A 72,089-nucleotide genomic window follows, 5' to 3' on the forward strand; every position below is an offset into this window, starting at 1 on the left:
AGAGTTTTAAAAATGCATGTTCGAAGCGTGAGTAAGCGTGAGTAATTCCAAAAATAAAAACCAAGATGATAATAAATACAGAATTCGAAAAATGTTCAGTTCTGTGCATTATGACCGAAGAGTTTGAGTGGACGTGTGTACCGATCAGACTGCACTTGGAATAATTAATAAACTCTCAAGGTGTTTTTGTGTCTCTTTGTTCGTGTGTGTCTTTGATGTTCGTTGTCTTCGAAAAGCCTGTTTTGAAATAGTTAGCTGTAAACAGTCAGCAGCCAGTAGCACCCTTTCGCAATGTGTAAACATGACATCTCTAAAAGTATCTTTGCCACAGGTTCGTCTAGGATTCGCCACAAAACCCTAAAATTCCTTGTAAATTTAGCGTTTCTGCGTTACACTCGTGTTGTTAGAAGAATAGGGTATACATACGTAATAAAAATGCGACCGACAAATAGACAATGCGACACTTCGCATGAGCTTCACGCGGGCATTCCCGTACATAACTGTTTGACATCGCGAACAGAAACAGCTCGAAATTCGAGAGCGAAAATATTTCTCTAGATGACAACCCAGGCGGAAAAAAGCTTACTCCATGTTCCCCATGGTGTCAGCCACTGTAGCGACGGCTGGTGGACAGCGCTTAAATGCGAGCATTGTTTACAGTTCCAGTTTTGAGACGGCTGAATGGCTTCTAAACACAGCGAGAAGCATACGAAAGTAATTCTGTCTCTCTATCACATCATTGACACATGCAAGGAAAATATGTAACATTTCCCAAAGTATAACAAACAAGGTAATCCTCCATAAAGAGATAACCGAAGATTTTCCGCCCTTTATCTGAATGCATCTATTCGAAAGCATAGCTAATGAGAAGTATATTTCATACAAGATAATTGATTATTGAAAATAGCGCAATTAAACTTTTCAGGCTTTTTGATTTACCCCCAATTCAAATGCTGCAATTAGGTTGTTCTGATTCTTCTCCGATTTGCCCTCTTACGTGCGCGGTGTATTGCAAACTATAAATTCATTAAACTGCACTCAATTCTTCTTGTTATCTCTGGCAAAGATCATCGGGGACACAAGTTAAGCCTTCAAAGAGGACAAGGCAGCTAATATTTGAGCAAAACCTGATTATTGGACTTCACTCCACACCACGATAAATTAAAATTCGTCAAAATCTGAGCTCATCCCGTGGAGTAGATGTTTTTAAAATGAATGTTTTGTTATTATTTGGAAAGCATCTTCCTGGTCCGGCATCCGTTGCCGATGACGTCACAACGACCATATCATCTACATGTCATCTACTATACGCGGTGTCGGCTGCTCTCTTGCATATATGCCGTGCATGGTGGTCGCTGAGCGCTAGCTATTTTTATTTTGCAAAAAGATATTACTTCCATATTCTCTTTTTTTTTCTTTGAGATGCATTCACTACAGTATGCGAGCTTAGTGGTCCCCGAATTTGGTTTGGGCTTCCGTCTAGACATTCTCTAGGAGGCCGAAATCAATGGGATTATGCTGTATTATTTAATCTTACAATCAGAAACATATTATTCGTACATGATGAGAGTTAGCTCGTTCTAGCAACAAGCCCTCCCACATATAAAAGGGTACATGTCCAACGTTTCCTTCCGCCGTGTGCACCGTGAAAAGGGAGAGGGGTTAGCGTTGTGTTGCTGATTTCTACTCCTCGTCGCTTTTTCGGCCCAGAAACTAAGAGGAAAACCTGAACAAGCATACGTTTACGCGAAAGCAAACCTTGTGACATTGCAGGAGCAGACAAAACTTTTGAACGAAGAGTTACCTCTTGACTTGCTGCTATATACGTATGCTAGTCAAAGTTATTTATTTTCGGCTGGTAAAGCCTTCTATGTTCAGTCTGGCCACGGTCAGCGCATGAAAGTAAGCGCCGCCGCCGCTTCAGTTTGCTCATCGCAAAACCCAAAGCGATTGGAATGCACTTCACTTCTCGCACCGAACAAGAGCCTCCCAACCGCCGCCGTCACCGTCTCGCCTCCCCCGGAGCCGCGCGCTCGCGACTGCGGCCGACTCCCGAACCTAACCGTGCGTTTTTCTAGAGCTTGTCCAGAAACGAATGACTCGTAAGTGCTTCATCGCAAATATACGCCACTAGTAATTAGTGTGTGAGCCCTAATCTCCCGCAGAAATGCGCCGATTCGCGGATTATACGACTGCGCCCCCAGCTTGTCGACATACCTTAGCCTTACTATATAAGGGTATGACTAGATATATCCTGCTCTTTCGCACGGCATAAAATGCAAGCTGAGCTAGCAATACCAAAATTGCAAATTATTTTCACACCAGTTGCACCTTTATTTGTTTACAAACTAAAACAATGCTGCAAGAAGCGCCGAGTATGCTACGTCCCCTGCCTGCGCTGAGTTCCCCACACGCGGCGGCGACAGCTGCCGGCTGCGCTCACCAAACAGCGTCACATCGACGCTTCCCGCGCAATGTACACGTGCTTTGTGATGTAAGCAGTCGTCTGTTTGAGGTCACTACTTCCAGAACTACACTCGATGACCACATGCAACCGCTAAAGCTTGTGAACGCGCTCTCCGTAATCGCCGAAACTATATACCCGAACCCCGCGTACAGGCCTACTCGTCGCTGAATGGGGCGGCCCTTCGGCTGCGACTAACATTGCTGGCCAAGGTCATTGCTTATGAGAAGGTGAATATATAAGGTATAGTTGCTTGTTTTCCGTTTTCTAACACGGCTAAGCTACAGACAAGGGCAGCTGTTAAGGCCGTTAGCTCATCGGATGTCAAGTACTCGCTCTGTGTCCGATCTGAACAAAATAGATCGGGCGACTCTCCACTGCAGTTCCGTCGGCGTCGCGGGGCCGAAAACCTCACACTACGGTGATAGGCTACCGTTGGTCGGGCTGACGTTATCGCCGGTGTAATGCGACAGATCAGTAGGTCGATAAGCTAAGGAACTTCACCACGAAGCCACATTACTGTGACCATGCCTCATTCCGAAGAAAACAAACATTACTCTATATCGCTTGTGTGCAGGAACATCTTATCACGCACTTCTATACGAGGGATGACCACTGTGTCAATCGTGCACAAAAGAAGAAACCTACCCTTTGATATTGCTGCCCGCATTACAGACGACGTTCCGTCGCCTATTCTTTTGTGAAACCTCATGAGCATTTCAAAGTGGCGGTCGCTCCCTGTGGAGGAGTTTCCCGTTTTCGATTACTATCGTGTTTTGTTTTTTTTTTGCTATATGCGCCGGGCGCAAGGCACTAAATCTATACTAGTAGAATCACAGACTTGTGTGTTGTTACGTGGCGACAAGCAAAAAGACGGCACAACATGGCGATAGGGTGAAGGATGATTTAATGGCTGGCTTAGCCCGAGGGCTCCTCTCGCGCCACTGCATATATATATCTTCTTCTTCGCAATAGTTCCCGGAGCCACCGAGCGATCGTCAAAATCAGTTCGTTGAAGTCGGGGTTGATGTGACGATGAGGATGTTGAAGAAAAGATAGAAGAGAATGATGGCTTGCCACCACGATGACAATGACCACGATAATGCTTGGGTGATCCGTCTCCCCTGGAGCTCTTCAACCATCCACCACCAAGCATCCATGGGACCGATGCCTCGAGGTCGCGTCAGGCGGCTGGGCGAGGGTTTCGTGTTCATGTCATTCTGTTCCTTCGGGTCTTTACTATGGTCTCGGATCTGTTTCGTTCGTCTGTGCGCCCTATCTTCAGGTCCGGGCTGGGGGCGGGGCGGCGGTAGTTGCGGCTGGTCGGGTCTGGGCAGGAAGGGCTGGGGCGAAGCTGCGTTACGATATCCTAGGGCTCTCGGTCGATGGTCCCGGCGTTAGATGGCGTCAATGCTCCAAGGCGAGGGTGGGGATTACGTACACCGCACCTCCAACCAAAATATTACGTGGCGACAAGCAAGAAGATGGCACGACATGGAGATAGGGTGAAGGATTATTTAATGGCTGGCCTAGCGCGAGGGCTCCTCTTGCACCAGTGCATCTCTTCTTTTTCGCATTTATATTATTCACAGAAGTATAAAACGGATATACATGGAACGACCGTGTCAATGCCGCGAGATACCGTTCCTCAATGTAGGGTCCTCTGAGCAGCGTCACCTTGTGATAGATAGCGGATATATTGTAAAAATGAATAAGAGCGTATTTAAGGCCTTCCGTACCGATTGCTTCAATAGCGCAATTTGTTAGGAAAGGATTCAGACCTTATACAAGCATGGGAATCAAATGCGATGTTAAAATGGCTGCCATAGAAAGGGCATGTGCTTTAAAGCGTAAATAAAAACTACAAGAAAGGGAACTGCAGACAGAGCTTGATTTTGTGCTCAGTATGGAAGGTGTCAAGCCTGGTTTGTACAGACAAGAAATAAAAAAGAATAAAACTATGCTGGAACTTATAGATGAAACGAAGTATTGGGGAGCAGTGATAAGGGCTCGCAGTGAAAGATATTGGCTTGGGGAAACACCCATAAAAAGGGCGCTTCGCGATGAAAAACGGTATGCAGTTTCAAAAGAGATAAAGGAATTTTGTTACCACCATGAAGTACCTTCTAAACGTGAGAAGATCGAACTGGCATTTTCGGAACATTATCGAGATTTGTTCAGCCTTAAACTCCTAATGTTAAGCAGTACAAAACAGAATTCCTACCACTAATACCTAGAATGGAGGATGAACTGGCGCACGCACTTGAAGACGACATAACCGCTGCAGGGATCGAAGCTGCAATGCAAGAGCTGGGATTAAACAACTCGCCCGGGCCGAATGGTCTTGGGGCAGCACTTTACAAGGCTTTTAAATCGGAAATGGCAGTAGTGTTGTAACGAGTAATAGCTGAGTGTTATGGAAGCTGCAATACAAGAGCTGGGTTTAAACAACTCGCCTGGGCCGAATGGTCTTGGGGCAGCTCTTTACAAGGCTTTTAAATCGAAAATGGCAATAGTGTTGTAACGAGTAATAGCTGAATGTTATGAAAGAAGTTTAATTCCTCCTTCTTTCCGAACCTCCCTCGCGGTATTAATCCTGAAAACGGATGACCCGACGAAGTTACAGTGAGTATAGAATCTTACCGCCCAATCATAATCATCATCATCATCATCATCAGCCTGGCTATACCCACTGCAGGGCGAAGGCCTCTCCCATATTTCTCCACATAACCCGGTTCTGTGCTACCTGCATCCACTTGACCCCTGCGAACTTGTTAATCTCATCCACCCACCTAACTTTCTGCCGCCCCCTGCTACGCTTTCCTTCCCTTGGAATCCAGTTTGTTACCCTCAGCGACCATCGGTTATCCTCTCTTCGCACTACATGTCCTGCCCATGTCCATTTCTTCTTCTTAATTTCCACTAGAATGTCGGTAACTCGAGTTATTTCTCTGGCCTACTCTTCACGCTTCCTATCTCTTAATGTTACCCCTACCATTTTTTGTCCCATGGCCCTCTGGGTTGTCTTCAACTTAAGTAGAACTTTCTTAGTTAGCCTCCACGTTTCAGCCTCCACGTTTAATAAGTTTAAAGTGGAAGTGTTAGGTGGAAGACTACAAAGTGTAATTAAAATCCTTGTTGGCCCACATAAGACCTGTGGTATAAAAGAAAGAACGATTTTTACAAACGTACACATAGCTAGAAGTGTTCTTCAGTGTTGCGATGCAACGTAGAGTCATGTCGCCATGATGCAACTAGACCGGCATAAAGCGTTCGATAAAGTTGCACATGAAATCTTATTCGTGCTTTAATAACATGTAAATGTAGGACGTGTAATCACTGACGGAGTGAAAATGATGTATAGTGGCTGTACATCCAGGTTCAAAGTACCTGAGTTATAGTATTCCAGTATTGTCGTCAGTGAAACAAGGTTGTCCTCTTTCTCCACTTCTTTTCGCACTATACCTGGAGCCATTTTGTCTAAGGCTGCTTACAATGTAAAATATTAGATGTTTCACTTTTTGTGATAAAGAAGTACGTGTGTTGGCATATGCAGACAATATAGCAGTGTTCTGTAGCGACCAGGAAAGCCTGGAAGAAGTGGTAAAAGAGGCCGTAAATTTGTGTAATGCGAGCAGCTATGCAATAAGCTGGCCAAAGTGTTTTGGATTTTGGCATGGAAGCTGGCAAATCACGCCGGAACTGTTTTGCAGAATTAAGTGGGTTGACACGCCAGGAAAGTACCTTGGCGTGCCACTAGCCCACTACAAAGAGAGCAAAAAATATTGGTCTGACGAAGCAGAGCGCATTAAGGCTAAGACTAACAAGTGGGGAGGTCATGCCTTTTCGATGTTTGTAAGAGCGACTGTTTGCAATATTTTTTAATAGCGAAGATATTTTATGTTCTCCAGGTATTAGCTTTGCCCAGGATTTCCGTGCATACGTTGCATAGAGTGTTCGCAACGTTTATTTGGGCGTCAACGTGGGAGCGCTCCAGCCGATGTAATCTGTTCAACAGAGTGCGAATCGGTGGTCTGGGATTGTCGTATTTATTGCTGAGACAGATAGTGGCTAGATTCGTTTTCTTGCGGCAACAAAATGATTTTCTTCAAACTGTAGTTCAGATACGATTGTCGACATCATTGCCTGATTATGTAGTGCCGCCTTTGTCTGCCGGCGGAGTAGGTCAAGTGTTTTTTGTTTTTTTTTTTGCAAGACGTTTGTTCAGGTGTGCGAATCCTCAGGCCGAGATTTTTGAATGAGTAGCTGGCTGTTGTCGCGAAGAAAATGTTGTACAGAGATCTGCTGGACGTGTTTTTGCCAGTGCTCGTTTATCGCAGTCGATATCTTTTGAATCCAGAACGCGACGTGCTGAAAAGAAGAAAAAAAAAAGCCCTCAGTGCACTCGTTCTTTCTTCAATTGCACACTGGCACATTTATTTATTTATTTATTTATTTATTTATTTATTTATTTATTTATTTATTTATTTATTTATTTATTTATTTATTTATTTATTTATTTATTTATTTATTCCGCTGAGTTTGCCACACGGCATAAAATGTGGTGGTAGAGTCACAGGGATGTGTTGAGTGCAACCATGTTGAAGAAGTCGCATAAACTGCGTGAATCAATGTTGTTTGTTATCAATATATGGAAATTACAGTCATTAGTCGGAAAAAGTCCAGCTTTTTGTAGAATGGTATAGCGCATATGCGAAGTTCCTGGGCATGTCCATATTAGATGCCGGACAGTGGTGTCGCAAGCGGGTTCTTCGCAGTGTGGGCATTTGTCGGGAACTGGAATTGTAGGACTTTGCCACTGGTGTCGAACGGCGGGTGTAAGGGCCACTCCGACTCTCAGCCACACTTCCGGCACTACTGGCACACTTACGGTGAAGCCATGGTTGCAGAGCAAAGGTCGTTTTGTGCCGTGGTCGGTTGATTGTGTTATATGTAAAAAGGTGGAAACAATTGAATATATCTTTCTAGACTGTCACGATGATGTTTTATCTTGGGATGTCTTGAAACGCACCCTGAAAAAAGAGTTACCTTTGACGCCTTTTGGAATACGTTTCCTAATGCGCAGGACCAGGTGAAGTCCCTTGCGACCTGTTAATATTGCTCTGCATGAACAGGGTTTGGCGCATGCGAATGGATGTAAGAAAGTATTATTGTGCATCCTGATCATCAGTATTTCATTGAAAGCATCATCTACACACAAGAAGCATCCTCAACCTGAGTGGCTGCCAGTCCTCGAAAAATTAAAAAAATTTAATCCATTCTATCATCGTGCTGTAGCCAGAAAGTGATTGTTGCTTTTATTGTCATGTAGATGTATTTTGTGTTTGTTTGTGCTGCCATGACGGTAATAAAGAAAAAAAAAATGCTTCAATATCGCAATGAAATGACACTACTTGGCGCTCAGCGAATATAAAACATGTGTTCAAATCCTCTAAGTGTAGCTTTTTTCAGATATTTTTTTATTAAATGCAACGTTAAAATAGGCTAGCAAAATCTTTCTCGTGGGCTGTTCCTTTTTAGGTTGGATCATGTGATGTTTTCATTCTTAATAGCCACAAGAACCAGCCGTGAACAGAGCCATGAGATAACGGCATGACAACGGTAACACTATTCAACTAGCTTAACCGTAATCATTCCTTACCTTCTGTGAGTGTATGTTACCTTTAGGTTGCGTTTAGAGGCAGCTTTCGGTAACGATCGCCGTTTAACCCGTTGCAGTGAGGAGAAAGAAGCTGCGGGACCCTACTGTTGAGGAGACGGAATTACGCGTCAATGCCCCTATAAGAGTACGACGCGATTGCGTAGGATATCAGCCCACGTATAAAACCCCCTTTATCCAAGCACTATGAATTTGCCTGCGTGGCCTAGGGGTAACGTAAGCGCAAGGGTCTGACTCTGATAAAACCCTCCTATACGAAAAGAGAGGCCCGAGTTGGCAGCTCCTGCACAACGTAACGTCAGGTAACCGTATATGTTCAGTTAGTGCGTGGCCATGTGATTTGCTAGCTACCAACCGCCAGCACCATGCTCCTATTGAGAAAGCAATAATCGACACCCAAAGCGAGACTTCGGGTGGCCACCCCTACGCCGTGAAGAGGCGCAGCTGCGGTCTCCTTATTAGTGCAATGTGCTACATTATTATGGACACTTAATATCATCCTTTATGGACATGTCACGAGTAAGCTACCAGCCCACATATAAAGTCACGCTTCAAACAAGCTGTATAGACGTGCCTGCGTATCGTAGGAGTAACGAGAATGCACACGGTTCTGTCAGGATGATTCTGATATCACCCTCCCATATGAAAGGAGTGACCCTAGTTGACAGCTCCTGCCTGTGGCATAAGGGTAACGTGAATTCAAATGTCATGGCAGGCTGGTTTTTTTTTTTTTTTTTTTTTACGAGGAGACCGTAGCTACGCCTCTTCACGGCGTAGCTTCGGCCACCCGAGGTCTCGCTTTGGCTGTCGTAGTGTTGTTTTCGCAATAAAATCAACCTGCCAGGACATTTAAATTCACGGTACTCCTATGCCACGGGCAGGAGCTGCCAACTCTGGTCGCGCCTCTTATATTGGAGGGTTGATATTAGAATCAGCCTGCCGGAACCGTTTGCATTCTCGTTACCCTTACCACACGCAGACACGTCCATACGGCTTGGTTGAAGCGTCAATTTATGGGGGCTGGTAGCTTACGGTCCCGCGTCATACCCTTAAAGGATGAGCTTAAGTGTCCCCAAAAATTAGTTGTGGTTTAACTCTGGTTAATCCTCCTTCCCTCCCCTTCTTCCTCTTCTTCTCCTTCCTGTTCTTCCTGTTCCTCTCCTTCCTCTTCCGCTTCTTCTTCCTCTTCCTTTTCTGCTCCTCCTCCTCAACTGTTCAAGATCAAGCGTGGCCTCAGCCGGGACCACGCGACGGCTCGAAACCTGGCGCTGTATTGCTGTCACAATAATAATGCAGCCCCTTGCACTGATGGGGCGTGATAGAATAATGTAGCAGGCAAAAGAAACTTCCGCCGTTGCGTTCGCAATCCAACTAGGGTTAACCAGTGGTAAGCCACATTTAGTTTTATCTTTCGCTCATAATGGCAAGATCGGTCGCCGACATCGGATTTTCAGTTAACGCGGCCGTTTGACGCTCTCGCGAAAATTTTCAGTTTTTCATTCGACTTATGTGTGTCTCTTTATTTGGCGTATTGGTAAAGTACCCAGTGAAAGAAAGAAATCACAGGTTTAACGTGGCTAAACCTAGTACGACGCGCGAAAGCCCTAGTTTGGGTTAGTTTATCTTGGTAGATGGCACATGTGAACGACGTTGTCACATTATTCTCACCATTACCTGCCACAAGCACGCTCTTGAGGAGGATTGTGATACAAGCCGCCCAAGTCGCCAGGAGCGACACAGATACAGATGAAAAGCTCTGCCTTTGCCACTCCGTAAGAACGCGCCTACGTGGCCTGTCTAACTAGGAATCCAAGTGTGCTCGAAGACTGGTTTCCAATCTACCCCCCCCCCCCCCCTCCCCTTCCTTTCTTAATAACGATGTCCGAGTTGGAAACGTTTGCGAGTCCAATGACGCAACGAATGGTGAGCTGGTTCAACCGCGTGAAGCGGTGAAAAATTGTTGTAGGGTGAATATAAGCGAACTAAATACAGAAAGCAGGCTATTTGCGTATAAACAATAGGAGAGGGTAACCCACTGAAAAGCCTGTTCCTGTATGTCAGCGCCATCTTTTTAAAAGACGCGGTTATTTGCATGCATAAAGTATTTGGCTAGATTTAATCGTGCTAATTGGACATAGCAAGAATTTAGAAAAAACATTTTCATTCATAAAAACAATCCCCAGAATAATCCTCGTTGCGAGAAGGATTACATATGCATCCCGGTTGTGCTCCAACAACGCGCATTACAAGTGCCCTCGGAAACATGTTTTAATGTAAACGTTTTAATTATTACGTGTTTATGCATGGGAATACTTAATACATGCATGGGAATACATAAGGAATACATAAGTTGGTGACGCGCAGCTACACGAAGAAATGGGCGACATCGGTCAGAGTCCCGATCTGTGCACCGCGGAAGCCCGGCCTCAATAGCTGTCCATCATGCGTCGGAATTCTCCCCTGTATACGTACAGGGTATGCAGCATATGCACGCCGGCGACTGTCAGGGACACCGCCTAGAAGAAAAACGAAAGGTCCGTATTTTGTGTGAGTACTGCTCTATCTGCAAACGCATGGCAATAAATATCTTCGCATTTACACGTCGCACGAATAAATGCGCGTTTCCACAATTAAAGTAGACGTAAGTGCAGAGGCGTCGCGGGATAAAATCTCTGAGTATTGAATCGCGACTACAGGACGAAGGCATCGGTGAAGAGTCCTCACACCGTTCTCTAAGGCGACAGTTCCTCGTTTACCAGGAGGTCCGCCGCGCCAGTACTGGTCCTTCAAGTGTGAAACAGAGAGCAGCCCGAACTCAGAATGCACTCACATCCCAGAATAAAACACCGCAGGAGCAGTCACTTTAATTGAGACCAGTACATCAAAGCGAGAATAAATTCAGTCGTGGGGATAAGTAAGAAGGTACACAAACACAATAAACCATAGGAGTTACTGTGATGGTTATTGTTTTAACAGTCTAAAGCACGTTTCCGGGGCTAAAGGGACGGCGAATCTTGTGTTTCGAGAGCTAGGCGCATACAGGGGACGAGTTTACACATAACTTTTTGTTTTTGCTTTGGCATGAGTGTTCTTCCTAGAAGAAAGCGAAACTAAGTGGGAAGACTCACTGCAGGTACGGTGGCCTCGGATTCTTGGAAGTATCTGACGAGTACGTAGATGCCGCACGCCAGGAAGACTATGGTTCCGACGCAATGGAAGATCAGTTGCTGCACCACCTGTAAGGATACGACCAGTTCGCGTGCGCCGGCGAAACTCCCGCGCTTCAGGGCCACATACATGGCTGAAGGAGCGGCGATGTCATCTCGATCAGTTGGGCCTTCCACACGTACTCACAGTTTAACTTATATTACACTACCACAGAAGGCACATTAACCCGAAACCGCAATAAGGGCCCTGTTCTCCGCGTCAGCGCTGTCTGCCTTGTGAACGGGAAATCGCGAGAACGCCTCTGGCAGTTCGCAGCTGGCATGGCAGGACACTGATTGGTCGGCATGCTGTGGCGTCACGAGACCACGTGATGCGGCTGAGTTGAAAGGAGTGGCCAATTGGAGATTCTTTGAAATGGGTGAGTGAGATTGGGATTTAACCGGCAGGTCACTTGGATCCCAGGTCATCTGATATACCCCTAGGCCACAAAGGCACATTCGTACGGCTTAGTTAAAGGGGGCTGTATATACATGTCGGGTGGTCATGGTAGCTTAAAACTGTAAGCTAATGAATATGTATGAGATGATGAGACACCAATTGAGCAATTATTGATTAATCGAGATGAAAAGTACATGCACAAGAACAAGTATCCATAGGTGAAACTGCAGAAGGGAGCAATAAGCTCTGCCACACTGTTTCGGGATAGGATGCCGACTTGGGCCTCATTAGGATTTGTTCAGGGGCCGCTCGCGTCTGACAATGTAAACATACGTCCCACTGTACAGCACTAGGTTTCCCTCGTAGGTGTACATTAATATTAATGAAGCACGTGGGATAAGTTGGTAGCAAAGAAAGGACGGGGACAGGAGGGGCAACCATCTTGTGCGTCACAGCAGCGACGGCTCTAAGCATGAGGCACTCATCTTCCGAGGTCGTCGAACCCCATTGGATGATTCGCAACGGCAGTCGCATTTTGATGAAGGCAACATGCAGAGAAACGTTAAAGGGATTTTTTGGTTTCAACACGATGATCTATATCTAGAGCCATGGGAATCCCCTTCGGCTTTGAACGAACGTTCCCTTATGAATAATGAAAACCACAGGGCCTATCTCCCTCATATGGCATTCACACCGACACCGGGGCCCGCCGCTGTTGGAAAGGCTCACGAAAGTATAAAATGTGAACCTCGCCTGTCCTAGGTGACTAAATTTATTTTTGAATGCTACGTTCTTCCTCTCCGCATTGCCATATTTGGGAGGTGATTATCGCTTCCAGCTAACTATTGGCTATTGCGTTATTGGCACCTAAAATTCAACTTCAACGAATGCCCTTCAAAGGAGTCCCTACCACTAGTGCCATGGGTGGATTGTTATGGAGTCGTGGATAAACCCCATGTATACTTGCTAGCGTCATGTCGAAGAGTGCTGCAGATGAGATGGCATTCACAACGCATTGATTGGATTAGCTACGGAGCCTCGAAGGTCGTCCGACGTCATTCCGAGAAGGATCTCCCTTGAAGCGTATCGGTCGCTTCAAACTTAAGTTGTATTTTGTGACCAAGCCCCATACCAGACTTTCGTTCCACACTCAATCGTAAAGGGCATGAGCGTGCATTACCGCTCCCATGCACGCCATCAGTCGCACAGATTGCACTTCTGCAGACAGAGCTAACCTGCATGCGACATCTCATAAGCCCACCAGAGCGAAAGAAGGGTCCAGAGTTTTATTTCTCCTCGCCACATCATCATCATCATCATCAGCCTGACTATACCCACTGCAGGGCGAAGGCCTCTCCCATATTTCTCCAATTAACCCGGTTCTGTGCTAGCTGCATCCACTTGACCCCTGTGAACTTCTTAACCTCATCCGCCCACCTAACTTTCTGCCGCCCCCTGCTACGCTTTCCTTCCCTTGGAATCCAGTTTGTTGCCCTAAGCGACCATCGGTTATCCTCTCTTCGCACTACATGTCCTGCCCATGCCCATTTCTTCATCTTAATTTCCGCTAGAATGTCGGTAACTTGAGTTATTTCTCTGACCCACTCTGCACGCTTCCTATTTCTTAATGTTACCCCTACCATTTTTCGTTCCATAGCCCTAGGTTGTCCTCAGCTTAAGTAGAAATCTCTTAGTTAGCCTCCACGTTTAAGCCCTACAGGTGAGTACAGGTAAGATGCAACTGTTGTATACTTTCCTCTTCAGCGATACCGGTAAGCAGCTAGTCATAACCTGCGAGTGCTTGCCAAATGCTCTCCATCCCAATCTTATTCTTCTTGTTATTTCCTTTTCTTGGTCCGGATCTGCGGTTATTACCTGTCCTAAGTAGACATATTCGCCTACTACTTCCAGTACTTCGCTACCTAATGTAAACTGCTGTTCCTTCCCGAGGCTGTTGATCATAGTGATCATTACTCAATCAATCAATGAAAATAAATCAGGTTCCTTTATAGTGTCAAGAAGCCTGGTAGAGCTGAGGCAGGAGGTTTACTGAGGATCACAAACAGAAAAAAAAAAGAGATCTGGCTTTGACTAGTGGGCGTATTGGGGTCTTATTCTTGCGACTGGTACGATTTCTGTTTGCGCCTGCCATCTGGGGGAGGAGCGAACAGACTCTTGTGGAAGCATTTGCTAAATGCGTCGCTCAGTTTGCGCAGCACCTCTCATTGATCGAAGTAGCTGCGCAGAAGCATCTCGGAACGACTAAGCTGACGGATTGGAGTACATGCAAACCCAAACGTGACCGCCAAGTTGTGAAATTGCCTGTGACGAAGGTTATAACGCTGAGCATCGCTCGCTTGCTGAGCACAGGTTCTCAGTCTAGACAGGTGAAGGACGACTTACTGCTCCGAAAGAATTTTTCAGTTCCTGCAACTGGCGGGTGCGCAACATGTGGTACCTACATCGTCGTTTTGTGTCCACCAATGTGACGGATTCACTACCACACACCAAACGGAACACAGTGAAGAGCGTTATCGCTTCAGTGAGTGAGTGAAGTCTGTGTTATCGAATGTGGCTTAAGGTATCTGGTCCCAGTGCTTATGGTCATTGTCAGCGCCCAGAAATCACAACGGCGATAGTCCTGTTTAGCGGCTCAGATAGTCCATTCGTTTGAGGAAGGTAGGATGTTGCTCCTCGGTTGCTAGCACCACTGAGCCGCATAATTCGTGGGTTAGGGCTGAATTAAATGCTGTGACTCTGTCAGTTAAAATGATCGCGGCGACAAAGGTGTAGGCTAAAGGTGTAAAAAACGAAGAAATTTCAACAGTGGTGCTACTGGGAACGGTTTTCGCCCCACCACACCGGGTGAGGCAGCCACTGGTGTCTATACCTGTTGCCCAATGAAGATGTAGGAAGTCGCCAGAGGAAGTTCACTCCGACTTAGTAAAAAAGTGCTCGAAGTGGATTAATCTGCAGCACTCCGACCGGCTTGAAATGTGGCGCCTTACGGCGTTGACAATCACGGCACTCCTAACACAGCGCTGGGCAACAGCAGCAAACTTGGGCCAGTAGTAGTTAATTCTGTCGATGTTCAACTATAATTGAACAAACTTGACAGCGTAAGCCAATGACCTCTGCTGCAGTCACTGCTAACGCCCCCTACTCCCCGACCCCGGCACGCAGGCCTATGGGACGGCGGCCGGGGCCTCCGCGACCAGTAATGTGGTGTGACGTCACGATACACCCCCGAAGCTCCTCCAAAGAAGGTCAAATTACCATACCCGATAGCTTTAACGAAGCATGGCGCAGCGAACTACTGTCAGGTATTCAGAGTCCGTACGAGCATAGTTACTCCTGTAGATGCGCCGTCTCGAAAGTAATACGACGACATGCCACGCGTAAAAAGTCGAGGCGGCAACGAGGCGCTTCTCTCAAGGTATTTCGGTATCATCTCTGCTGTTCAGCGAGAGCAGGCGTGCTGAGAGCACCGAAGGAAACGGAGTCATCTGTGTCAAGTGAAGAGAACGGGATAGGTCACTAGACCGACAGCATTGCTGTGCTCCTTCCCCGACTTGTGCACCATGTATAGTATCGTCGAATTCCTGTAAACGAAGACACCAGGGAGCAAGCCGCCCTTAAACGTTTTCAAGGTTCGCAAACAACAGAGGCTGGTGGTCACATACAATCCTAAACGGCCCACCACAAAAATGTGGGTGACCTTCGGTTACCACCCACATAATGGAAGGCACTCCTTTTCATTTGTAGAATTCGCTTCAGAACGAGACAGGGTGAGGTTGACTTAAGCAATCACCCACTCAACGCCATTTTTCCAATGAACAAGAACTACACCAAGGCCGATGTCACTGGCGTTGATGCGCAGCGCTTTCTCCGCCTCCTCGTCGATGTGGCCACCCAAGTAGCACACATTACGTGGCCCACCTGGGGCCCGTATGGACAAGTTGGGCTTGGGTAACCACAATAACACCCATGAGGGCCCCCTTTAGAGATCAAGCGGGCAAGCCCAAATTGGGCTTGCCCCTGCTTTTTCCATCTGGGCATCATATAGGCGCGGAAAGGGCTAGCTTATTACATATTCCCACATCTGGCCCTCAAGGGTCCCGCTTGGGAAATATTAGGGCCGACGCAAATAAAAATTGGGCTCTGTGTAGGAAACGCCTGGGCTAATCTAACTGCGGCTGCCCACTCAAAAGCCGAATAGGTCCCGCATGGGCCGTGGCGGGGCTAAATACGGGTATGCCCGCACATTGCCTACATGGGACCCTTGAGGGGTACTTGAGGGAAGGTCAGACGAAAATGTGGAATTCATGCGGAAAAATCCTGGGCTGCCCCAAATAGGGCTGCCCACCAAAAACCTAGATAATTTCCGCATGGCCGTTAGCGGGGCAGGCAAGTACTCCTTCCCGCTTCTGCCCGCATCGGTCTCTTGCGGGGCAATTTAGGGCAGTTATGTGCAAGTTTGATTACTCTTTCTTCACCTTCTACTTAACTCTGTGTTGATATGCAGCGCAAAGGACAGGGACACAAAGAAAACAACACACGCGCGGACTAGCCCTTATCGCCCCTCTGCACCATCGCCTATTTCACATCTCATCATCTGCTTCAGTCTGGCAGCAAGCAAGCGTGGAATGCGCATATGCAGTGCTCGAAACTTAATTACTCACACTGTGAAGAAATGAGGAGCACAAGAATGGAACTCACCTGTAACCTGACGTGCACAACGCTTTTCATTTGGACTACGAATTTCTTGAAGATATCGGAGGGTGTTACTGCACTTAATTTTTTCGTGCCCTCTGAACACGGGCTTGACGTAGAATTTGAGACCGCGCAACAAACTGACGTTTTCAAAATACGCGTGAACCTTATCAGTGGTCAGAAGGCCACCTAACAGCACGCACTGAAGACTTCGCCCAGCCGTGTCTGACGATCATGGTGAATCGCGACCTGTCAGCCGGATCGCGGGAGCGGAAAAGAGAAGCAGCAGTGGTGGCTGACCATGTTGGCGAATTCTGAAGGAACTCTCATAGCAGTGCTGCTACTTGCACCCACGTGTCTGGCGCCCAGTGCATCAGAGCAGATCTAATATGACCAGTGTTACTAGGAGTGCGTGCTTGTTCTAAGAGGCAGAAGTCCTTTTTTTTTTATTCCCATTTACAGCAACGCAGATTCGGAGGCGGTTTGGCTAACTGTCGTCGGTGCATTGCCACTGGAAGCAAAACCGAGCTCATGCTTGTCATGCTTTGTGTTTTGTTTACCGTCTTCCGCTTAAAGCGTATGTCCGCAAGTCGAGTCATACACTTGAAACGAAGAACTCGCTCGTGGATGGCAGGAGGGCCTTGGCGAGCGAAACGCACCTCCCAATCGAGAACGACTAGTAGCTTTCCTTAGTTTCTTTTCAGATTGTTTTATAACACTCACACAGACACGTGATATGTGCGTGTGTGAGGTGAAAGACAGAAAAGCGGCCGTAAAATGTCCGTTCTAACGCGCTGACTCTGTTGGATAGCACACCTTTCGCGGCTTTTTCCGCTGCCTCGTACGAGCAGCGAACATCTGCTTCTCGTGTGCGCCGCGTGTGTGGTGGCGCCACTTGTTCAGGAGCAGCATGGAGGAAGGAAACAACTTAGGAGAGGCCCTTGCCATTCCCAATGCATTGGAGAAAGTGTGGCGGAAGCGACGTCAAAATTTAGGGTTAGCCAATCGGGCCATTAGCAACGGCATCGCTGTTGCTATGAAAACTCGGGACGCTAGCAACAGCGTTGCTAGGGGCCCGAGGTACGTGAGCGTCGCGGAGAAAAAAAATGCGGAGGGTAAAGAAGGAGAAGAAACGTTGCAGCCTCCAGTCGTGGCGCGGCCGCGCCGGCTTCAAAAAAGTGACGTCAGAGGGCCTCTCCTAATTCACTTGACGGCGCTTGAGGAGCTTGACAAATGTGTCTTCAACCTTGCTATCACGGTCACGCATACGGAGAAGGCTGTACACATTCCTTGTTGACTATGATACAGGCTGATGTTCACTCTTGACGTGGGATGAAGGTTTTGAGTTTGGCTTTAGCGGTTACTTCGTGTGCCGCTGTTATACTGTTACGTTTCTCAACCGACAAGTGGGACAGCTGACGCGGCCACCGCATAGCAACAGGCAGAACCGCGAGCGGATCGGCCATTTCGGCGCCGTTCATCGGTCGCGCAACGCTTTCTCCCGCGGACATGCCTCAACGTGATCCTGCCACGCTACCAAATGTGTGTGCGTGCGTGTGTGTGCAAACGCCGGCCAAGCCTGGAGCTCGTGAGAGAGTGCGCCGCCCTCGCCCGTCTGCAGGAGGTGGAGGAGATGCGTTCGGACCACCTGCGATTGAGTCATCCCATCTTGCCCAGACTTGCCAGGCTCTCCATTTCCTGTGAGGGTTTTCCCTTTCCCTGTGAACTGGAAAACCTATAAAAAGCAGCGGCCGACTCCACTGAGAGAGAGACTACTTTGACGCGCCGTGGAGACGACGCTAGACACCAGCTGTGTGAACGTGTCTGTATTCTCGGAGTCAGCTTCTCTGCCCGCTCCTTCATGATGTTTTAGTAAAGGTTGTTTCGTTAGAAGACGCCTCGTCTTTGCTGGAACCGTTGATGCCGTCCGCCGTCCACGGAGCCGCCAGGCAACGCTACCGAGGGGCCGCGCGCCGCACGTAATAACTGGTGGCAGCGGTACGCTACCCAGGCGCGCGCGAACCCCAAACCTAACAATACCTAGTGTTCAGGTAAACAGCGTGTGCGGTATTGAGGGGTTCTTGGCTCGAGCTTAAGGATCCTGCAGTTCCAATTCAAAACTATGATCAGTTCCGGTTTGAGGTTTTTGGCAGTGTTGAGGAAGGCTTATGTCTACGGGCTCCCGGTGATCAGTATATGATTCTAAGTCCGGTATAGTATCTAGCATGCACGTCTTGCTGGTCTTGTCATGGAGTTTGCCTTGATTCTGCTGAGTTCGGGTAGCTTCTGTAGCTTCCAGTCGCTTCCGATTGATTTCTTGTGCTTTCAGTTTAACGGTTTCTAGCTATGCTGGCGATTTATATCATGCATTTTTTCTGTGCGTTTTTTTACAAGTCTCCCTATTGTGCACAATTCTTTCCTCAAAACTGGCGATGTCTAAACTGTATAGCTTTTATTTGCAGTGGTACAGGTGGTTATTTGGTGGGATTTAATGATCGACTGCTTCCTCATCACAAATCTATAGCAATCTCGCGTGCGGCTCTCGCAAATGTCATCGCAAATCTCATCGCAAATCTCCTCTGTTGGAGCTTCTGTGAAAAAAAAAAAATTGAGAATACAGCATTTCTTTACAGTCCGTTAGATTCATTGTGCTGCATTCCACTCATTCTATACGTTTATCGACCCCACTAAATAGTGTCCGTGAGAAGACTACCGATACACTTTTAAAAAGCAAGCATAATACCTAAACATTTAAACATTACCTAGGAATTCCGCGATGCTTCTCTACTGCGCACTTAGCAGATGCGCACCGAGGTGCGAAACCAATTAGGGAAACGCGATCGGACTGTCTCAATTAAACACTACACCTTCAGCTCGCCCTTCGGTTTCTGTCAGCGTGTGTGCGTGGCTCAGGGACTGACCAGGATAGGCGAACGTTGCCCGGGTGAGGTGTCCCCGGATGGCGGTGGCGAGTTGCAGGCGCCGTTCAGCAGCATGTACAGGCCGGCGATGGAGTACGCGAACGAGAAGATGAACAGCACCGCCGACAGGCTCTCCTCCGAGCGAGAGCACAGCGAGTTGAAGAGCACCGTCGACAGGCACTGTGACGGCGGGATAGAAACGCAGTGCGCGCGTAATGAAGGCAAGCGTGTACTGGTGAAATCATGAAAATTGCTTCTCAGGATTGCTGTCAGTGTGAGAACCACTTAATGTGGATTGAACAGGTATAATTTACGGACGTCTCGCGGCGATGGGCTGATGTCGAGAATCTGTCTTGTATGTTGGAGATACAGAATATGAATTTCGGTACCATCGCAAACTTGCCGGTGCTTCCTACCGGGACATGCTTCATCCGCTATAGCCGACTGGGCATGCTTTTCAGATTTTAGCGCTTGGTTGGGTTATCACCCGTTTCATATCAGCCACAGTGATTTGGGGGAGTATGCATAAGCTCTGAAAACATTCTCGTGTGATGCATTTGCCTCCGTATCGAAAATGGTTCACTTTGCCGTAAAAAGCGATTTCGAGCACAGGTGGCAACGGTGAATGTCCCTAAAACATTCCGGAGCGTATCGCCAGCACGACCATTAATTGCAGTTGATGGAAGTCGGAGGTAATACAGAAACATAACTTGCCGCCCTAATTACTGATCCTACTTTAAGTGCCACGAATCCTGGTTTCTGTCTTGTCAGACTGGCCAAAGAAGCTCAAGTCAGAGTGTCCAAAAAAGTGGCACTACATAGACAAAAAATAGATATTGCGTAAACGATCGAAACTACTGCGATTGTACACGATTGCACTCAGAATGAATTAAAACAGCTCATGCTGCAAAAAAGAGCTACACATATTCGTCTATAAACAATATATCAAAGTTTTAAGTGCCAAAAAGGGATGGAAAAAAAAAAATCAGCAATCGAGGAGAGAAACACGGTAAGCGGAGCTGAAATGCGGCCTTCATGCTACCGTTTGGAACGAAGTGTTTCGAAGCGATATTCTAATCAGGACAGTGCAGTATTTGATTCGCTTTTGAAAACTACACCAACAGCCGTCAAGCAAAATGGCTGCCACTACGCTGAGCAAGAAAATGGAGAGGGTGGTGAAGAGAGCGGGGATGATATCACAAGATTCGCTACAGGGTAAGTATATTAACTATCTAAACTAGGAAAGCTGACGCATTTTTTCAATCAATGTCGAGAACCGAAAAGCACCCTTCAGATAAGCCCCCATCATCCGAAGACCTAGCAGCACCTTGCTTGATGCGTAACTTGGTTGAGCACGATTAACGATCCACTTTCTATGAGCAGAAAATAATGGGCTGCAAAATAATAAAGCATGCGACAAAATCCTCTTCAAAGACGACCGCATGAAACGGTTTTTCAACGCTGGTGATGCATTCGCAATGACAACTCACTATTTCTGCGAGATTCAGCGCGCCACTAGCAGTCTGGAAGTATTTTGTGCTGAAGACGAAAGGTGGCCCCGACAGCTGGTTTCCCGGCGGAAGGTTCGGCGACATAATTTCCTAGTCAATGAAGAGAAGAATATCAATCAATCAATCAATCAATCAATCAATCAATCAATCAATCAATCAATCAATCAATCAATCAATCAATCAATCGATCAATATTTCATGTGCGCAGGAACAACCATGTGGTATTCGTGCTGCAGCACAAATTAAAAAAAAAAGAAAAAAGAAAATGCACACAAATTTTACACACACAGATAGAACACAAAATAAGAAATAAGTAACAAATGAAATGAAACTGCAGTGAAAAGTGTCACGGAAAGAAAGCAATCAATGAGTAACATGCCTTATATAACAGTCAGAGAATTGTTGAGCCCATCCCGAAAGAAAAAAACAACAACAAATACCTGACATTGATTATAGTAATATAGAAATATACATAAAATAAAGAACCATTCCAGGCGCAACAAGTGCGTGGTACTTAAACCACAGGCTAGAAATACAGGAAAATACAATAAAGAAATGGAATTGAACGCGGGACAGTAAGATTCGAATACAAAGTTTAAAGTTAAAATATATATTAGAAATGGATAAAAAGCAGTTCAAGATACAGACAGCATTGAACAGGAGAAAAAGCAAAAAGCGAAGTGAAAAGTGAAAAGGCTAGAAAGTGGGAGTTATATGTGATAAAGTACTATTTAGAATACAACGCTACGAACATCCAATATAAATGAACAGAGCGAGTTTTGGAAGATGTCAGGGTGAGGACAAAAGGGGTTAAATAACCACTGCATTCTGTCCAGAGGGGAATGGGAATGAAGAGACGGAGAAACTTGAAATGGTCTGAATTCCCTCATGCTCTTTCACGGGACGCGCAGTAGGATCTACTCTAAGAGCAGAGGGCACATAATGTGGCCATGAGGAAGTTTGTATAGAAAATTGATATACACTCTGACACGACGGCAGAGAAGAGAAGGAAGATTCAGTTGGGTGCTCCTGGTGGATCGAGAGGAGGAAGTTGCGCAAAGAAAGCGATATCGAAATATCTGTAATTTTTTTTTGTACTCTGTCAACCTTGTCCAAGTTCGATTTGCAAGTGCCATTCTAAAAAGCTGACGCGTACTCCAAGAGCGGCAAGCATATTGACAGGTACAGTTTTAAGAACGGAAGTGGAGTACGGAACTCTCTGGAAAGTCTGCAAACGAATCCGAGTGTGCGCATAGCCGGCTGAGCAATTCGTTTAGTATGAGAGGAGAAGCTGGAGGGTGTGGTTAAAAAGTACACCACGGTCATTAATTTTATCAACCGTGTTCAACAGCAGAGAATTCACAGAATAATGGTAGAGATCAGAAAAAGCAGATATGTCGAATTGCAAAACAAGCAATCTTGAAAAGGATATATTACCTTGAATAATTTTATATCATCAGCATAAAGAAGAAACGAGGAGTTCTTGATCGCCGAGGAAAAATCATTCATAAAAACGGAGAAGAGAAGCGGGCCTAATACAGAACCTTGAGGAACTCTACTGGTTGCAGGGTAAACGAAGGACGTCTGTCCATTGACACTGACAAAGCAGTGATCAAGGAAATAGTTGCGTAGGAGGGCTACGAGTGAGACTACGACGCCAGAGAGTAGAAGCTTTTCAAAAAGTAGTGAGTGAGTAACAACGTCGAAATTTTTGCTCATATCACAGTACATAGTGTCAACCTGACCGCTCTGAAGGACGGACTGCTGCAGAAGCATACGCCATAAACGTGACTAGGTTGGTAGAAGTAGAGCGACCCGATATGAAGCCATGTTGATTCGGTACTATATGTTTGAGATGGAATGAAAGTACGTTGTGCAAAGCTAATTCGAAAAGCTTAGAGGTTGCACATAGAAGAGAAATCGGACGATAATTGGAAACATGATTTGTTTCCAGACTTGAAGGCAGGAAACACGCGTGCCATTTTCCACACGCGAGGAAAGGCAGCATTTTTTGAACAGTTATTAAATATGGCAGTCAATACTGGTACAAAAATACAACTGAATGCTTTATTATGGCTGCTGGAATGCCATCAGGTCCAGGAGACAAAGATGGTCTCAGACGCTTGAAACTCTCAGTTATCAACTCCTCGTCAAAGAAAACGGAGTTAGATAGTGCACCAGATGGGAGGAAAACGGAATCACAATGTGGATGTTTGTAAACGGAGGAAAAATGTTGGGCAAAACTGTCGGCAACATCCCGAATTCCCGACCCCTGAGAGTAAACTAAGCTGATACTCAAATTTGATTTATTGGAACGCTTGCGAACGTATCGCCAGCATTGACTAGGACGATTTAAGGCACTCCTTTGTAGAGACTCAAGATAAGAGTCGTGGTCCCGCTTGTATAAGCGTTTGCAAAGAGAACGCAAGCGGCGAAACTCATCTGCCCAATTGTTAAACCCAGGGCGTCTCGCTTTACGATGGGCCAGTTCCTTAAGTTTTAACGCCATTATCAGTTCCCTTGAAAACCAGGGAGGAAACTTCCTACGCGTAGGAGTATGCAGAGGTATATACCGACGCATACCATCAAGAACTATTTCAGTGAAGCAACTGACTTGTCCGTCAGGATCATTAATGTCATTTAAAAGGGACCAGTCAACGGAAGAGAAGAAATTGAAAAGACCGACATAATCCCCACATGCATTTGCGAAACGTGGTGAATTCCTCCCCCGATCTGAATTAGTAGAAGGTGAGACAGAGACAGCAGTACAAACTAGAAGTGGAGGGTGAAATTTGTCACAGCGAGTCAGCGGCATGTCTGAACTGGAGACTCGAACACTTTTAAAATTCGATAGACAGATGTCAAGAATATTACCACAGCAGTTTTCAATGAAATTGTTTTGCTGCAAAGAATTAAAGGCTATAAAATCAAGTAGATTGTTACACTTACTTAATATGTAATGATTGTTGTGAGAAGAAATAAATGAGTTCCAGTTGATACCTGGAGTACTAACATCGCCTAAACAAGAAGTTTGTGTTTGCTACGGCGAGTTAAAATATGTTCGATTGAGAGCAGAACATCATCATAGGCTGGAGGATGAAGATTCGGAGGAATGTAGAAAGCTGCAAGTACAAGTTTTTCATGTCGATTTAAAGTGAGCCACGCACATTCTTCAACAGTTTCCAGATCGGAACGTCGAACACACTTCACAGAACTGTCAATTGCAATGAGCACTCCACCTCCTCTTTGCTTGGGTCCTGTTTCAGGGCGGTCGCTTCTAAAAAGAGTAATTATTAGGAAAGAAATCACTGGAAGGGATATCGCTTGACAGCCAGGTTTCGGTAACTACAACAGCGGTATAACAACAGGACAGACGCTAGAAAAAAAATTCAGATCACTTAGTCCGAAGACCTCGGGCATTTTGATAATAGATGTCTACATTAGGGGCCACTGCAATTTAGCGCCAGTTCTGAGGGATGCAGCATATTGTCGCGAAGCTTCCCACGAAAGTCCTTGTAAATGCAACCCATCGGCCACATCGAAGGCTCAACAAGCTTACTGTACGATTCTTCGTCAACTGTAATATGTAAGGACGGGTAGGAGTCGTACCTTGCTTTTAGCTGCCGGCAGGAAATGGGGGTAACAGTGATTGGCTTTAGATGGTTCGTAAGGTCTATCGATCTTGTTTCGGAACTGAGTTTAGAGACGAAAATATTCTTCGGGCGCTTATTTTGGTTGGCAACGTTAAGGACGGATGAGCTCGATGCGCCACTGATGGCTGAACTTCGGTGCTTCTTCATTGCACTAGGAGAGTTAACCACACGGGGACATTAATGGCATGACATTAAATTCATAGAGCCCATCGGGTGTGACGAAAGCGGTTTTTGGGCGATCGGCCTCTGCAATCGGCACCTGCCAGTAACCTGAACGCAGGTCTAATGACAGGCAGTCAAGGGCGTCGTCAATACGAGGGAGAGGGTAAACGTCCTTGCGAGTGATATTACTCAGTCGGCGGTAGTCTATACAGAATCGGATGGAACCGTCTTTTTTCTTGGCCAGGACGACCGGAGACGCCCAAGAACTGTGCGACGGTCATATCACGTTGCGCTGGAGCATGTCGGTCACCTGTTCGTTAATGATGCGGCGCTCAGCGGCTGAGACACGGTACGGACACTGGCGCAAAGGGAAATGGGTGCCGGTATCAATACGGTGGGTAACGGTAGTTGTGCGTCGCAACGAAGGCTGTTGGGAGTCGAACGAAGCCGCGAAACGTTGAAGGATGGCGACAAGCTGGGCTTGTTGTAAGGGCGTCAGGCCAGCGTCGATGGATCGGTGGAAAACTTCGAGGGAAGATGGGGTGGCGACAGAAAGAGGCGTTATGGCGCTGATGTGAAGACCAGCGGGGGTATCGAAGAAGGGATAGGTGGCAGTAGAGTCGAGCAAGGCAACGCCACCCAGCACCTCCACCACTTGTAATAGAAGGCATTGCACAGGGCGCTACGCCGTGAACAGCCAAGGGAACGTTCAGCGATCAGTCTTAGAGCTTATGTCAGCACAAGCGCGAGCGTCGGAGCGAGCTTTGTCGTCGTTGTCTTTACTGATCGACCATCTGGCGCTGAGCATGGTTGTCGTTCTCTTTCTTGAGCATCAGGTGCTGAACATTTCAGAGACGAATAAGTGTCTTACAATAATAATAATAATAATAATAATAATAATAATAATAATAATAATAATAATAATAATAATAATAATAATAATAATAATAATAATAATAATAATAATAATAATAATAATAATAATAATAATAATAATAATAATAATAATAATAATAATAATAATAGAGGCTTTATTGTCCGCAATATTTACACAATCTTTTTCTGTGACCACTAAGCATCTTTGGTGCTTGTGGGTGGGACGGCAGAAGCAGTGCATACCATGCACCGGACAACACAATGCCAACAGATAATATAAATTTGATAAATTCTAATGCATAAAAAACGATAGCAAAAGAAAAAAAAACTGATATGAACACCGTCAAAATCACTAACACCTTCATGCTAATAAGCTAGAACTTAAGTATAGGTACACAAAAAAGACGCAGCACGAACATAGTACAAATTGTTACACACATTTCTGGTGAGTAAAAGACGAGACAAAAGAAAAGCAATGAACTCTCAAAGCAATCAAGTCATGAACTGCACTTTTGATTTGCTTAACTGAAGTTACAATAACTTTCATCAGGCTGAGTCAAAACGTAACAGAATATTAAAGTAGGATATCACAAAAATTGCACTAAATGTCGATTGCAGAATGTGCCGAGAAGGAAGCGGAAATAACCGAATGCAAGAAACCACAATTCATCATGCGTGCACTCTATCTTTAACGAGGCTTTTACTCTTTCTGCTAGTGATATTGAGAACGTCTTCAGGTAAACAACCAAATGTGGCACATAATACTTTCAAATTTTTTCCATTTTAGTATAAACTCGTGGCATCACAAATCTCTTTCGGTCTTTCTGTTCTTTCTTTTTTGACGGGTTCTTTGAAACTTGTGTTATAATAATTCATACTCTGTCATACTCTGCTTCGTGGGGCATTATGTCGTCTGACCAGCTAGATCGACTTTCTACTGTATTAAGGTGAAGAAATATTAGCGTAATGCATGTACTTACAGGAACATCTTCGGCATGCTCGCTGGTTGTGGAAGTCGTCACATGAGCGCGTCCGTCGCGCAACCACCAGACCCACGCCGCTATCCTGTCTCGGATGGAACCCAAAACCCTACGCGCCATCGTCGGATGTCCCAAGCACGTCCTGGGACTGTGCGACTGCGCTGCGCCAGCATGAACAAAAAAATAAAAATCTTAGGAGTTGGGCGCCACTCACTGCTGAAAACACATAACAGGCTATACAGTCTTCCAGGGTTTTAATAATATCGTGCGCGCATCGACTGCTTGGCGACGTTGCGCCGAAAGACGGAAGAGGGATCATTGCGAGGACAAGGGCATGCCCAAAATTCATGCTGCTTATGTGGGCGGCATTTGATAGATTTTTCTGATTAGTGCGAAGTGCACACGCTGCACATTTTATGAATGGAAGTCCAAAGAAGCTGCGAGTAATTGTTTAATTCATCCTATCTGCTGCATTTACAATGGATGATACCGAAACGAACACTCATTTTCGACAGTTGGGCGTATGACAACAAAATTCCTTGGATCATTACTTACGAAACAAAAATTAACGTAGGAGGCGCTCGACATCGGCACATTGATTTAGGTATACGGGAGCGACTACTCAATAGTGTCCACCGAAGCCCAGCCATACAACTACAAGACAAAGCTACAAGGCTGTCCCAGAAACTTTGCAGTTGTAGAAAAATTTGTTCTGATGCGGGGTTCGAGTACGGGAGCAGCGTCTTTCCGTGGCAGTCGCTCCCATAACTGAGCTAATCCGGAAGGCTGGCAGATCAGATAATACTGCGAGAGCGAACTGACCAAGAACTCAAGGTGTCGGTGGCGTTGCCCCATAGCGTAGACGAATCCGCCAAGGCGGTGTAGATTTACAATAAGGAAGTAGTCATTTGAAACTGTTAAAACAAACGCTCTGGTATCCACCGAGGCAATCGAAGCCTGCTGTCGTGCCACAACACACACACACACACACACAAAAAAAAAAAAAAGCTGTCAGACTGGCCATACAACTCCATTTGTTTGGTTTGTTTCGCACGAACTGCTTAACATGCAACCTCCTTACGGAAGCATGCCCTATGCGCATGCTCGTACGCTCTCCATTGTTGTACCTAGAAAGTGAGGCTCGGGCGATACTAAATAAATATCAAATGGCTGTGCCGGTGGTATGACACTATGGTATGACATAGTATTGCTATTGTGTGGTATGGTACGGTATTGTACGCTATGTCTCTGCAATAGGTGATCAGGTACGGTACCGTATAATGCGGTACAGCACGGCAGGGTATGGTAGAGTTGGGCGATGTATTTTACGTTAGGTATAACATCCAGATTCGGCATATGGGAATATCAGAAATGGGATTATCAAATGCGATTATCAAGGCAGAGCGATGATCAAGCCACCGTCAAAGTCTGCTAGGGCAAAACTGCCCTCCAGCCAGTGATCAGGACATGCAAGAAATGGGCCCAGTCTATGCCTCCCTTAGAATAAATTGCGAACAAAATACAGCTAGGTCGTTCCGAGGTCCACGTCCATGTTCGTGGTGATCAGGACGCGATGTCATGGCAGCCGCCAAAAGAAAAAAAACAACCACATTCTGATGTCTTAAGGAAGTAATCAAGAGCAGACTGCGGACTCTAGAGAGCGATCAATTCGTCAAGCTACGAAATAAACCAAGGCACCAAATGGAGCAAACCCTTGGTGCCATCTAAGGCGATTCACTAGCCAGCAATCAAGCGTCAACCTGCTAGAAAGATCGGGCGTCAGGAAAGCGGGGACCTGTCACCAGCGCATGGAAAAATTGTACAGCTTTCGCCACGCCTGGAGTCTTTGCCGCTATTCCGGCACTCAAAGGGCAATCGAAACAAAGCATCCAATGCACGTTATTCTATACTGCGTGCGGAAGAAGATAATGCAAGCTCAGAACGGTAAAAAAACTGTAAAATGAACAGGAATACCGTCGTGCGTGTGAGCTCTTACCGAAACCTATTCTTCTTCTTCTTCTTTTTCTACGCTTTCATAAACTGCATGCACCACGAGCTGATAGTGAGTTTCCTCCTCGTTTTAAGTTGAGAAATTGCACTGGCCGGCTATTCGGAGTTTTTGCGGTTTCTTACTGTGTTAGTTGTAGATGGGTGGTCGTATATTTTATGTTGTGGTGCTTTTGTTACGACACTTTGAGGGACAGTTGGATTATCCCGCTTAAAGATAGACATACAAGGCTATAAGAGGACAGAAACAAATTAGCAGGAAGCTTAAAGGGATAGCCTACTGCCGGAGGCGAGTATAAAAATATTGGCATATTCTGGCAGATCTTGTCACTTAAGGGCAGTATCCAAAGAAGAGCTTGCGATTTAACCAGGAATTTATATTTTAAAATGATCAGGAAAGTCAGGTTTTAGCAGATGGTGGCGTCATACTGTGTCTTTTTTTTTTTTCTCGTTTTGCTACTAAAATAACATCTGTTTCGAGCGTCTGAAGTGAATATACTGAATTTTAAACTTATGCCAGAGACATACAGATATATATTTGCGTTCATATATCAACTTAATGCAGCCTACTTTTCTTGTTTTAATAAATCACAGGTACCTTTATTTTTTATTACTCTTTGATTATATATTAAAATGCGTTCAAAACAGAAAACCGCACAACCCTATGGCGCCGCCATGCTTATAGTGGCGCTGCCATCAGCAGCACTGATATAAGCAAAAACGGTTGTTGGTATCTGCGATAGATTTCACCGCGTTTATTTAGTTTTTTTATCCATTTCATTTTATTTCAAGCAATTTGGTTCTCTCAGTTATGGTTTTAACAAAATTGGTACATATTAGTTAGTTACACGTTTTGCACGTGACTTTGGCGAAGCGGAAGTCGGACTCATAGAGCTGTATAGAGTTACTGTACTAACTGTATGTCGTGTCCACAACGTCAGTGTTTGGAGATGCGGACTGATAATGAGAAATGAATACTACCATATGGAAAAAATGAGTTCTAAATTGTACTGCCGGGTTTCTCAGCTAAGCCGGGCATTCGCTATTTGGAGATGGAGCTCTCCAGTGAAGCATGAAAAATATTGTTGTAAAATTCAGTGACTTAACACAACCTTTCATTCCGCTAAATTGACAAATTTTTCTGGTGATGTTATGAAGAATGTTTTTAAATTACAGTATTTATAAGAATAACTTTTAAACGATTACAGTCGGCGTGCTGCTCAGTCTAAACAATAGCCTGCTAGTGTTCATTCATGCATAGGACAAATGCGTCTTGAGATTTGCGGAGGACGACCCGGCACATGGGGAGCAGTCTAAGAGCTTGGCCCTTCTAAATCACTCAAGAACACTCAATTTCAAAGAACACTCTATTCTTCACGCGTTAACATAACAGTGGGCTTGATCATTTTTGGCGGTTTAGCTTACCAGGCACCAACTAGTTCTCCTTAACTGTCATTGGCAATGATCCGGATGCTCATGCCTCTCTTCACTCCTGCCTTGATCATCCATTACCGCAGCTTGTTAACTCGAAAACGCGATCCACGCCAAGTTCCGATACATTTTGGGACTAGGATTGGATACATATCCGAGCATTTGTTGTATCCTGAATCATGTTACCCTTCAAGAAAGATTTATCTTGTGTACCTATTATTGTTAATACGTTTCCTGAATGTGTATGGGTTTTGCTGAAATGCAGTACTACAGACATACTTATTGGTGTTTTTTATCGGCCCCAAGATTCGGGCAGTGTTTTCGCTGAAGACTTTTTTCGCTTTCTGAGTGAAGTATGCAACCGGTTCCCGAATTGCGCTATATTAATATTTGGTGATTTCAATTACCACCATATTAATTTAACAATACAATCTGTCCCCGCGAGTGGGAGAATCTAACGCATTTCTTCAGTCATGTTTACATTTTTCATTATCTCAACTCATTATGCAATCCACACAGTGCACTGCCACAGGCTCCAGCATACTCGATCTAATCCTTAATAATATTCCTGACATTTGCACCAACATCAGCTATTTTGATTGGCTCTCCGATCATGACATCATTACTGGAAGCATTGTTTGTTCAGAAAGAGATAGAAAGGCGACTAATAAAAAAATTGAATGTTATAGCAAAGCCAACTTTGACAAAATGAATTCTGAACTATCTGTCTTTGCTGACGTGTTTCTTACTAGCTTCTCGTCCCGTACCGTTGAACAAAACTGGAATGCGTTCAAAAGTGTATTCTCCGCCCTTGTTGATAAGTATATACCCAAAATAAAAATTAGGAGTAGCAGTTCTGCACCATGGCTTAACAAGCAACTTCGTCGCTTGAACAATAACAACAAAAAGTGATTATACAGGCAAGCCGTCAAGAGCGATCAGACATTATCATGGCTTAAACACAAGCAGTGCGACGAAGAATACCAGGCTTTACTTAAATCCTTTCGTCCTCACTTTTATAACCATGACCTACCATCTATGCTGACTAACAACCCTCGAAAATTTTGGCAAGTAATAAACCCCAGCAGCCATCCTGAAGTTACGCTTGCTGATAACACTGGAGCCACTGTTCCCGAATCAGAGTGCGCACAGATACTAAACAACGCTTTTTCGTCTGTATTCACCCGCGAGGACGTTCCTTCATGCTCAAACATAGATACACTTTCAGATATGATCATGCAAGAAATAACTATCAGCGAGTCGGGTATCATGTCACTTCTTAACAATCGTAAATTGTCGTCTGCATCCGACCTATTAAAAAGCACATCACAAAGTATTTCTGGAATCCTATGTGCGTTTTTTTCACAGTCATTGTCATCCGGTCAGATTCCTAATGATTGGCGCAAAGCCAAGGTCATACCAATTTTTAAAGCTGGCGATCGTACATCTCCTCTTAACTACCGACCCATTTCATTAACTAGTACTGTCTGCAAACTACTGAAGCACATCTTACATTCGCAAATCATAACATACCTAGAGCAAAATAACATATCTTCAAATACCAGCATGGCTTTCGCAAGGGATATTCATGCGATGTGCAGTTGTGGGATTTACTAATGACTTGATATCCTGTATTGACGTCGGCAACCAGGTGGATGCATATTCCTGGATTTCTCTAAAGCTTTCGATCGCGCTCCTCAACACAGGCTACTATCGAAACTAAAACATCTCAACAGTAACACACAAGTCATTTTATTGATAAAAGGTTTTTTTGTGATTCCAAACGCAGTTCACAAATATAAACCACTGTAACTCCTCGTTTATTCCAGTCACGTCCGGCGTTCCACAAAGGAGCGTGCTTGGTCCATTGCTTTTTCTAATATATATCAATGATTTGCCTAACTGCATCTCGTCTGGTGTAAGACTGTTTACCGATGACTGTGTTATTTACATAAAATTACTACTGAAACTGACCAACAAGCATTGCAGTCTGACCTAAACGAGATTAACATGTGGTGTTCTGACTGGCAAATGACCCTAAATCATACCAAAACTAAGTGCATGTTATTTACGCGTTCCTCCTCCCGCATTCTAACCTCATACATTATAAATAACAATACTGTCGACCTTACTACAACATACAAATACCTAGGAGTAAATTTTCAAACGGATCTAACATGGCATCATCACATCAACATCACTCTTTCAACTGCTAATCGCTGACTCGGAATCATGAAACACAGACTAAAGCAAGCACCCTCACACTTAAAAAAGCTCGTATACACTACCTTAATCGGACCTGGAATTGAATATGCATGTGCAATCTGGCACCCGAGCCAGGATTGCATCAAGCAAAACATTGAACCCCTGCAAAACTGTGCTGTTCGCTTCATTTTTTCGGACTATTCCCCGTACACAAGTGTTACATTTTAAAAAATCGTGCCGAATTAGATCAACTATCACTACCACGAAAACACGCTCGCTTATCTCTGTTTCACAAGCTCTATCACCACGACGATTTGCATGACGACTTCTTTCAGCCACCTGGCCTCATTTTTCCTCGCCGTGATCATCCTTACAAAGTCAATCGCCCGGTGTGCCATTTATCTTTTTACGCACAATCATTCATACCTAGAACCATAAATGACTGGAATAGCCTACCATCAAGTATTGCCACCGATATTCACCCAGACAAATTTCACAAAACGCTACATGCTCACATTAGAATGTAACGTCCCTGTACACAACTGATTTATATATTACATATAGTAAATAATCCTTCTTTTGTGCTCCCTCGAATACCACTACCTTCTTTCAGATTTTTTGTATTCTTAATCTGCGCTGTAAGCAGTTTTTTTTCTATCATTAATCTCAACTGTTACTCTTTTCCATTTACGATCTAGCGTTGTTCTACTGTACTTCTAAAATGGTGTTTGTATTTTTTTTCTGTTGTCTGTTTTTAACTAAGTGTTACCAAAGTGCTTCGTGTGTCCCCCCTATGTAATACCCCTTCCCCCCCCCCACCCCCGGAGGGCCTTTAGGGTATTTGAATAAATAAATAAATCTAAACGGCCTCGCTTGTCATACCATTATAATGGGCATGTCGAAATGGGCTAGTTTGCATGCATTACCATTAGGGAATAACCAGTGTGGTAAACAGGGACAACAAAGAATAGCAAACAGTTTTGTTCGTTATTTTCTCTTGTCCCCGTTTTTCCCACTGGGTTTCTGCTAATATTGACATACCGTTATAACGGGTGTTACGTTTCTCCACCGACAAGTGGGGCGCTGACGCGGCCACCGCATAGCAACAGGCAGAATCGCGAGCGGATCGGCCATTTCGGCGCCGTTCATCAGCCGCGCAACGCTTCCTCCCGTGGGCAAGTCTCGGCGTGATCCTGCCACGCGCCAAATGTGTGTGCGTGCGTGTGTGTGCAAACGCCGGCCAAGCCCGGAGCTCGGGGGAGAGTGCGCCTCCCTCGCCCGTCTGCAGGAGGTGGAGGAGATGCGTTCGGACCACCTGCGATTGAGTCATCCCATCTTGCCCAGACTTGCCAGGCTCTCCATTTCCTGTGAGGGTTTTCCCTTTCCCTGTGAACTGGAAAACCTATAAAAAGCAGCGGCCGACTCCACTGAGAGAGAGACTACTTTGACGCGCCGTGGAGACGACGCTAGACACCAGCTGTGTGAACGTGTCTGTATTCTCTCCGGGTCAGCGTCTCTGCCCGTTCCTTCATGATGTTTTAGTAAAGGTTGTTTCGTTAGAAGACGCCTCGTCTTTACTGGGACCGTTGACGTCGTCCGCCGTCCACGGAGCCGCCAGGCCAACGCTACCGAGGGGCCGCGCGCCGCACGTAACAACTGGCGTCAGCGGTGAGCTGAGCACGCGAGCCACGCATGTAATAACTGGTGGCAGCGGTACGCTACCCAGCCACTCGCGACCAAAATCTAACATGCGTAATCATTTTTGCTCCCATAAAAAACCGAAAATGAGGACAAAGAAAATAACATGTGACAATGAAATGTGCTATGACAATATTAATTGTATACTGCACCCAATGTTTGTATGGTTTTTGGAATATTTATCGCGTTATATTGATGATCCTTTGATTTCTTTTAAAAATACCCTGAATATAAATCATTTTGCAACAGTATTTACCGTAAAACAGGTCAACTCTGCACAATGATTCAGACAGCACTTTCGCGCGCTGGGTAACAAAAAGAAGCGCTCACAGGCAAGCGATTACTAACGGCCTTGCAAGCACGTAGGTCAAATATAAATAAATGGCAAGCCCTATCAAACGTCCCTCAAGCTAACTATGTATAGACTCTAGTTTTTGAACAAGCAGTTTTCATATATATGCTGGCATATTATCCTCGTCGCTGCTAGAAAATGACAAACACAAAATAGTAACCCCAATATAATTCTTACACAGACGCAACGATGGAGTACCAGTTTCAGAAACTCAGTGCGCTCAGCTTTAATGACCCCTTCTCTTTCATATTCACGAATGAAGACATCTCCCCAGCTCCTCCCATAAATTACATTCCAAACATGTCGATGCCGCAAAATAATGACTAGGCAAACAATTTTATCTTTACTAAATAAGCTTTCTGCTGATTAGGATCACTATGGCTTTGATAACAAAATACTTAGAAGGAGATCACGCTCCGTCAGTACAATCGTAGCTGCCCTGTTTTTTCAATCATTACCAACTGGTTGTACACTTCATCACTGTCGCATTGCCAAATTGATACCCAACTTCAAATCAGGCGCTCGATCTTCTTCGCCAAATTATCGTCTAATCTCGCTAACGGACTCTTTTTTTCAAACTCCATTCATAGTTCCTATGTAGTTTCTACGTAGGGTTTAGCTACCCAGAAACCAACAATATTATTTTCGAATTCCAGCTCGTTTTTCGCAAACGATTTTCCTGTCACGCTCAATTCTCCACATGTCTTCGTGATTTAGATTCATTCATAAATTCTGGTTATCAATCTGACGCCATTATTCTAGATTTTCCCAATTGTGATTGTGTGATTGTCTCTCATCACAGACTCATATCTAAGCTAACTTGAATATATTTAACCTGGTGTTATTATTTGGATTGAAATTCGTTACCGCTATACTGAAGTTTACCTTCATTGACTATAAATGTTGTCATACTAATATATATATATATATATATATATATATATATATATATATATATATATATATATATACATGTGTGTGTGTGGGTGTGTGTGTGTGTGTGTGTGTGTGTGTGTGTGTGTGTGTGTGTGTGTGTGTGTGCGTGCGTGCGTGCGTGCGTGCGTGCGTGGGTGCGTGCGTGCGTGCGTGCGTGCGTGCGTGCGTGCGTGCGCGCGCGCGCGCGTCTGTCTCAATGATTTTCCTAACTTTTTCGAGTTTGCCACTAACCAATCGTAACGTGGATACAGTAAATGCGTGATGTTCATCATTGGCTTATGCATGCGCTTAATATTTCTAAAACAAAACTATGTCTTTCACTCGCAGTTCCTCTCGCATGGCCCCAAGTTACTCGATAAATAACGATTGTGTCGAGCATGCCGGTACTTATGAGTACCTCGGCATTTTCGGGTAATCACATTTAACATGTCATAATTACATTACCTTAAATTTACCTGCCAACTGCTCGGCCTTGTTAGGTATACCATCAGACAAGCTCCATCGGATCTTATGAACCAAACCTTCCACTCATCCTCCCCAAAACCGAATTTACACAAGCCATTTGAAACGATCTGACCAAGCCTATTGCTTAGGTAATACTGAGTGCTGCGAATTGTATTTTTTCATACTACTCACATACTTCCAGCGTCAATATTCTAAACAACTCGTGTTGAAATAGAAGAGTTATTTTGCCGCCGGAAACGTTTATGGGCTTGTTTCCTAAACGTTGACCTCATCAATCGATTCACCACAATTATATTTGTAATTATAAATAAAAGCGCTTCTTTGCTTCCTTTTTTTCGCTTCGTATTGTTCTTATTGTTTCTTGGTCTTTTCATCCAAAAAGGTGTGATGTTACTTCTCTCGTTGGTTCTCGTGGCCACATATGTATCAGCTACCTGAGATTTGATTATAATATTAATATTATTTTTTCTCTTTCATCTTGCTTGTGTTTCTACCCTGTTATATCTAGCCAGTCAATTTTACTTTCTTTCCCTCTGTTGTTTGTAATATTCCAGTGTACATCAACTCCCTCCCCCTCCATCTCTATTACCATCACTGAGGGCCTTCAGGGGCATCATTAAATAAATACATACGAGATGTATCTCATGTTTCTCTTTCTGCTACCCCGGGCCGCACGGAAATAGCAGTTGCTACAGGTTGCTATCTTAACACGATAGACCACAGGGCTCTTATCAGGAACGGGGCTGCTTCTGACGTGGCCCAACAATGCCTTCTCGATCTCAGCGGGTGCCCCGGAAAAAGTTACCAGTCTCGTACGTATATACACGCACTGCCGATCGACAAACTGAATTTTCGTGGACGCAGCATTGGCGGCGGCCTGGTCAGTCCCCTCCACTGCGACGTTCTTAGGCTTCTTGCCGTGGGCTATATTGCATTAACGCTTCTCAAGGAGGAACACCACCCCGCTGTAAGGCCATTGTGTGCTCGGTATATCTCGGTCTGTATATCTATTTATGTGTCTGGATTATGCATCATTCCACCCCGCACTTCTCCCCGATCGCCGTGTGCCCCGGGCTGTGTCGCCGGGGCAGCTCCGCCGAGTCAGCGACCAACGATGGACAGGCGGCGAGCCGCACAGCGTGCGGCCACTCGCCTAATGCACTTCCGCCGTTGGGCGCCGTGCGGGGGCGCCGCACGCAGCCGATAAACACGCCCCGGGGCGGCGAGTTAGCCATTACTACGGCGCACCCTCTGTGATCGACTTGCGGCGCAGTTCCGTGCAGCGGCCTCTGCCATTTGTGGACTTGGTACACAGCGTGTTCCCGAAAAAGGAAGTGGACAGTCACTGACTGGTGTCCTCGTGTGCGTAGCTTCATTTGAATTGCGTGCGTTGTAGTTGTGATAATGTTGAAGGCAATGACATGTCAAATAGGCTCTTTTTATGACACAAAATGCATCATCATTATGAACTTTAGCCGGCACCATTCGTTGTGGTACATTTCACAAATGGAATGACAGAGTCGCAAAGTTGAACGTACTGCTCAATTGTCTCGGTGCTTTTGAAGAGCCGTAAGAAATATTGGATTTTGCTCCTTAAGCAAATGACGCTCTCAGGTTTACGAAGGCACAAGTGTAAACGGATAACCCAGCACCACTTTCGAAAGAACTAGTTGCGCTGCAACCTTGTCACTACACCGTCGGTTCGAATAAAGGTTGACCCTTATGGAAATGTTCGCACATGTTTATTAGGTGCCAGCAACTGAAGCCCTGATGAGACCGTTTGCTGATCGTGACTGTCTAGGAGCCATATAACACAGCGTCGGCACGATCCTTAAACTAATCACAATGAAAACCGATCTCGCTAAACTAAATGCCTGGAGAGAAAATTTGCCCCTTGCGGAAGCATTTGTGTTCAGACGTTCAAGATGCTCTTCCTTGATTGTATGCGATAATGCGAAGATTTCCGCAGCAAAGAACGCCGATAGGGAGAACAAAGGGAGTCGAACTAATATGAAGCATGATTTTTTTTATTTTTTAAGATTCCTCTTGTGAGGTCAAGAACGTTTTGAGACCGATTTATGGTACGGTAAACGTCACTGATCGCGACCTAAGCTTTAATCTCGCAGCCTGGTAGAGAGTCCCGCTAAGGACAGAGAAATAAAAACTTGAGAATTTCAAATGCTACAAAATTGGCTCATAAAATTTCCACAACACCCAGGGATGTCGTGGAATTAGAAATCTCTTTCATTGTTTTCCATAGCCCCTGACAGCGCTCCTACGCTAAGGGCATGCTGCATCGAATTAAGGTGATTGGGGCAGGGAAGGCATGCAACCGCTGAAAGGATCTGCTTCAGCGTTCCTCGCAACAAAGTTTGCTCGCGCTCTGAGAATTTTACTTTACTGTGTACCCTGGCGTATACACGAAGTGCGCAAACTTTGTAATCCCGCTTTCCAAGACTTAATACCGCGCTGGCATCGACGTAAGGCACTTGGAAAAATATGGCCCAGACGTGACGCCCACCGTACGAAAGCAATATGGAGGTGACCTCGGTGTCTCCCTCGAGCTCAGTCCATTGTTTGCTAACGCTCGCCGACCGAGAAAACAACTCTACCCCTATACGGACGTATCTGTGCTCCGGTCGGTTAATATGCGTCCCTCGAAACCTACGCCGCACGCAACAGGGACTCTTGTTCTCTATCCAAAGCTATCTGCCGCACCGCGAAGCGGTAGGTGAGTGTACTGCACAAACTCGTGGCGCAACTGCACATCACAACTCACTGAGGCAAAACTTCAGTGGTTTCCGACCACAGCGGTACGAGTCAATGCGCCCATAGGGTGATCTGTGTACAAAGATGGTAGAGGCCCCAATGGCATCAGAAATACGTCACGTTCTCTGACCTCTTCTGGGACGACACCACATGCTGGACCAGAGAGCTACAAATGAGTTGTCCCAAACTATTTTGTATTGACCTCAGGAACGTTAGTCATAGTAAACGCGATTTTTCACTTGTTCATGTAAAATATCGAACAAATATCAATCACTACTTAATTACGATTGGCTCTATTTGCCTGAACGGAAAGTGGTAAGGCAGCAGTCTTACTTAGGGCAGGCAATGACCGCAAGTTCGGGCTACTACTCTCTGAAATAACTGCAACTGCTCTGAAATAAGGGAGCCCACATGCGTCAATATAGGGGTAAAGCTGATTTCTCTGTTGGCGAGCGTTGGCAAACAATGGGCCGAGCTTGATGGAGAAAACAAGGTGATCTCCATAGTTGGCAAGCACCGTCACCATCCAGCGTTGTCAAGCGCCACCATCTGATGAGCAGGAGATACCCAATGTCCTTCACGAGAAAATTTGTAACAGCTGTATCGGAGCGGTACTCACATATATGAGACATAAGCGTGGAGTGTAGCGAAGAGTTTAACTTAAAGTGTGTGGAACTCGGCGACCCTATCAACATTATCGACGCGACCGCGCCCACTGCAGTTCAAAGGCCATTCTCATCACCCTTTAATAACCATGTCTTGAGCTAAATGTGGCCACCTTGCCTCCTCGGAGTTCCTTATCTCGACCGCCCAGCTAACTTTCTGCCACATCTTGCTAATACACTTGCCTTCTCTGCCGACCTAAATAAATTAAAATAAAAGATGCAACAATATAGGACAGAAAGAGAGTAAACTAGGTCAGGGAACGTATGCAATCTAGCTAACGATACATGCTGAAATCTGTAAGATCTGGCAGAGCTTAGTATCTAATGCGAAGGCAAGATATAATCTGTTCTCTCTAACAGTAACTAAGTGGAGTAAGTAAGGAGGAAGAGTAGCGAAGGGCATCGAAGAGCTTGGTATACTCTTTAGGTATATCGTCTCTGATATATCTGGATGACTACAGGTTATGATTATGACAGATGATACGACAGAGAACGGTCGCCTTGGTGAGAGGGTGATATGACTCTGGCCTCCTCCATGTTGGGAGTGGCGATTATTGAGTAAAAAACGAAGGGATTCTTAGTGGGCGCTTCTAATTACATAACACGCCACCACACAAGAACTGACAAAACGAAAAAAAATTAAATAATCACATGACGAATCTTGAAGGAATTCTCACTGACCTTCCTGAGCGCGCCTTCTTCAGGAGTGCTTGCAGTGACACTGTTCTCGGGTCTGAGAGACAGTCAGGCAGGGCTCTCGTGTGTGAAGAATGGTGCGGCTCATTTTCTTCGTTCGACTCAACAGTATAGTAGTCTTCAGGTGTTGCCTGGGGATCCCTTGAGCAGCGCCGCACTCGTAGGTGTTCTTGGTTACGCATGTATGCTAGACCGTTGGCTGCTGTAACTGTATATCATAGTGGCTCTCGGCCTACTTGCGTTATGACTGCTTTCTCCCATTTAGTTCCCTGCCAAAACCACACTGGCTGGTTCTTGCTTAATAGGGTTAGATCTCGAGCATGCTTGTCTGCGTGCTTGTGCTATGCCTGCTGCCTTGTTTGAAGTTTATTTCTGGAGCTCCTTGTGCGGGTAGTTCGGTAACAATATACTGGGATGGGCTGGAATAGACGTTCTTATCCTTCTTCCTATAAGCATCTCTGCTGAGGACAGGAGGCCGTTCATCGGAGTTGCTCTGTGGTTCAGCAGTACCATTGTGAGTTCCTTGCCTTCGGATAGAGCTTTTTTCATTGTTGTATTTATGGTCTGGATGGTTCTCTCAACCTGTCCGTTTGAGCGAGGGAAAAGCGGCGATGGGGGTTTGTGGACAATTTCCTATTACTTGTTGAAGTTTCTAAACTCGGGGGAGTCAAATGGAGGGCCTTGATCACTCACAACTTCTGAAGGCATGCCAAAGCGTGTATACTTATCCATAAGCACTGTGATCCCCAATGAGGCAGATTGTTGACATTTTATTGACATTTACAAGCTGTGGATAGTAGTCCACTAAGAGCAAATAAGTAGCACCACTGTGATGGAAGAAGCCCACTGCCAATTTTTCCCATGGACGCGTTGTTCCCTGTCAAGGAATGGCTCTCGCTGGTTAGCTCGTTGATGGCTTTGGCAGACTTCGCAATTAGATATCATCTCCTCAATGTCCTGGTTTATTCCGGGTCAGTATACACACTCTGGCGAGGTGTGTTTTTGCATAAGACGATGCCTTGATGGATCATATGGAGCTTAGAAAGCACTTCCTTCGGGCATGTCTGGGGCACAAGTCGTGCACCATAACACAAAGCCATCAGTTGTGTATAACTGACTATTGATGGATTAGTAGGGCTTCACGGCTGGGGCAACTTTTGGGATCTTGTCAGGCCAGGCCTTCTGGATAATGTGGCAAACCTATAATTACACAGTCATTTTGACCTACCGAATTATAAACTACTGATGCTTATCGTTCTTTCTTTGTGCTAACTGCAAGAGTTAGAATGTATGAGGTAAGGTACAGTCGGACGAAAGCCGACCATATGTGAATATTAATCCGTATTATAACACCTAATGTGGAAAAACCGGAAAGGTCTATTTCTTGATATTTTCATAAATTGTAATCGGTGAAATATCAATGCCGAATTAAGTCACTCACACGAGCCAGATTGAGTAGAGATATGAAGGCTAAAAAAAAAAATACCTGGAAATGGAGAGAAAAAAAAACGCCTCTTTTTTTTTTTTTTGAGCGGTAGAAAAGGTAAAAGGAATAAGACAAATTTACTTGTGGGATTCAACGTTTTGTGAGTACTTGTTTTCAGTTCATGTTTATTTTTTCTTTTATATAGGCATGGGCACCTTAAACACCTGAATCGAGCAGTGAGGGAAGAGAGGAAGGTGGTAGTGGAATCAGAAAGAAAGAGAAGAGGTGCCATATAGTGGATGGCTAAAGAGTAATTTCGACCACCTGGGGATTTTTAAAGTGCAATGTCATCGCACAGCATACGGGCGCCCCTTTTTTTCGCCTCCATCGAAACGCAGCCGGTGGCGGTGGAGTTCGAACCCTGAATGGTACTTCAGCGCAGTATTGGGGCATCTTAACCACTGCGCCACCGCGGAGGGGCGCACCAGTATTTGCCAAGTTGACATCTTAGGATGTCATGCCCTCACAGTGACATCTTGTTGCAGAAATATATTTTGAAGAACATATGCAGCCTATTATAAACAGTGTCTAGGAACCCAGAACAGCCACAGAAAACCTAACGAGACAGAAACCGTCACGGGAGGACTGATTGCAGCTTGTAAATTCTCGCTTACATTTGACAAGGCAAGACATCAAAACCTCTTCATGCTGCTCAGGGCAGGTGGAGTAAAATTTTATCCGTAAGCGAGAAAAATTAATTAAATGCAAAAGCACTTGGGTACGCGAGATGAAGTTTGGACGCGGGGCCGGAACGAACGCTTGTGACTTCGCAAAAAAGGAAATCCGCAAAGCAGATTCGTTCCCAAGAATTTTTTGTTTGAAGCGAACACATAACCTTATTAGGAACTCGGGGTCCTGCGCGCCACGAATTCTAAAGAAAGTTTAAAAAGAGTAAGCTCTTCTCACGTTTGCCGATTTCTGCTGGCGGCTCCGACTTTTTTATTCGAAAACTTGCCATGCGACATAGAATGAGGCTGTCTCTAACTTAAGTTAGGTCGGTGTAGTCTAACGTCTTCAAGAAACTGGAGCAAGCTCCGGCTCTTAGTGTTGTCCATTAGCCACAAGTGCAGGTCTTCTTCCCTTGTAGCTGACAGTCCAACCTATTGTAATCGTCTTATTCTTGATGGCTGCAACACTGGGCATGCAGGCCATTGTGTGCTTGCGATGATCTTCAAACAGCTTCGAGGTCAAATTGTCAAAGGTCAAGGCCAAAGGTCAACTGATGTGGGATGTAGTTTCACGCGTGAGCAGCTGCGTGGTTAGACACATGATCCCTGACGTCAATATCGACTATACAGAAAGGCGCGCCGCGCACCTCGGCCGGAGCTATCGCTTCACACAAGGATTAACCGTAGCTGAACCACAGACTTTTTTTTTCTGTATGTGAACCTCATTTCGGTATTGCGCCATGTAGTGGCGAACAATCGATTACGGCCAGTCCGTAGTCGCCACCAAAATTGATCCGTGCCACCTCTAAAATGCAGCCCGAGTCACCAGAAAATTGACCTTGGTATATATAATTTCACCAAAAGTGACGTCCAAGTGTAATGAACCAAGCCCAGACTGACTACCGCCCACAAATATGGCCCGGGTTGCGCACATAATTTGGTCCGGATAACCCGAAAGTCGACCACAAAATTCACCGAGTCGACCATGCTTTCGCTCGAGTTATCAGTGTAACTGCGACAAACCGACGTTGCCTTTTCTGCTGCAGGGCATCACATTAAAGCAGTTTGAAGAATATAACGAATGAATTCAAACAATAGAAATAAATGCAAAGAAATAATTTTTCAAACGTGAATAAGTGTTTGTCGACATAACTTCTTCGTCAAATTACAGCCCCAACGAAAGGCACGCCCCCACCACAATCACATTGATCAGCTGAGAAAATTCATCAATGCGTAAGCATTAAGTGGGTATGTTTTCAAGGTCCTGTCACGTTTGTCGGCAGGATCACGTTTGAGCGAAACAAGTAAAAAGATATAAAGGTTGCACTAGAAGAAGATGAACATATTTCGCTGGGGAAGATATCTGGTGTACGCAGAGTAATTAGGTAATGAATTAGTGCCAATGAAGTGACTTAGACGTCAGGTATGCCATGTCGGCAGGATTGTGTTGGAACGAAACGAGTGGTTATAAGAAAAGGGATAGTTGCACTAGACAGATGACGAAAAAATCTCGCAAGGGAAAAATATGATGCATTCGGAGTAACTATAGTTAATTACAGCCATAAAAATCAATCAAACGCCGAAACAGCCAAGCGGATAAAGTCGACGTTCAAGGGGAGTCACTTGGTACCTGACTTCCTTGGGGTGACGTCAGGGTTTTTGTTGTTGAAAACCTTTATTTCCACCGAGAAGAAGCTCCGTTTCGGCCTCCCCGGCACGCAGGCCTGATGGAGCCTTACTCAGGAGCCTCGCGAACTAAGGTCTGGTGAATATACATTCTTGCTTCACGGCCTCAGCCGCCAGGCGGATGGCTTGCTGCTGCTGAGCGGGGTCCTCGCTTCGCAGCAGGGTCTCCCAGGCGTCTCTATCTATATTTTCTTTAGCTCCTGGGCTGTTGTTACATTCCCAAATAATATGAACTAGAGTGCCCCATCACCCACATGTTATGCAATGTAGATCCTTTTCATCTTTTGAAATTGTTGCATATACCCAAAAGGGACTAATATCATTGCCCCCTTGTAGCCTCCTCCATGCAATTGCCTCCCCGTTTCCGAGGGAACGGTCTGGCGGCGGATAGACCCTTCTGCTTAGTTTATAGTGCTCTGTAACCTCTTTATACGAGATTAGACTATCTTTTATATCCATGCAAGAGGGCTGCTCGGCAGCCGCCCGGTGATAGAGAGCTCGGGCAAACTCGTGAACAGCCTCATTCCCTGCGATGGATTCATGTGCTGGTATCCATATAATTTCCACGTTGCGCTCAAGCGGCCTCGATTCGAGGACTCGTTTAGCTTCTTCTGATATTCTTCCCTTCCCAAAATTTCTGACCACATTTTTGCTATCGCATAGTATGAATTTAGCCTTGGTACCGACACAAGCGAGCGCTACTGCCAATTCCTCCGCCGCGTTGGCGTCTCTCGTGCGGCTTGAAGCCGATACTACAGGTGCTCCTGTTCCGTCGACTGCTGCGGATACGGCTGCTCCTTGCCGTCCACATGCAGCATCTACGTAGGCCACTTGTTCTGCTGGTTGTTCTCCCATTCTTTTCTCGTAGGCTCTGGCTCTATGCCCGCGCCTCTCTTTGTTATATTAGGGGTGCATATTTTTTGGCATAGGCGGGACGCGTATCCTGGCTCTTATCTCTTCCGGGATATCCACTGTCTTATGAGCAGTGTATCCCGGTTGGATGTCTATCCATTCTAGTATTTTTTCTTCCTGTTTCAGATTGGCTAAGTCGCTCCAGCTGAGCTATTCTAACTCCCTCAGCTAGCTCGGCCCAGGGAGTTAGAATAGCTCAGCTGACGTCAGGGTGACTTCCAATTCGTGACGTCACGCTGTGACGTCACGAACTGGGAGCCCCTTCCTCCCTGTCTCTTCTTTCTTTCAAAAAAGAATACTCACGCATTCCCCCAGTGCGCGTGCCGCAGTGATCTCGAACGTTCTTGCACGATGGCATTTAATAGCTATATGTGTACCTTCCTTTTCCCCGCATCCAGTGAAATCGCGAGGAAATCACTACAACTGGCCGATATATATGCCACCACATATCACCAATATCGCGTAGTGATGACGATATACATGTATGTTAGATCGCGAGAAAAATGGACAGGCTGTTTCTCGACAATGCCTCTGTAGGCGTTGACAGCTCTTGAAAAGTTTCCTTCTGAAATTCATTCTCTCTACACTTGTCGAGAGGGCTAACTAGGTATTTGGAAGGAACATAAGAACATCTTATATGGATGAAACCTAGGCACTGATGTCCAGTTCCCGTGCCAAAGGCGAACGCAATTATCCAGATTTCCACGTCTATTAGTTACATCACAAAGCCGGAAACAAAATCGCTGCTGCGTGTCCTGTGGTGCTGCGGTGACTGCAGCAAATCTGCGCATAATGCGCATAGGCCAGTACTTCAATTTTACTAGCGTCTAGTTCAACAACGCGAATAATGATGTTATTTATGGTACTCCGGCAAAGTGGCTCCAGACAAATAGCAACCGTAACGGCGAGAGTGGGAAGCCCTGTCACACAGATGCCCTAACCCTGTTCTGTCTGTAAGCGCTCGGTTAACATGATTCATAGTGGAACTGTTATAAGCCATTTTACCTCCTTTCAAATTATCTCTCCCGGCAACGATACACAGGGAGATCTTTCCCGGAAGTGACGCTGGGAAGATGGAGATTCCTACGGTTGCCTTTTTGGCAGCAATTTTTACATTTAGAATCTTCCTCCCCGGTCTGGGTTAATAAAACCCAGACCGTGCAGAGTCACATCCTAAAAAGAAGATACACCATTATACAACTTTTGGTGAAGCCAACGATAAGCCTCGATCGATCCCTTTCAGGTGATCGAGGCTTATTTCATTGCTAAGGCGGGCGACTCTTGTATCAGCACTCCATCAATTTCATTGCACGGAAAAGAAATGCGTTTCCTGGATCATAGCTAAACCCCCTTTGTTCACTGTTTTAAGTTTCTTTGAATTTGCGCGTTGCAAAATTTCTGCCTGTCCATCCTCTTATTTATCGAACCGTAACTTGGTTTGTCTTAGTGCTTTTTTGATCCCCTATTTCGAATTGGTTATTGTTGGCTTCACCAAAGATTGTATAATGATGTATCTTCTTTTTAGGATATGGCCCTGCCTTTGCTCTCTCATAGCCTGAGTCGCTTTGGGACGTTAAATCCCACAAACCAAACCAAACCAAACCAAACATTTTCCTTTGTATGCAACGATTTGTGTGTAATGCATTTCAAACCTTTAATAGCGCTATTGAATTTAATACCTCTGTGGTGAGGTGGAGCGCAGCTCTTCTGGGGCAAAGGTAGCTGTCAGAAAAAAGTCAAGCTGTAGATTTTGCTTCCCTTCGATGAACTTCGCTTCCAATATGTCAACCGTAGTCTCAAAACGAAGTTTCGGCACAAAAGTAAGCTGAAATCGAACAATATTCATGGACAGCAATGAACCAACTTTTGAATCCTTGGTTCTCTACTAGAAATATTTATTCATTACTCTTAGCAGAACGTACACCTCCCTGCTACCCCCTATTAGCTATGTTTAGAACAAGTCTGCATTTAGCAAACAAAATTTTATAATTTTGTACCTTCCTTTTTTGTACTTCATAAATTTTGTTTCTTGTTGTTTATTATTAATTTTTGTACATCGATACTTAGCATCAGGAACTATTAGCTAATCATTCTGTGCAATTTGACATCATGAGCAATGTTTCGAATTTGAATAATTAAAATAGTTATTTCATCGATTACACACTAAATTTTCTTCATTATCATAATGAAGCATTGCATTTTCATTCTGAGCATATTGAACAACTTTGATCCCTCTTTTTTAAAGTTTTCATTTATTCAGCTATAACAATTATTGATCAATTAAACACTGTAATTTTTTTCGTCTAGCATCATTAAGCATTGGCTTCTCATTATGAACATTTTGACAACTTGACAGGTTTAAATACCTCTTTTTCAATTATTTTATTAATCAGTTAGACAGTATAAATATTCATGATTACCATCATCAATCATCGGCTTTTCATTTTGGGCATTTTGACACAATTGCCCCTTTCAATTTGTTAACTTTTTAATTTCCTTAAGTATTCCATTATAGTGATTTCACAAAATCACCACTGCATATCACACAACAATCAACTATTAATCAATACAACGATAAATTACTACTATACATTTTTTTTTCCAACGCAGCCCCCGGTTATTTTCGACAAGCGTTTCGACAACTACAACGCCGACGGCTTTTCGGCCGAACAAGTTGTATAAGCTGTCGTTTAAAAATTACTTACCTCGCCTGGTAAAGTTCCATGTACCACAGGCGAGTGTCCTCATAAAATACACCATTACAAGGACAATGTTGCATTGGTCAACAGTTCCACAGTGCGTTTGAAGCCACATGCACGTGTCATTCACTGCAGCGACCTCTTCGTTGCCCACATATATCTCCTGCCAAACTTGGCCAATACATTCTTTGACGAATGATTTTAGAATGACGGACTGTAACGAGATATAAAACACAGCTGCGAAATTGTACATAAGCATTACCACATGCACGCAAGTAATATCACTTATTGACTAATATCAGGAGCTACCTAGGTGATGACTTCACTTCACTTCACTTTATTACCTTAAAGACCCCACATTGGGGGTATTACATAATGGGTGGGAGTACAAACATTGATTGAATATGATTGCCTACATGATATTTATGAAGTGCATATTTAAACTGTTGACAAAACTTGACGGGCAGGTGATGGCATCAACATCGTAGGCTTTGTACTTGAGTAGTACATAAATTAGGAAATCAAAAATAGAATAAGATCCCAACGGGGTACAACTTTAATCCTATAGACCCAATAGTAAATTAATCAGAGTAAAATGAGCCCAACAGCATAGGTAATAGGTCTGCACAATTTGGTGTTCTTTTTGTCTTATATAGATTAACACAGCAGCGCGACACAGGCTATGAGGGATGCCTTTGTGGGCATCTCGGTAAATTTTTACCATGAGGGGTTCTTTAACTGACTTCGCGCAGCACACGGGAGATACGATTTTTGCCTCCATCGAAAAGCGGCCGCCGCGACCAGGATAGAAGCTGTGTACTTGCATCCGGTAGCCTTTAGTTCATTGCTTACAGCACAGACTGCGCTTTCTGTAGGGCTGCTTTTGCGAAAAGTTTGTAATAACGAGCAAAAATCAAAGGCCGGACTTGCATCCCACAGCATATCATGAATGTGTGCGAGGAGTCTTGGTTTGCGCGAGTTAGGGAAACGATACTATCTGTTTGTGACGAGCCATCGCGATTTCAAGCAAAGCTCAACGTTTTCAAGCAGACAGCACTTACCTGGGCACTAGGTCGGCTGCAGGGTGTCGCGGAGGCACAAACCTTGCGTATTCTTCATTCGCTGCCTTCTGGACCTAGGTGTCAAAGTCGCAATAGTCCATTTTATCGGAGCTTCGAAATCAGTGAGCTTTAGGTGCGACAAGAAAGGAAGAGCACTGAGGAGCGCAACAAAACGAAGTCGCTTGGTTGATAAGGCACCCTGATTCGTGGCCACCGGGAACGTGCCCATATCTTATCGTGATGAAGCGCTTCGCGCGTGTGAACTGTCGAGTTTCGTTCGCTATCTTACCATCTTCGGCGAAGCTCGGGCTCGGCGTCACGGAACAAAGCACGCGGTCATGTCTACCTGACAGTGGCAGGTATGCTGAATGTTTAGTGTGCTTAGGGAGATTGAACTTTATGTGGCGAGCGTCGTGACGAGCTTTTTCGAAGCGGAGGCTCACTAACGTACGATATGTAAGGTGACTGGCACGCACGTGCTTGTAGCGTGAATCACGTGGTTGCAAAAGCGTGTTACCAAGCGTTCGTTGGCGCAGCGTGCTGGGCAGGAACTTGGGTAATACAGAAATTCCATGTTCTCGCCGGCGTTTTGCGCCAAATAGCATTATTTGGTTTTGCTCATGAGTGTTAGCGATAAAGCAACTTGGCCTGCAATATGGAGGGTTTTATTTCCACCCACGCAAGCGGCGGCTTGCTTTAGCCTCTATCAATGTTAAGAAAGATCGCCGCTGCGGCGAATGTGATATTAAGGGCGAAGTACACAACTCTCAGAGTACCTCAACCGGAGTACCAATTAATGTTCGAACCCGACCGTGCCAGCCGCGTTTGCATATAGAGGTATGCAGAATGTTTCCGCAGAGAGAGAGAGAGAGAGAGAGAGAGAAGACTTTTAATGAGCATATAATCAGTAAAAATTCGCAGGAGCTGGGTGGTCGGTGCCCCTAGTCCAGGGCTCCGCTGGCAGCAGCTGACTTGCGGACTAGCTGGATAATCCAGGCTTGCTGGTCCAGGTTGTCGCTGGTCAGGGCCGCCTCCCACTGCTCGTGTGTCGGGCATGGCACTATTAACGTTGGGTCAGGTTTGTCCTGGCATTCCCAAGAGATGTGATAGAGTGTGGGGCTTGCACCGCACCAAGGACAGTAACTCGTGTATTTTGTTGGGCTTATCTTATTTAAAATTTGAAGATTAGGGAATGTGTTTGTTTGTATTTTTCTCCAGTCTATAGCGTCCAACGTGTCATCAATGCGGGCAACGTGTCATTGCCCGCATCCTCAAAATTCGGCCGCATGGACACCCGAAATTTGACCTCGTCCGAATTTAACCAAAACTAGTGTTCAACCTACATTTATTATTAGCAATTCAATGGTGACTTTCAAATGTGGGTGGCCAACTGCCAAACACCATTTCTATAGTGCAAGGAATTATGTGCATGAATATTTTGTCCCTCAATTCTGTTTGGATTATGTATATTTACTTGGCCTTCTTCGACATTGAATTATCACAGCATTGCGGGTCATCTGGCAGTCATATTGGAAGAGAAAAACGTATTTGTATTCAAAAAACGTATTCAAAAAACGTATTCAAAAAACGTATTCAAAAAACGTATTCAGCACTCGAAGCGGCTTCTCCAAACGCAGAGTTCCCTTTCCGGTTACGAACAGCCGGAAAAAAACAAAAAAGAAAATTTATGTAATAAAAATCTGCAGCCCCAGAATATACGAGACACGTACGACATCAGTGTACAGAATTAGAATTGTACCAATAATCAAGAAAAAAAGAAAGAATCCAAATCAAGCCTAATATTTTCATCTCCTTTGCTATAGCCCTCGTCAGTGCCAAATATTACGGAAATGCCTTTGCTCTAAATGTCAAGCCAATAATAAAAAATTTCAAACTTGGAATCAAATGTATGCAGTACGCTGTGTAAGGGTAAACACATTTTGTGCTCTACTGTAGCCACCCAGTCAAAAAACGACATCTGGTTTCAAAAGGAAAATTCCCAGTTGTGTTTGCTCCTTTTGTTGCACCAGTGAGCACTAATTGACGTTTGGTCCATATTCCAAATGGTACCAACTGCGCTGAGGGAAAAGCACAAATGGAAATATAACAGTGGAATCGTTTCTTTTTCGACATTGCCGGGTTTATCAGAAACGCCACAGTGTTTCTTTCGAACACGTTGCAGGTGAGTGGAACGCGCTGGAGTTGTAAAAACGACCGTTCCATTTAAACAGAGTACGTTCCAGTTAAAATGCGCTGGTTCCAATTAAAAAGAGGGCCAGAGACGCGACATCAGTGTACCGTTCCACATAGAGCAACCTCAGAGCGTCTGGTTCCAGATAAATTATCTGGGAAAAGTGAATTATGTGGAACCGGCGACGTTTATGTGGAACCAAAATTACGAGTGACCAGGGACCCACCCAAACCGAATTGGCCGCGGTCCACTGTTCGCCACTAAATGGCGCAATACCACACTGAGGTTCACTGACAGCGAGCAGCCCCTCGGGTCCCCATTGAGGTTCCGTGCTCGATTCCGACGAAAACATTGGCAGTGGCTTAGCTCGGCTACGCCAGGAAATACGTAGCGAGAGGTACTTCCCTTGATTTCAGCATGTTGCTGAGCCTAAGCTTATATTGATTAGCAACGAAGAGACACTGGTCGTCACGCATTTTTGAAGACACGGCAAGCCACAAGCGGCTTTTTAGCGACCACGCATCAAACTTCATTTATGCGTAAAGTTGTATTACACTCACGGAATCCAATGAATGGAGCGTGAGAAAGTTGTGATGTCTTTTTTTTTTTTTTTCGATTTCATTATGACAGGGGTTGGCGCGTAAGCCGAACCCCTACTACCAAAAATTACATGCTCCAGCCTCCCCAGTCTGGGGAAGTGGCGGCATTCAGCTGACCGCAGTGCAATGGAACAGCCTCCACCCGAGGACTCGGTCTTGATGATCACTGTAGTACCAGCGTCAGGTAAGCATGCTGTCGTTGTTGTTGTTGTAGGAAGAAGGAAAAAATGCACGGGCCTGCTACTGGCTCCGTAGCTGAGGCACCTCTGCTGCTTGATTGATTGATTGATTTATAGGAAGGAAAAGGCGCGGTAACGTCTCACTTGTTTTCTGTGGACACCTCAATCGTGCCGTAAGGGAAGGGAGGAAGGTGGGAGTTAAAGTGGAAAGCCAGAAAGAGGAACCGTAGTGGAGGGCTACGGATTAAAACCGACCACCGGGAATCTTTGTGCGCTGACATCGCATAGCACACGGACGCCTCTCAGTTTTGCCTCCATCGAAACGAAGAAGCGTCCGTGTGCTGTGCGATGTGAGCGCGTACGTTAAAGATCCCCAGCTGCCTGATTGATTGATTGATTTATAGGAAGGAAAAGGCGCGGTAACTGTCTCGCTTGTTTTCTGTGGGATTTTTTAACTGATTTATTTATAGGAAGGGAAAGGCGCGGTAACTGCCTCACTTGTTTTTCTGTGGACACCGCAACCGCGCCGTAAGGGAAGGGAGGAAGATTGGAGAGAAAGTGGAAAGAGAAAAAGAGGAGCCGTAGTGGAGGCCTACGGAGTAATTTCGACCACTTGGGGATCTTTAACGTGCGCTGACATCGCACAGCACACGACGCCTCCGTTTCGCCTCCATCGAAACGCAGCCGCCGAGGTCGGGTTCGAACCCGGGTACTCCGGCACAGTAGTCGGGCGTCTTACCACTGCACCACCCCGGCGGGGCTGTTTTCTGTGGGCACCTCAACCGCGCCGCAAGGGAAGGGAGGAAGGTGGGAGTGAAAGTGGAAAGAGAGGAAGAGGAGCCATAGTGGAGGGCTACGGAGTAATTTTGACCACCTGGGGATCTTTAACGTGCGCTGACATATCTTCCCTGATGGGGCTGGTACAGGTGGGTCACTGCCACTTGCGGCGGGGGCTGGCCTGCCACCGAATTTTTATGTGTTGTGGGCCGTCATTGCACCCGCCACCGCTTCGGTGGTGGACGACGGCTGTTGTTGCAGCGCGCGTCTTTCTTTCCCTCTTTCATTTCTTTTTCTATTTTCTCTTCTGTCTGCACGAGGCAGCGGAGGTGGCTCAGCTGCAGAGCCAGTAGCAGGCCCGTGCATTTTCTTTTCCTTCTTCCTACAGCCACAACAACAACATCGCACAGCACACGGACGCCTCGTGCGGACAGAAGAGAAAGTATCGTCCACCACCGAAGCAGTGGCGGGTGCAATGACGGCCTACAACCGATAAAATTTGGTGGCCTGCTAGCCTCCACCGCGAGCGGCGTTGACCTACCGTCCCAGCCCCGTAGAGCCAGGAACTGCCACCCTTCACCACCTCTCCTCTCTATGTTTTCAATCACTACTCGCGTCGACCCGGCCAAGAGCGTCCGTCTACGTTTCCTCAGTGGCAACAGCTGACCACTTAAAAGATGTCCCCTAACAGCCGGCGTGGTGCTGCGGGAACGGGGCTAACTCAAGCACTGAATGTAGATTGCGCAGGCCTACATATTGAGATGTAAAGAGGCGAGAGTTTTTGGTAAAACGTTAATTAAAGGGCCGTTTTCAGTGCATTCAGTTTAGCTTCGAGGGCAGCTCGCTCGCATGTTGGAAACGTCGCGTTCTGCTTATTACACTTGGTGCATGCAGTGCAGAGCCACGGTATGGCTTATACAATACTACCTCTTTCGAGCGAAAAGCCGTCGGCGTAGTAGTAGTAGTTGTCGGTACCGCGTGTCAGAAGTAATCGTGGGCTCCGTAAAAAAATCGTAATAGCAATTTGTTTATTTTGATGGCTGTGAGACAGGCAATGAGGAGTTAATGAAATTATAATAATATTGATTCGCAGAAAAGGAAAGCCGCAGCACCTGTCACATAGTTTCTGTGGACACCTAAACCACGCCATAAGGGAAGGGAGGAAGGTGGGAGTGAAAGCGGAGAGAAAGATATACCGTGGAGTGGAGGTGCGAAGACATTTCGATCACCTGGATTATCTTTTTTTATCTTTAACGTGCAGACATCGCACAGCAGGCCCACGCCTCTTCGTTTCGCTTCCCCGAAACGCAGTCACCGGCGCTCGGGATCGAACCCGGGTTCTCCAGCACAGTAGCAGAGCATCTTAAAGTACAATAGACACCAAATTTTGGAGGCATTTTTCTTCTTGCTAGTGATCGTAAACAATGCCTGTATATTAATCCGTACGCAGTTTTCGCCAACGACCGGTAAATAATTCATAACCGAATCTTCCTGTCTCGCTCGCAGAAGCAATGCCAAGTTGGCGAAGTGCATTGAAGGCAACTTGCTCGCGCGCATACGAGTGCATGGAATGTGATCTCCGGACAGCGCACATCAACCTAACACCACGTCCAGCGCGATCTGCTAGCAGCAGCCATGGCAAATTAGGCAAAAAAGTGTATTGAAGGAGCTTGAGAGAGCTCTCTCGCATATGCGCGCAATGCATGCGACCTCGCTCCTGAACAGCTAACAATATATAAGAAAGTACGTTAATACGCTGGTTAGTAAGGAAAGACATAGTATCGTGTCAGACGAGGAAAAGGAGCAAGGGGGGAAGAAAGTGGAAAGAGTGAAAACGGCTTCGTAACTATAGCTTCGGAGCAATATCGGCCACTTAGGGGCCTTTAAGGTGGATGGGGGGTGTTCTTAGCCCTACGGGGCTGGGACGGTAGGTCAACGCCGCTTGCGGCGGGGGCTAGCCAGCCACCGAATTTTAACGCGGTAGCGTTAAGGAGCTCGTGTCGCAGAAAAGCCGGTGTCGTCGGCGTCCAGTGAGCGATAAATCCCGGCATGCACTTCATAAATGGTTGGTTGGTTGGCGGGGTTTAACGTCCCAAAGCAACTCAGGCTATGAGAGACGCCGTAGTGGAGGACACCGGAAATTTCGACCACCTGGGGTTCTTTAACGTGCACTGACATAAACATGCACTTCATAAATAAAAAGCAAGTTCCAAGATGGGCTGGGTGGGAATCAAACCAGGGTCTCCGAAGTGTGAGGCGGAGACGCTACCACTCAGCCACGAGTTCTTTTTTTTTCTTTATTTCCTGGCTTTGGTTCATACCATTTCACAAGAACACAACACGAATAACACAAAACAAAGTACATATTGGAAGGTCATCATCAGCCAATGTCAGGCTGGCTTCGTCTCAGCCACGAGTTCGATGCTTGGAAGCGGTACAAAAGTGCTTCTAGTGAATGCGGTGTTGCCTTAGAAACATGCCGTAGAACGTTATAGTGCAGTGTATATCGGTAATTATGAGCATGCTACTTACAGAAGTCGCAGTTACACGAGTAGCGAAGTACGTTTCCGCTACATTTCTTCTGCACTCTGCGCACATGCAGAGCCATCTTGCGGCAAACACAGAAGAACCCCTCCTCGCAATGTGCGGCGCTGCCCCGACACGTGGCGCGCCACTCGCCCCTGACGTTTCGCCGTGCACCCTCACAGGTTGTAGAATCAAACGTCTTTCCTTTCTTTAGATCACTATCTTCGCTCACCCGCTTCTCCCCTTCGGGCCGCGCGGGTACCGGTGCGAGGATGCCCCAATACCCTTGCGTTTAGTAAGTTTTCTCGACGAGGTGCAATAACGCTATCGCGTTCCACTCTTGAAGGCGAAGCTTAAGCGTCCTCCAAATGTTTTTATCTGTTGTAGGCCGTCATTGCACCCGCCACCGCTTAGGTTGTGGACGACAGCTGTTGCGGTGCGCGTCTTTCTCTCTCTCTTCTTTTTCTTTGTTCAATACTTTCTCCCTTCTGTGCGCACGAGGCAGCGGAAGTGGCTCAGCTACCGAGCCAGTAGCAGGCCCGTGCGTTTTCTTTTCCTTCTTCCTACAGCCACAACAACAACGGTCTTTAAGGTGCGCTGACATCACACAATATAGGGAAATTACCTCTCCGTTTGTAATAAATTGGCTTACAGGACAGGAAAGGCGCACTATCTGTCCTTTTTTTTTCTGTGCACACCTGAGCCGCGCCATAGGGGAAGGTAGGTGGGAGTGAAAGTGGAGCCGTATTGGAGGGCTGCAGAGTAATTTCGACCACGTAACCTGCGCTGACATCGAATAGCACACGGACGCGTCTCCGTTGCGCCTCCGTCAAAAAACAGCCGAAGGCAGTCGGGTTCTCTTTTCCAGCGATTCTAAAACTGCCATCCAAATTTCGCCCGAGGCCAGCTGCATACTGCCTCTCACAAAATCCTAACTACCAACTTTCAGCCACCCCGACCGATAGAACTTGCCTGGGCACCAGCCCATCCGGGCAACTCCGGTAACGAAGCGGTCCATTCTGCTGATCGAGCATAAGTTGGGCGAGTAAGAGATACGGAGAACCTAGGCAGCGCCGGCTGACCGCTGTTAAGGATGGCGACAACGGGTTGGCGCGGGGGCTGCCGCTTTTTTCCATCAAGGCAAGGAGTCTCGACCGAGAGGTGAACGGGCAGGAAACGGCGACGGCGAGACGCCACTTGGAGTGGCCATCACAAAAGAAAGCCGTAAAGGAACGCGGGGTTGTTGCAGGTCAGCGACAGCGGTCAACTACGGGCCATCGGGAACAAAAGGTTCGTCTCCCGGCGTCTCCAGCATGGGTGGGTACCCTCAAGGCGGCCACGCGGGCATCTCTTCTGAGAAGTCGAGCGGAGTGACAGACGATGTGGTCTCTGGCTAAGCTTCTTCAATTCGTCTTGCCGTCGGAGCGCGGCGGCCCGTTCGACGCAGGTGTGCCCCAGACCATGAGACGCCGGCAGCCACTTATCGACGCAGGTGTGTACCAAACGATCAGACGCCGGCAGATACCGAGCTCCTTGTGTGCTGCTATCTACACCGCCCCAGCAGCTTCCTCCTCACCCTCAAGTCTAAACTTTCGAGGGGGCGTGTCTGCGAGAGTGGAAGTGTGTTAAAGGGAGTGACATTAAAGTGATAAGGACATTCCCTCAAAGACGAGCCCGCCCTTTACCTAGGGAACCTGGGGAACACGAACCCTTTAAAAAGTGTGTGTGTGTTCAGGCATCGTCTTCTCCGGAGTTCTTCTCTATTCCTCCTAACAATGTAAATAAACATGTTTTCGTCCTTCTACACCCAACTTCGTCGCTCAGCGGCACTTCTCCCGGAGTTGGAGCGACGTCGATGCGGCCTAGCCTAGGGTTCCTCCAGCCGCACCCGACCCCTACCGCCAACAACTGGTGGCAGCAGTGGGATCGACCATGCGATCTGGTACTGCTTCTGCGGGTGAGTGGTTGGATTTTGCTTGAGATTCGCCAAGCATAATTTTGGGTTATTTAATGTGAACTGCTGGGAATCGAGGGAAGTGTTTAAGTGAGACGCGCGTGATAAGCTCACGACAACAGTGTGTCAGGAAATTCAAAACTCGAAGCGGCAACCATGGATCTTATGAGGTGGCCGGAGGCAGATTTACTGCCTACGTGCGAGGAGATGGGTGCGGAAGTTGATAAACAGATGGAGAAATCTGATATTTGTAAAGCTCTCTTGGAAACTGGGGATGAAGAATTATGAAGCTTTACATGGGAACTCCTCAAAGCTGAGCGTGAGAAAGAGGAAGAGGAGCGAAAGGAAAAAGAAGAGGAAGAAAGAGAGCGCCGGCTAGAAGCCGAAGAAGAGGAGTTAGAGCGCAGGCTAGCAGCAGAGAAACAAGAGCGGGAAGCAAAATTAGCGAAGAACCGAAAAGAAATGGAAAGGTTAGACGCGCTGAACTAGATTTGCTTGAACTCAGACTTGAGATGAAGCGAAGGGCAGTCCAAAAAGGTAGAGTTTTAACCTCAGAGGGCGGAAATGACGATAAAGTAGAGCGTCAAGAACAAGGGCGAGGAGGTAGTCGTGATCTGTCAGACGAGGGGGTGAGCGACCACTCGATAAGGACTAGTGCTCAATTGGGGCGCTTCACGGCCGAGTTACCAGTTTGAAAAACTGCGAATAACAAAAAGCTCCTAATCGTTTCAAATGGAAAAGGACAACGAAAACACCATAGCGAGATGCGGTAGAGGTAAACGAAACAGTAGACCAGCCGAGTCGCTTCGTTGACAGGATAGGGGATCCCGTGCAAGTGTCCAGCGGAGAGGAAGCTGGTAAATGGGAAAGTGCGACCCCAGCCCAAAGGAAAGCGGCACGCGAGACCAAGTTAGATAAACGCGACATCAGGATAAATAAGTTTGTCAAAGCATCCAATTGGCACGGGCATAGAAAGGAAGAGATGCCCAAATGTACAAGAATGGAACCAGAAGTTAAGGGCTGCCTTGGAAAGTGTACTCAAAGCAGTGTTGAGCAGTGCCACCGCATGGCTTGTGACACTGATGAGCTAGGCGACCTGAACGGAAATCAGAGTAATATGCAAATGGCCCAGAACAACCCTCAGAAAAGTGAGCTTGAAGTAGGGAGCCGTGTTTCGGTAGATACTCTAGAATTTGCTCTTCGCTGCGATGCTAATGAGAGCGTTGTTCGTGAAACGGGAGAGCAGCGTACATCGAGGCACCCTAGCTCAACGTTAATAGAACTAAGATCATTTGCCAAACTGAGAGCTGTTTCGCGGCGCCGCCACCGCTGGCTGCTTTGAGTGGCGCTGCAGTTCTACCAGGCTTAAAGCCCCTTGATACTTTATCAAGGGACTTTAACCAGGCTCTCGTCGGCCCGAACGTGGGTTGAACACGTGCAGTGCGGGCAGCATGAGTACAGTGCGTTCCCGGCTCGGCTGCTGCAGTGATCATTTTTTGTGCTACCTGTGCTAGCATGCAAAGTTGAAGGGGCTGCAGTAACCATGCCGACGTGCTGCGTGCCGGGCTGTGCGAGCGGTTACAAGAGCGACAACACAGCGAGGCGTTTTTTCTCGGCTCCGCGTGACGCGGCTCTCCGTGCGGCATGGGACCGCGCGATTCCGCGTGTTGTCAGGAAACGTTCTGACAAATCACGTGTTTGCGATAACATTTCTACGATGAAGACATACTGACGTGCAGTCATACCATTAATGGGAAGTAAAAATCGATAGGGGCAAATGGAACCTCGCTGAAGGATGTGTAACGAAGGTTTTCCCTAACTGAAAGCGCTCATTTGTCCCTGGAGTGCTCAAGCAGCCTTCAAGCTCCCTCACTGAACTGGTGACTGGCATCAAGTCAGTGGTCGAGCGACAAAGACAGTAAAAGTTTTTGGTAATATGTTCTGGTCGATTGTTGACCTGCTTTTGAGCAGGAAGCTACCCCGAATAGGTTGTAGCCTGCACAGTTCACTGTGCAAGTGATGAAGTTTTATTTGGTAATGCGGAGGCATTTTTACACACGATTCCTATCCGAGAGGAGCAATGTGAGTAGTCAGGTTAAAAATGCAAGGAAGAAGTCTCGCCTGCTGTAATTTGTGCATTCAGTAAAATGTGAAAAAGTGCTGTGAATAAAATGTAAAATTACATTTACTTGTGTGTCTATCTGTAGCCCACTGCGTGAAAGGTCGCAAAAAAAAAAAAAAAAAAAAGAAAACTACTTGCGACGCGGGCGCAGGCCAGTAACGATAAACCCACAGTTGGGAATCCCAAAAAGACTACATTTTATTGTCTCGAGTTGTTGGCGTCTAACCTCCTCTGTAAGCTCTCTTCTTTTGCTGGAAGAAAGAAACCGACAACTCAAGAAGCAGAAGTTCGCTCTTTTCGCGGCACAGATTGCGCGCGGCGCTCGGCTAAAAGTCATATGCATGCTTATTGACGAAATGAATGCAATGCGGAAAATTCGCTCATTCCGTTAAACAGCACCACTGACAATGCGGCTCTTTGCTGCAAAAGTGCTGGTATTTTTTTTTTTTTTGAACACATGCACATGCATGCGGTTGAGCAGAAACTGCAGAAACATACTTCGAACTGACGGATAGCCTTGCAATGGTCATATCTCTAACATTATTGCACGTGTCTTATATGCCACTTCGGGGAAGAAACTAGCAAAACAACTTTCCTTTAAAAAAAAAAAACAAAAAAAAAAACAACGGTAGCGTTGTCTGAGCAGCGCTCACCTGTATCGCTCGACTTGCTGCAGTAAAGTTTTGCAACATGCTCGACTTACTGCAGTAAAGTTTTGCAACATGCTCGTCACACACGGTTCAGACTCGATTGGTGTGTGTGAATAATTAACGATACGTACGGCATTTAGGACACCAAGTAATTTAACATTTCCGAATGCTACATGCTACGCCGAACGGCCGGGCCCGCAGCGTTTGATTGTGCTTCGACAGCGGCTAGACAGAGCTGGATGGGATAGATGGATGGAATATAGGAGCGTCCCTTTTGAAACGGGGTGGTAGCAGTAGCATGCTCATTTTTCTCCCTATATCTTAATTATTGATTTAGATTGGTTAACTAAACCACCATTCTATTTATTAAATTTTTGTTCCTACATTACTAACATTATGTCACTTCTCTGCTTTTAAGCCACCAATCTCCCAGTCGTTTTTTGCTAGTTTCCACCGCCGGTTTATTCACCCGGCCACTGGTATCTCTAAACCCCAGAGCTTCAGGAGCAGTGATTGCGCCTGCATCAACTTCCGGATGAATACCATTACTTTCAAGTATAATATGGTCAACTAGCTGTTTCACTGGAGTTACCACATACAGCACATGCATCATCTCCATTGTTAAATTTCTTTTTGTAGCGGCGTGTTCTAAGGCACCCTGATCTAGCTTCAAAAAGTAGGGCACTGCCTCTTGAGTTATCAAAGAAATCTTCCTTCCTTATCAGCATTTTCCACTTTCGGTATAATTCCACACTCTCTTTCTTTTCCATCGAATTTATCCAATTTTTATCTTCTGTGTTTTTAACCTGTTGCTTGATGCTCTTTATTTCTCCGTCCTTGTGACTAGCATACTTACTAGTTAGTTTCCTAGTTATTTTCCTCCATTGTGAGTCAACGCTTTTTAAGTTCGGGTATTTAAATACTTTAGCTGGCCATCTGTTACTGTCCAATTTCCTCAGGCGTTCCTCATATAATATTTTACTCTGAGCTTCCCGTACTTCGAAAGACGCCCAGCCCATATCTTCCTGTACTGCCTCATTTGTAGTTTTGCCGTGGGCACCTAGTGCTAATCGTCTAACGGATCTCTGATTTATTTCTAATGTCGACTGTACCTCTGATTTTAGGCACAAAACCGCATTTCCGAAAGTAAGTCCGGGCACCATAATTCCTTTCCAAATACCCCTCAAAACCTCATACCTATTGTATCCCCACAATGTCTTATGCTTCATTATCCCGGCATTCCTTCGCCCTTTGGCCTTAAGTGATTGCTCATGCTTTCCAATGTATGCCAATCCTTCGTTTACCCGTACCCCCAGATATTTATATTCTGCTACTCTAGGTATTTCAAGGCCTTGTATTTTAAGACCCTGATCAGTTGAGCCGTTGAAAATCATCAGAACCGACTTAACTGCGCTGAAACTGAAGCCTAGAGCGTTCCCTTCGTCTCCGCAATACTTAACTTGAGTTTGCAATTCTTCCAGACTCTCAGCTAGCAGCACAATATCGTCTGCATACATCAAACCGGGGAGGCGCTGTTCTACCGCCTTTCCACCTAATCTATATGACAGGTTAAAACCTAGGTTACTGTCTTGTATCCTCCGTTCCAGGTTTATCCTATAAAGCATGAACAGCAGCGGTGATAGAGAACAGCCTTGTTTTAATCATTTGCATACTTTGACATCTTCCGTACTTCTTATCCCTTCCCACGTAATTTCTACTTTGTTATCCCGGTATATTTCCTGTAGGAACTCTATTATCTCATAACCGATGCCTTCTTCTTTTAATATGCCCCACAGGAGTTCCCTGCTTACGTTGTTGTACGCCCCGTTTATGTCCAGGAAGGCCAAATACAAAGGTCTATTTTCCACTCTAGATATTTCGATGCATTGGGTAAGCACGAACAGGCTATCATCTAAGCGCCTACCATTTCTAAAGCCGTTCTAAAGTTCTCCGAGTATCTTGTTACTTTCTATCCATGCGTGCACCTTTAATTTCACCGCCTGCATGGCCAATCTGTACATAACATGTTATGGTAATCGGCCTGTAGGATTTTATGTGCATCCTTTCTCCTTTCCCTTTATAAATCAAATTCATTTTACCGAGAGCCTGTTTCGACGGCAGCGCCACCTCGCGTTAAAATTGACGCGTCGCTTCAGCAGCATGGAGAACCCGGAGAGTTTGGCAACTGATCTTAGTTCTATTAGCGTTGCCCTAGCTAGGATGGTGGGTCAACGCCGCTTGCGGCGGGGGTTAGCCATTCACCGAATTTTGTCTGTTGTCGGCCGTCATTTCACCCGCCACTGCTTCGGTGGTGGACGGCGGTTGTCGTTGCGGCGCGCGTCTTTCTCTCTCTTCTGTTTCGATCCTTTCTTCTCTATCCTCTTTTCTGTCCGCACGAGGCAGCGGAGGTGGCTCAGCTACAGAGCCTGTAGCAGGCCCGTGCATTTTTTTTTTTTCCTTCTTCCTACCGCCACAACAACAAGCATAGTGGTTGTGGGGTTTAACGTCCCAAACGACTGAACGGTGCACGACTCCGGAAATTTTAATCACTTGGGGTTCTATAACATGCACTGACATATCGATCGCACAACATACGGGTGCCCTGCTCTTCGCTTTCCATCGAAAAGCGGCCGCTGTGGCCGGGATTCGATCCTACATCCTTCGGCACAGAAGTCTAGCACCCTATAGGGAGCTTGCATGAAGCGATGCATGCCAGGTAATCCGCCATGATGTTGTCACTGGCAGCAGACGACGGGCATTGTAGCCAGGGTGAATTGAGTAAGTGCCTTGTATCTTCGACGGTCCACCGAGCAAATACGCGGGTTTTCGTGCGCTGCCCTTACGTGCGTGCAATTGTTAGCAGACTCCTGAGGAACGTACGCGTCGACGCTGTGCCCGAAAAGTCGGGCACGCTATGAAGAAATGCAATTGCAGTGCAACGCGGACCTATTCAAGCTACGCGACAACGACTGACTGCACTATGCGTCTGGACCTAGCCGCCCGTCGACATCGCCAGCATTCATGATTTCTAGTTCTAGCAAGTATGTAGTTTTATACTTGCCCGGATTGGTGCCGTTCTCGCGTGTGTTGGCCCATGCGAGCCATTCGCGTCGGCGTCGCTAGAGGAATCACTTGCCTTCTCGCCCTCATGCAGACGTATTGTTGGAATCGTGAATAACCCGAAGTCGGCCTGTCCGATGGCGCCAGCATCGTCTGCGCGCACTACGCGACCATGTAGACTAGGTTGTGTGGCAGTGCCGTGCTGTGTCGTCTGCAGCCAACGACATCATCATGGCGGATTACCCAGCATGCATCGCTTCATGCAAGCCACTGCACCATCACGGCGGGTATATTGAAGCTTTTGTTTCAAAAGTGAAGATTCAGCGATTATATTGTTACGGGGTGTTCATCTCGGCTACACACTGTAATATCACCATTTTTCTATGTCAGGCGTGACCGAGACATGACGTTAGAGTCATCCCTCGGCTAATGATATTAATAATTTGTTCAAAGAAAAAGAAAGGCGCAGTATCTGCCACACTTGTTTGTGGGCATCTGAACCGCGTCGTGAAGGGGGGAGTGAAAGCGGAAAGAGAAACAGGAACCGTAGTGGAGGGCTTCAGAGAAATTTCTACCAGCATGGGGATCGATATTTAACATGCACGGACGCCTCTCCGATTCGGCCCCCATCGAAACAAGCCGCCAGCGGTCGGGATCGAACCCGGATACTCCGGCACAGTTGTCGGGCATCTCTCGATGCTGAAACGATAACTGGTCAGGGAAGAAAATCCAATTATAAATTATTTATCGATCATAGGCGAAAACCACGTGATGATCCATATACAGAAATGTCATATGCATAATTGAGCAGGAAAATGGCATCAAAATTTCGTGTCTTTCCCAGGTGAAAAAACAAAAACAAAACTTATTTACAGCTGGAAAACTGATTTCCAGCTGGGAAAAAGCAATTTCTACTGTAATGAAATCTATTTCCTGCTAGATTATGGAACCAAAAATCATGTCCAGCTAAAATGTTGACATTTCTAGTTGGAAAATTAATAGCTCCAGTCAAGCTCCAGCTGGAGCCTCATTACTTTCCAGCTGGAAAATGGCAATCCGGCCAGAAATTCAGCTGGAAAGCGCTTTTCCAGCTGTAATGGGTACGCCTGAAGAAAGTCTACCGGGCGTCTATTTTCGTGGGGGATATATATACTCCTTTTACAGGAGCAGGAATAGCTTTATTTGGTGTGTGGCAGGGTTTAACATGACTGGACCTAGGTCACCCACGTGGGAACATCGCGATCGTCTCTTGTTCCAGGCTCACAAATAAAAAAATGGCTGTGGCTCAACTTGGTTAAGCCGGGAAATTGCAAAAGCAATACCAATGGCTACGCCCTCGCTCACGTGATAGTCGTACTGTTGTGGTGTTTGTGTGAAACTTCTTGTATACCTTGTGCTGCTGTGGTGATCACTTGGCTATTCTATGTACAAATAGTAGTGAAACTATAATCGCTGCAGCTGTGAGGATATACTTGGTTGCTGGTGATGTTAATGCATACTGTAGAACTGCTGTTCCTGCACTGGCTACAACGGCATGCTTGGCACTCATGGTAAGTGTCCTGGTAGATCCAAGGTACACACTAGTCACACAAGAGACACATTGTTACAGTGATACACGCTCTTCCTCTGTCTCTGTAGCTTGCTGCTCTTTTACGCGCATTTACGACGAGCTTCCCTAGTGGTAGGCGGCATCGCCGCGACGCAATGTTAAGCCACTGCTGGTTGGCACAGCTACTGCTTTCTAAGCGACGTGAGCCGAGCCTAATCTCTTCAGCGTAACGCCACAATCGCGCTCCTAGCGGAGAGCGCAGGAGTTAGGCGCTGGTGGTGGCACCGCCGCGGCTTGCGACGGCGCGAGTCGGTCGTCGGTCGCCCTTGATGATGATGATGATTAAAACTTTAACTTCCACCGATTTAGGAGGCCCCCTACTCCCCGCTCCTGGCACGCAGGCCTGAGGAACGGGGGCTGGAACCTCCGCGACTAAGGACTGGCGAATATACATTGGTTATTCGCGGCCTTAGCCGCCAGGCGGATGGCTTTCTGCTGGTCAGCGGGGACGTCGCTTCGCAGCAGGGTTACCCAGGCTTCTCTACTTTTAATGTTGTCCCTAGCGCCCGGAGACTTAGGGCATTCCCAAATTATATGATCGAGGGTCCCCCTCGCTTCGCAGGCTTTACATTTATCGTTTTTTCTCTCCTCTATCTGGGTGTGAAACAACCAGACAGGGTTCGGGAAATTTCCGGCTTGTAATCGCCGCCAGGCTATGGCCTCTTTATTATTTAAGCTAGGATCCGGTGGCGGCATCAGACGTCTTCCTAATCTATAATTTTCTATTATTTCTTTATAGGTTTGCAAACGTTCGTCCATCGCCTGGCAGTCGGGCGGCTCCGCGTTTGCCCGGAAGTAGAGATCTCGGGCTAAATCATGGGCCGCCTCGTTGCCGGGGACGGACGTGTGTGCTGGGACCCAAATTAGGGTGATTTTGCGATCAATTTTAGTTGTAGCTTTTAGAATTCGGGCGGCTTCTTGTGAGACCCTGCCTTTTCCGATATTCCAGAGAGCAGTTTTACTGTCGCTAAAGATCAATCTAGCCTTCGTTCCGACGCAAGCGAGCGCTATTGCGACCTCTTCAGCCGTGTCTATGTTTCTACTTCGGATGGTGGCGGAGACGACTGGTGCGCCGCTACCATCAACTACCGCGGCGACTGCCGCCCCTGATAGGCCGCTTGCAGCGTCTACGTAGGCAACTTTTTTACTCCGAGTTCTTTTGCACTTTTAACCAGTGCTTCTGCTCTCTTCTCCCGTCTCTCCTTGTGGTATTCTGGGTGCATGTTGCGGGGGAGAGGACGGACAGTGATGTTCTCGCGACATTGTGGTGGTAGGGCAACCTTGTCGGCTGTGCCCCTATCTATTTTTCGACCCACCCATTCTAAGATGGTTCGACCCGTGCTCGACCTACTTAATCTTTCATGTTGGGCGATTCTCACCGCTTCAGCAAGTTCCGTCCAGCTATTATGCACTCCCATTTCTATCAGGCGTTCCGTAGAAGAGGAGATGGGTAGACCCAGCGCCCTCTTGACGCAACGCCTGATGAGTGCGTCTATCTTATCTTTTTCATTGGTCCTGATGTTGAGGAACGGTGTGGCATAGCATATTCGACTTATTATGTACGCCTGCATCAGTCTCAAGAGGCTTCTCTCTTTGAGGCCTCTGCCTTTGAATGCAATCCTCCTAAATATTCCTGTTACTTGCGTCGCGTAGGTAGTGAGTGAGTGAGTGAAAAAACTTTATTGAGGTCTTTTGGTTAGTCTCGGAGAGTCTTCCTGCAGCCGCTTCTTCGCCACCGTTGGAGACTCCTTAGCACGGGTGGTTCCCTCATTCCAGGCCTCTACTGGTCCTGGCTACCTCGCATGCGTGCTGCACCAATGCCCTTTGGGCGGTGAGCTTGCAGCTGGTTAGCAGGCCCTCCCATTGCTCCGCACTCGGGTTAGTTTGTTTGTGGAAAGTGTAGTTGTGTTTACATTCCCATGTGACGTGGTATAGTGTCGGACTGTCTCCGCACCAGGGGCAGCTATCTCTATACTGTGTGGGAAACATTTTGTTTAGAATGTATAAGTTGTGGAAGGTGCCAGTCTGCAGTCTTCTCCAGCTGGTCGCTTCTTCTTGTGTGAGTCGCTTGTGGGGCGGATGGTATTTTAACCTGCTGCCTCTGTAGTGATTTAAAATATCTGCGTACGTCGGGTCCACCATCACGGGGTCCACGAGGTCTTCTGTCAGCAAGGCTCGGTGCGTGATTTCGCGAACCAGGCTGTCTGCCCTCATGTTGCCCTCTATGTTGGTGTGCGCCGGTGCCCAGAAAACTACTTGTGTTGCTTTATAGCCCGAGGCTCCTGCGCCGAAGAGAATGTGTAGGGCCTCCCTGCAGATCCTTCCTTGTTGGAACCTTCTGCAGGCTGTCTTGGAGTCTGTTATTATAACCTGTGATTCGTTTCTTCGATAGTCCTCGGCCGCTGCGAGTGCCACAGCGATCTCCTCTCCGTCTACTACCGATCTTCCTCTCGCGGATGCGCAGCTGATTGTGTTGCCTGAGCAGTCAACCACCGCTGCTGCTATCCTCGTGTTGGTGCTGTATCTGTCTCTCGGGTATAGCCCTGCGTCTGTATATACTGTATATGCCTTTTTAGCTAGGTGGTTCTCCACGTATTCTGCTCTTGCCTGTCTTCTGGTCGCGTGTAGGTTGGGATCCATATTTCGTGGTATCGGGCGAATTCTGAGGGTTCGCCGGATTTCGTCTGGAATGTTTTCGTTTGGGTCTGGCGTGTTTTCCGCCTGGTAGCCTAGTCTTCTCAGTAGTCTTCTGCCTGTTTCCGTGAGTTCTAGCCTTTCTAGCTGTGCTTCCAGTTGGGCCGTCGCCAGCTCCTCAAAGGTGTAGTGAGTTTTTTTATCGTTCCGTCATATACCCGTCCTCTCGAATAAAAAGTCCGAGGACTCTGATTTGCTGGACTCTTGGTACGGTTTTGCCGTCGACCTTTATTTCTACGTTAAAGTCGCCCTTGCACCTCATTGATTTTGGATTATATATGAAAAAGTTCGGATTTTTGCGGAGAGCACGAAAGACCCCTTTCGGCCGCGTAGGACACAATGGTGTCCGCCGCTGCTTGTAGGCGTTCCTCTATGCTGCCATCGCTGCCGTTGTTCATCCAGAGATTAACGTCGTCCGCGTAAATGCTAAACTTCAGGTCTTTTATGACTTTAAGAGCGGCAGGAAGGCCTCTCATCACCACGTTAAAAAGGAAGGGGGAGAGCACCGAGCCTTGCGGAGTTCCTTTACTTCCCAGGTGGACAGTGGGGGATTCTAGGTCCTGAAACTTTAGTTTCAACGTTCTGTTTGTCAGGAAATCCATTACGTAATTATATGTCCTCTCGCCGACTCCTAATTCCTGTAGTCCCGCGAGAATTGCCTGGTGTTTTACGTTGTCAAATGCTTTTGTTAGATCTAGTACTAGAATTACCTTCGCGTCTCTGGATTTCGAGTCAATTATGTCATGTTGTAATCGGAGCATTCTCCATGAAATTAGTTAGCCTTGTTTGGATTACGCGTTCCATAAGCTTTCCAATGCATGAGGTTAGAGAAATAGGTCTGAGGTTTTCCAATTTCGGGGGCTTGCCAGGTTTTGGAATTAGCACAACGTTTGCAGTTTTCCACTGCTGGGGAAGACGACCGCTACTCCATACTTCTTGCATGTAGTTGGTGAGTGCCGTTATGGAAGCGTCGTCTAGGTTTCGTAGCATTTTATTTGTTATTCCATCGGGGCCGGGAGCTGATCGCGTCTTTAAGCTAAGGATTTCGGCTCTAACTTCCGCTTCTGAGATGGGCGCGTCGAGGGCCTCGTTCGGTGGGCCCGCGTATTGCCTAAGAGGGAGGGATGTTGTATCGCCGACATATGTGTCTACGAGTTTAGTTATTAGTTCCGCGTCAGTCCCCTCGAACGCGTGTCTTGCCTTTGCTATTGTTGTGTTTGACTGTGTTTTCGAACTGTCGGGATTAAGAAGATATCGTAGCAGGCTCCACGTCTTTGAAAGGCTCATGTTGCCCTCCATTTCATCGCACCTGTTACACCAGTTTTGCTCGCAGAGTTTAATTGCATAATCCTCAATTTCCTTATTGTGCCTGGCTATTTTTCGCCTTAGGTTACGGTTCCATCTCTGACATCGGAGGCTTTCCATACCTTTTTTTGCTTCCCACATGTGTAGGAGTTTCCTGTCGACTGTTTTCGGTGCATCGTCCCCCTCTAGGGTAATGGTAGCGGATTTAACGTGGTGCATGAGGGTTTCTGCCCAATCGTCGATATTTTCAATATTTTCGTCCATGTTTGCAGATTCCCTAATTTGTCTGAATTTCTCCCATTCGATTGCGCTGATGATCTTTTCTCGTCTTACTTTGACTCCCCGTTTAAGCGTTATTTCGAGGACGTAATGATCGCTTCCAAAGTTGAGCTCTGTGTTCTTCCACCTAAGCTCCTCTATTTTTTTGGTAAATGTTAAGTCTGGGGTTGTGTCTTTGCTCACGCTGTTTCCCACCCTCGTCGGGCAGCCAGAGTCTGTCTGCAGGGTGAGGTTTAATCCGTGAAAGCCTTCCCATAACTGCCTGCCATTCGGATCTTGCCTATTATATCCCCACTCTTGGTGGCATGCGTTGAAGTCTCCTACAATTAGCAGGGGGTTAGCTCCGGCTGCCTTCATTGCTTTGCGAAATAATGTCTTGAACCTAACTTTGTGCTGCTGAGGAGAGCTATAGGACGAAAATACCCCAAAAGCGAAGCCCGAGCGGGGACAGTAAAACCGTGAGTTTCAGCAGTGGGGTTCCCCAGGCTAAAGATGAGGAAAACAAAGAAAAAGATAAAGAAATAGAAAAGTTAAGAAAGGAAGTTGAGGAACTGAGGGAGATAATTAAGAAACTCACCCAGGACCAATACCAATCCAAATCACAGCCAAATTCCGGGGCTCCCCCGCCTCCACAGGCTCTCCCCGCAAAACAAGTAGCCAAACCGACACCTCCACCTGCGACGCCAAAGGTGCTAACACCACCCGCGGCGTCAGACACGGAGGAGGACGCAATGATCACTGAACAGTGCAGGCCACCTCCCCCGCAGAAACGAAGAGGCGGGGAAACGGATTCGCTGGCGGCAATAGAGCGTAGACTAGACGCCAAATACGGGGCGAGACTCGAGCGGCTCGAGACAGACATGACCAATATCATAGGCGCCCTAAACCGAATTCAGGAACAATCTAAACAAACAAACGCGGCTCTTCCTGCTATGGCAGAAAGGCAAACAGAGAGAGAAGGGATACTTGACCAATTCTAACATGGGCAAAACGCAACCAAAGATTAATTCGACGGTATGGCAGTGGAACTGCCGAGGATTCCCGCGCAAGCGAGCGTTAGTGCAACAACATCTCGAGCAAATAGTTGAAAAACCTCTAGCCGTAGCTAGTGGCCGGGGAGAAAAATCCCGGGTCACTACATTCGTCAAAAGGAACGTCGCGGTGATCGAACATGAAATTAGTTCTCGCGACATTGAGGCGGTTTTCGTTGAAATCATCACGGGCAGGAAGAAGGAACCCAGTATTTTCGGTCGCCCTTCTCTTCAGTGTGACGTCACAACACCTGTTGCGCTCCTAGCGTAGAGCGCAGGAGTTACGCGCCGGTGGTGGCACCGCCGCAGCTTGCGACGGCGCGAGTCGGTCGCCCTTCTCTCAGCTATATCTCAGCGTCACGTCACAACACCTGTTGCGCTCCTAGTGGAGAGCGCAGGACTTAGGCGCCGGTGGTGGCATCGCCGCGGCTTGCGAAGGCGCGAGTCAGTCGCCCTTCTCTTCAGCGTGATGTCCCACATGACGTCACACAGAAGTCAACTAAGGTCAATGGTGGCACCGCCGCGCCACGGCAAAGGCTGAAAGTGCATAGCAGTATTGCTTTCGCAATAAAACACGAATCCTGATTTTTCTGTGCATATATCATCGCATATATCAGTCCCGAAATGCAGTATGTTTCCAATTCACCCCTATGCCGTCATGACATCATAAGCCCCAATCCGTTCAATTCTAACTCCTTAATGTAGCTCATGAATAGAAGCGGTGATAAAGGGCATCCCTACTTAAGTCCCTTCTAACCGCCAATCTTGTTGCACCATCTAAGTCCTGCCACTTCACTGCTATGCTCTCCTTGTAAATCTCTCAACCTATTGTTTCCTCACCCACACCTTGAGAGTGTTCACCAGCCCCATCTTCGTAGCGGTAGGATAGCGATGGTGAACACTCTCAAGGTTACATACACACGTCCTAAATACCAGCAAAAGTAGATGACAGAACGAAACATCTGTCTCCATAGCTCAGTTGGTAGTGCACCACATGCAACATTCAGCGGTCATGAGTTGCGATCCCAGTAATTTTTAAAATGGCTTTTTGATGGCTGAAGATGGCTTTTATAGCCCATTAATGCTGCTAATGGCAGAGATTAGGCAAGTGAAATTAACTAAAACAGTTGACTGTATAACCAATGTAGTTAGACACCTGTTCTCATCAGCTCTGTTCATAATAACCATATCAACTTTTGGAATTTTGGAAATGTGATGAGAGCTCAGTGGTGTGGCGCAACAAATTCTGCTCAGTAAAAAATAGCAGAGTCTCGTTGAGAAATTGCAAATTGGGAATTGCAAATTGGGAATAATTGAATTAGCCATTTGGAAATTGCGCCAATGGGGCAAAAACCAGCTGGGTCCAAATAGAATCAATTGGACTTCTTGGAGATGCTGCGCCTTGTGGTACTTTTTTTTTTCATACAAGAGAATGTAAATTATGGTGAATGACATGCTCTTCTCAAATTCAAGTCAAACAAATATAGTACATCACATACACCTATAGACATAGGGTGCAAAGAAAAGCTCAAGGCTACATTCACCAAACACTGCGGGATCCTCTTCCTGCAGCAAGTGACAATTGCTCACAAAGTGAAGTTACATTTATTCTTCCCCACAGTGACTGTGGAAATGATGAAACAATTCAGCATATTAACTTGCTAATATCTGTGCATAAAAGACTCTCTTCACTCTTGTTCTGTAGATAGAAATATTACAGTGCAAATCAATGAAATCATTGTTCTGCAATTAGACTTTAGAAATGAAAAAATTCCATTTGCAATCTTATTTTATTAACCATTTTATTTTTAGATACTGCAATCCCATATTTTAGTATTTTAGCAGGGTGAGAAAACAAAATATCAACAACACACTGGCAAAACAGTAGCAAGTTGAAGCTGAGAAAAAAAAAAAAAAACACTCTTTTCATAAATGTTATAGAATGAAGGAAGCAAATGAAATCAATGAAGGTTGTAAAACTTTTGACACTTACATCCCAACATTTATTAAAGAACAGCGCACGAGAACTGGGCCCTGTTTATAGATAAAGTTGCTTACTTGAGCAAAAAATATATCCCAATTTGCCATATTTTTCATAACCATAATGCCCCATGGTACACCAGGCAGATGAATAGACTCTCAAACAAAAAGAAACAACTTTTTCTTGCTGCTAAGTGCAATCAAAACCCTGCATATTGGTCGGCGTACAAAGCCGCATACTCTTATTAAACATTGGCACTCAAAACTGTTGTTTTTATTTTTTAACACTATACTTCAAAAAATGCTAAAACCTTACCTCAAAAGCTTCTGGAACACAATTAAAAACAAAGAACCCAAATTATGTAATTGCAATCAACATCAGGTGATTCGGTACCAAGTTAACACTGTGCCTCACTGCTCAGTAATACCTTCATTGAATCATTTTCACAAAACTCGCCAAGCAATCAGTTAACTGCACACCAATATTATGGAATAAACCACCATCGTATTTGATTCCACTGGAATCAAATCTGTCATCATCAAACTAAAATAAAGCTTTTCCTGTGGAATTGATCTTATCAATATGAAGTTTTTAAAAATACTGTTGAGTACCGCTCCATAATTCTCCAGTGCATTTTTACTCAAGCTCACAATTCCACATAATTACCCAGACTGGAAGAGCAGAAAGATAACTCCCATCTCTAAATGTGGTGAACCACATGATCCATTCAACTATAGATCAATTTCTCAGTGCGTTGCAAATTTATGTGATATTTACTCACCTTGTTAACTTTTCAGAACGTACAAATTTTTTTTCAAGATTTCAACCCG

General features: G+C 46.1%; 1 protein-coding gene and 1 non-coding gene across 3 annotated transcripts; both read right to left on the bottom strand.

Moving 5' to 3' along the window:
- Positions 1-10,381: 10,381 nt before the first annotated feature.
- Positions 10,382-48,444, bottom strand: LOC146200119 (uncharacterized). 2 transcript variants are annotated; one of them, XM_084592874.1, is made up of 6 exons: positions 48,303-48,444; positions 26,567-26,722; positions 20,875-20,985; positions 19,385-19,564; positions 11,273-11,380; positions 10,382-10,660 (listed from the first exon to the last, which is right to left on the bottom strand). In XM_084592874.1, the coding sequence occupies exons 2-6, from the start codon at positions 26,684-26,686 to the stop codon at positions 10,571-10,573; spliced, it is 609 nt and encodes a 202-aa protein (XP_084449000.1). In that variant the 5' UTR covers positions 26,687-26,722; positions 48,303-48,444; the 3' UTR covers positions 10,382-10,570. The 2 variants fall into 2 exon arrangements, with proteins under 2 accessions (XP_084449000.1, XP_084448999.1); XM_084592873.1 differs by having other exon boundaries at positions 26,567-26,727.
- Positions 48,445-51,120: 2,676 nt separating this feature from the next.
- LOC146200120 (U1 spliceosomal RNA) lies at positions 51,121-51,284 on the bottom strand. Its single transcript, XR_014705377.1, has one exon. It is a non-coding gene; the product is annotated as a U1 spliceosomal RNA (small nuclear RNA).
- Between the last annotated feature and the right edge of the window lie 20,805 nt (positions 51,285-72,089).

This window comes from Amblyomma maculatum, chromosome 2, assembly GCF_055883805.1.
Source record: "Amblyomma maculatum isolate TAMU_Amacu chromosome 2, ASM5588380v1, whole genome shotgun sequence".
Taxonomy (NCBI): Eukaryota; Metazoa; Arthropoda; class Arachnida; order Ixodida; family Ixodidae; genus Amblyomma; species Amblyomma maculatum.

Excerpts from the sequence above, each read along its gene's own strand:
- LOC146200119 (XM_084592874.1), bottom strand. The coding sequence starts at position 26,686 with ATGGCGCGTAGGGTTTTGGGTTCCATCCGAGACAGGATAGCGGCGTGG. Across the intron at positions 20,986-26,566 it reads AGCATGCCGAAGATGTTCCT|GAAATTATGTCGCCGAACCT; the intron begins GTAAGTACATGC and ends TTCATTGACTAG. Across the intron at positions 19,565-20,874 it reads CGCTGAATCTCGCAGAAATA|TGCCTGTCGACGGTGCTCTT; the intron begins GTGAGTTGTCAT and ends CCGCCGTCACAG.